Source organism: Gossypium arboreum, chromosome 11 (genome assembly GCF_025698485.1).
Source record: "Gossypium arboreum isolate Shixiya-1 chromosome 11, ASM2569848v2, whole genome shotgun sequence".
Lineage (NCBI taxonomy): Eukaryota > Viridiplantae > Streptophyta > Magnoliopsida > Malvales > Malvaceae > Gossypium > Gossypium arboreum.
Window position 1 is genome coordinate 18,388,394 of NC_069080.1, and position 72,089 is coordinate 18,460,482.

Here is a 72,089-nt window from a genome sequence, read left to right on the forward strand (position 1 = left end):
GTACTTATATGGTGAAAAAAATTACAAGATAATAGGGACTAAATTGAAAAATATACAAAAGTTTAAATGTGAAACAATTTAATATGTGAATAAGGAAATTATGGTAAAATTTTAGTGAATATATTACGAGATGATGAAATATGCATAAAGTATTGTAAAAGTGAAATTGTGGAAAAATATTAATTTTAATGATAATAAGGACTAAAGTGTTAAATTTGAGAAAATATGTGGATGAAATAATAGAAGTGAAATACATAGAAATTTGATATGTGGAATAATATATTGAGATAAATTATATGATTAAAATATAACAAGAAAGAAAATTGATTTAATATGATTAATAATATTGAACTTTTACGACAAAAGAGGGACTAAATTAAAAAATTATGAAAGTTTATAAGAAAATATTTTATAAGTGAAGAATGTAACATCCCAATGCTTTAACCTGATGATTAGGTCTGGTATGGGGGTGTTATAGTGAATAGAGTCTTATCAGTTTGGAAGATGTTATATGAAAAAATTTTAGTAAGACATTTTACGAGAATAAGGGGATGATTTTACGTTGGCTGAAAAACCTTTTACGTTGACCATCCTATTTTACATGAAATAAACATCGAAAAAGGTTGAAAATATTTATCGTAAAACCTTTTACCGGAACCTAAGACACGAGAGATCAATAAATATTGAGATTTAATATTATTTTTTATTTATAACAACATGGATGAATTAAGCTTACAATTTAAGAAAACGATCTATATCGTGATTGTGTATTTTGAAATATCATTGTGTTTGAGATGTTTTATATTTATATAAATTTTAATGTATATTCTATAGATTTTAATGCATTATTTTTTTTCCGTTAGGTTGGTACGTTGTAATTGTCATTTCAAGTTGTGGCGGTGGAGGAATTCATAGCGGAATTAATTTAGGCATTTGGCGAAAGAGTGTCTCCACCATGTAATTGTGGCAGCAGACTAACAGCAGGGGGGCTTCAAAAATCTACGCCATGTTTGTGTTGTAGGATGACACGAGGGATTGAGGACCAAAAAAACTAATGGGCATTAGGCTATACGGTTTACTCCCTCTTTTGCTTTGACTCTCTTACCCAACCCTAAACCCTATACCTTTCTATTCTGCTTCGTCTAAAAGAAATTTTGAACAATGCTTATGCAATTCCCTTACTCCTAAGTCGTAATATAAGTCATATGACAAGAAACTTAAATGTCAAAATCAAGGAACACCAAAATCCTGAATGTGAACGTTTAATCTTCTAAGCCAAATAGAGTGATTAATCATATGGAAAACATCATATCTCTTAGGCGTTGGGTTCACCACAAAATGCCTTTGAACTTGCTTCACTCTCCTTTGCATTCTCAGATATTGTCTCTGAGAAATGCCCATCAATATCTCTTTTATGTTGGGGATGTCCTTGACGGCAATCTGAACTGAGAAGGACTTCCAGTTTAGGACATCACTGAAAGGCGCCACATAGCCGTCTGAAATCAACACCGGAACACACTCTGCATAAATGGCCTCCACAATTCTCGGGCTCGCCACTTCGTATCCGCTAGGACATAGGCAAAACCTGCTGTTCTTCAGCTTCGACATGTACGAAACTCCCTTGGGAAGTTGGTCGTACACTTGGACGTCCGGGTCGTTTTTATCTTTCCACTCATTCAGGAGGAGGTACCGGATGTAGCCGTGGAGATGACCTGCGAAAAAGGCAAGAATGGACCGACGAGAGGGTGGAAGACCGCCGATATCCGCTTCACCCTTTAAGAGATTGTTTTCTGGAAATGAGGCATCTTTAGCTGGATTAAACCCTTCTGAAGTGTTTGCATTACATAAAACTCTAATGGACTTGTTGAACAAATGAGGCACATAGGAGGATGCAAGCGGCCCCTGCAAGTAAATTAATCAACCAATACGCCTAAATATGATGTCCAAGTTGCAAAAATATAATATTACTTACCCAATCATGGCAGGAGAGCATGAAATGGTCAGCACCAACGCTACGGTTCCAGTAAGGATATTTACCGGAAATGACATGGATGTAGTCGATGACAATCCGTCCGATAGCATCCGTTTTAAGGGATTCAGACTCGTAGAGATAACGAACCAGCATGGCAACACTGAATGGAAGGAAATAAACCAAAGCCTCATCAGGATCTTGAGTTGTATAAAGTTTTCCCTTTTCCACTTCATGAATGAACCTTCCTTCCGAAGAATATATGCTCTTACATGGACCATTATGGAACATTGGTGGCTCTCCTTCCTGGTACACATAAACCTTGAACAGCTTCTCCATTTCTAAGTAACTCCTAAATTATTTCGATTTCAACCAGAGCATTACTTCATTGTAATTTAGTCACAAAAAAAAAATTCAAAGAAAAATTGAATTTGTATACCTATGGAAAGCATTCGCATTTCTGTATATTGGTCCATGAGGAACATAATCCGGATCATGATGAATCGATGTCAAGTTCCGAACTCGAGCAGCCTCTTTAATGAAGGATCGAGCTCTTGCCATATATGCTTCGACCATCTTCAACTTGCTGCTTCGCTTTACAACTCTTGTCGTGGATGTAACATTGTCAATGTCTTTGTCAAGAAGTGCATCTGAAAAAGACATGTTGGGGTCAAGTTTATCGGTTTCAGCTTCCATGAAAGGAGAATCCGTGGAGGACCCATTGAAGATGGAAGAATACCAGTGGCCGCCATATCTCCATTTCCATGGCGAAGACAACGGAGAAAAAGTGGAAGGGTGAGGAACCAATGTAGAGACAAGAACTAAGAGCACGACCGACGGTATAACAAGGATTAAACTCAAATTCAATGAAGGAGACGACCAGAAAGATGAAGTATGTCTATGCTGAGCCTTGTCATTATGAGGACTTATCATCATAACTACAACAACATGCAGAATCTTGCAATAAAAACCCTTTGTTCTAAATTAGTACCAGAAACTGAAAACAAAGAAAATTAATGAACTTGGTGAAGTAGACTGGGGGATTTATTTCTTGATAGCAGGTTGTGCTTTGCTGCCAACGTTCATCGTTTCTATTAATAATGAGTTTCTTTGAGTCGACGCTTCCATTTTATTTTTCCAAGTTGGCCTCTATTTATTCCAATATCGGTCTCGTATACACATGTTCTTGCTTCCCCTTTTCATATAGAATTCATATATACACGTGTATGATTTATTTTAATCATTAAAATTTGAAGAAGAAAAAATATTAAAGGGAATGTGAAATTGATTTGATTTAATATCCATGTTTCTTGCACTAAAATTGTGGGTAATTATTGATGCATTTTAAGAAAATAACTCAAAAGGTTATAAACCTCGAAAAGATATTTTAATTCAAAAATACAAATGATATCTATATAGAAGTAGGATTATTCTTTTTATTTATAGTTATTTTTGGAAATGTCATTATAGCATGCATTTAATTCACAATATTTACAGGTACATCAAAAGAAAAATAAAAGTCGATAATGCCACTAAGATTGATTCAAATGTTATATTAAATATAGTTAAATCAATTTTAATCAATATATAGCAGATATTAAAATATTCCAAGTTGTAGGAAGGAAGATGATCCCAAGAGTGAAAGGGGAGCAACATTCAGTGAAATCAAAGCAGAAAAGGGGGAGCAACTAAGTCAGGGATAGCCTCTAGATCTGAGTTAGGGGGCCGTCGCCACTACGGACTTTGATTGGAACTTCGCACCATTTTACTCTTCTTAACAACTTCGATAGTTTTTAAAACATGGTTGCACATTCCAAATTATTTATTTAGCAACAAATAAAAACACACTTATCCTTTTCACTTCAATCTAAATAAGGGTTAAGTTTATATTTTATTTGGATAATTATAAATTTTAAAAGGGTTAAAATTTAATATACAATTTTATGATTTTTCAAAGAATTAAATTATAAAATTATTTCTTTAAAAATAATTATGAAGTTATCATTTTAAAGAAATCAAAATTTAATTTTAAATTTAAGTGGAAGCAAATGCAATCTTATTATTAGATTGATTTGAAACTTTTATAGGAGTAAAGAATTTTTTTTTTAAACAATATCTAAAACTATCCATACTCCTCTTCAATTCTTAAATAAGAAGATAGATATGCTTCAGTATATTTGAACTCATGTCTTCGCGGACTCAGCCGACTCATATTAGATAGACTTATCCTTTATAGTTTGAAGAAGAATAAAATAATACTTACGGTGGTGTATTTGATAAACTATTGAAAATGAAAACTTTTAACCTTTAATATTTTAAATGTGACTAATAATTATTTTAATTTTTTACTTAATATATTTTTAATAAAAATTTGTTGAATAAAATAAATAGGTTTAGGATTTTTTTACTATATAATTCTAGTGTTGTTTATCACTTAATGTAAATAAAAATAAAAAAATTATTTTTAAAAAGAATGAGATATCATATTTAACTTTTATCTAAAATTTATTTAAAATAATGTAAAATATTATTTAATAATATTAAAATTAAAAATTAATAATTTTAAAAAAATATTTATTTTATCAAACAATATAATTATATCTAATACTTATATTTACTAATTTTTAATATAAATTTAACTATTATAAAATTCAACAATAAAAATATTAAAAATGAAGGAGAAGAGGCTTTGAATGAAATTTGAGATACATGTTTAAGAAATGATAAGATTGAAATTGATAGAGATGTGATCTGGGAAAGATCTAGCGTTTCGTGATTTACATTTTCCAATAGACTTTTAATTTAAACTTTTATGGGTTTTTAATACTCCCTTACGGAAGGTATTTTTATTTCAAAAAGGAAGGTTTTTACACAAAAAGAAAATTGCATTTGAAAAATGTGTTTACTACTTTTCTTATTTCTTATTTCAAAATCGATTGAATTGGTCCTGATCACTATAAAAAAAAAAATTATTGATATTTATAAACGGCATTGATTTCATTAATTGATTGCCAGCTAGATGAGTACCGATAAAAAAATTTTGACAAGCTGACCACAGGTGTTAACAAAATATAATTTTTTTCCAACAAAAGTTTTCCCAACACTTCTAACCCATTATAGATAATATATTTTTAAGACATTTTAAAGTGCAGACAAAAATCATATTTATATTTAAATTCAAATTTAATATACATATTTATAGAATCCTTTTGAGGCATTTATAAGTGCCAACAAATGTGATTTTCACATTAGATTCAAATGTTAATTTATATATTTATTGAAAGAGCTAAAATGATATTTTGTTAATTCAAAATGATTATTAATTGCTTTAGCCAAAGATAGAAGGAAAACAAACACTAAAACTATAAAAAGTAGGATTAATGTACTATTTGTCTCCCAAAATTGTATTCAATTATCACTTTGGTACCTAAAGTTTCCAATCAATTATCAATTTGTCCCAACCATTAACGCTGATCTTCGCGTGCCACATTACCCTTTTCTTCAGCATTATTAATGCTCGGGGTAAATTGATAATGAGATGAAAAATTTAGGTACTAAACTACTATAAAAAATTTAGATACCAAAGTGATAATTAGGTACAATTTTGAAGAACAAATAGTATACTAACTCTAAAAATTAAGATGATATCTTAAATCATGAATCTTGTAATCCTAATATTTATAATGTAATGGAAGATCGCACACCATAGAATAAAACAATAGAACTAACACCGTTAAAACTAGAATTATAAGGGTTGTTGCAAAATATAAAGTTTGGGTTTTAAAATAATAGCACTTTGGTCTTCAGAGTTTAAAGAAAATAAGCCTACTTTCCAATACATGAAACATGAGATTGAAATTTTGAGAAAGAAATGACACCGATAGATAGTGGCTGGTGGCGACTACGACAACGACCATTGCTTGATTTTTGAAAACAAAAATGAATTTAATGATGAACATCATCTTTTCTTAAGAGAGAGGTACAGAATTTGAAAGAGATGATAAACTAAAGAGATAAATGTTGGTTCTTGGAGTTGATCTAATTGTTATTAGAAATTATGAGCTCATATTAGATATCTTTCATGTCTACAAATAGAAGATAAAACACAACTTGGTTGCTTTTTCTATTTTTGTTTTTGCCAAGATGTCAAAAAATTAAACTGTTTTTATTTTGTTGGCAGGTACTTGTAGAAGCAAGATGTTTGTTGTTTCCTAATGCAGAAACACTAAATTGTGTTAAACACTTACATTAAAATTTCAAGAAAGCTTCTTTCAAAACAAAGACTTTGAAATACTTGCTTTGGAAAGCTGCCAGAGCAAGCACTCCAAGGGATTTTGAAGATATAATGGTTGAATTGAAGAATACCAATCAAGATGCTTATAATTGGTTGAAGGGAAAGAACTCTGCTGACTAGTCAAGGTCCCCCTTCTCATTAAGGAGCAAGTCTGACATGCTGGTGAATAATCTTTGCGAATGTTTTAATAAGGTAAACCATATTTTTTTTCTATATGCAGTTTATTTTTTTATTTGTAAACTGTTTTATGATTTTGTAATTGATATTCCTTTCAGCTACTTACACAAGTTGATACTGAAAGTGTAACAATCTATTTTCAGTAAAATCGGAACAGTGATTTCGGGACCACAAATTCGAGTCAGAAAGAAAATTTACTTTAATATTATTGCATGGTTTGTATGATGATAGGAAAGATGTATAAAAATTTTGATAAGAAAATTTTATCGATTTTGTGTTTAATTATAGAAAGAACCAATTTGCATGAAATGCAAAAGTTGAGTTCTAGTAGCTATAGGTACTAAATAGTTATGGAATTCAAAACTTGAGGTCTTTATATAGTAATTAGACCATTAAGAGAAGTTAGTAGATATTTTTGATGATTCATCCATGGAAAATTAGAAAAAGAAAAGGACTACATTGGAAATTGAAATAAATAAAAGATGATAAATTAAATAAATGTTTAATATTATCATTTTATATCATCTTTCCCAATTAAAAGCCATGGAAACCCTAGTTTGAGAGCTTGAAGAAAGAGAAAATTTGTTTGGCCAAATTGGGTAAGTAATCATGTCCTGTTTTTAGTATTTTTTACATTTCCAAGATCGTAATAACTTAATCTATCTATTTTAGGGATCAATTTGTAAAGATATCAAAGTATTGAAATTTTTCCATGGATGAATATGCTGAAATTTTGAAATTTGTGGTAAAAAAAAAAGAAAGATTGTTGATAGATAAACAACCTTTGTAAAGGAAATTTTGATGAAATTGTGATTTAGGGAGTAAATTGTAAAGATGTAAAATTCATGGAATTTTTTTGATTTTTGTGAAATACATGGGTTGTAAATGTTATATGTACAAATTGATTAGGCTTGGAATAAGAATTAAATTGCATGAATTTCAATTTTCGAGCCTAGGGACGAAATTAGAATTAATAAAAAATATAGAGGCAAAATAGTACTTTTGCCTAATATGTGAATTAGGTTGATTTAAATGTGAAATATATTAAATTTATTATTAAATTTATTTATATAGATTCGAAAACCAAATACATAATTGGATCGAGGAAAATAAAAAGTATCAGATTAGTAGATTCTTATATACGAACAAGTATAGAGGTAAGTTCGTATAACTAAATTATGTACATTTATATGTTTGAAAATGTTGTAAATATGAATGTTGAATTGTATAATTGTTATGTTTATGAGATTAATCATAAATCTGATAATGCTCGATAAATATAAAATCCTGTTTGGATACATGAAATTCGATTGGATACTGGGCCCCTGTATTGGTTGTGGTCTTGCATATGTTGCAGACACACCATGGCCCGAAAGAGCATTTCGATATTAGCTCTCATGAGCTTCCTGTTTAATGGTTCTTGCAAGCTCCCCGTTATAGCTTTTCGGAGCTTCCCAATAGGCTGTGATAATACATGTGTTGTGGACACACCTTAGCTCCTATGAGCTTCCTGATTACAACTCTTCGTGAGCTTCCCGTTTATTGGCTTTTTGTGAGCTTCCTAATATGACTCGCTTGAACTTCTCGATATATGGCTATCTAGAGCTCCCTAATTAATGGCTCTTCGGAGCTACCTATTATAGGCTCGCACGAGCTTCCTAAATATTGCTCTTATGAGTTTCCTGTTTTAGCCCAAATGAGCTTTCCGTTTATGTGCTTTATGAGCATTCCTGGATATGAGTTGACGAATTTACTGTATTATACACCTTGAGTGTATTTCCCATGTATCTATCGAGTTTTCAAATGATTCAACGGGTAACGGCTTGGAAAGGGATAATATGAATTCAAAATGAATTACAATGAAATTTCTTGACATGGAAAAAAAATGATACGTATATTTCCTTGGAAACTTGAAATGACAAATACATGTATACGGAAATGGGACATTGATGATGTAACACTCCTTACCCGAGACTGTTTCCAGAATCGAGCACGAGGCATTACTAAACTTATTCTATCCCTTAAATAGGTTTAAATTGTTTATTTAAGCATTTTGAATGTGCTGCCATTCTGCGTCGTGAGTCGCCTAAAATTCATATCTTGAGTTCAAACTCGAAATTAAGATCCGTAAATTTTTCCTGAAACTAGACTCATATATCTATCTACTAATTTTTTCATAGATTTTGACTTGGCCAATTAGTACAGTTTATTAGTTAAAGTTTCCCCTGTTTCAAAACTCGACTGCACTAACCTCTTGTTACTACGAACCATGTTTCTTCCTGTACAAAATTCATATCACTAAGCCGTTTGTTTCTCTTAAAACTAGACTCAACAAGTATTATAACCATATAAATTATACCTTCTAATTAGTTTTGTACAATTTATGGTGAATTTCCAAATTTGAAATAGGGGTTCCAGAAATTGCTCTGACCCTATTTCATTAAAACTCAGATATATCATGAAATATAATACCTTTACCTATTTTTCTTATTCCATAAGAAAATATACATAATAAGCTTTAATTTCATATATTATTCATCTTCAAACTATGTTTATACAATTTTAGTGATTTTTCAAAGTTACGTCATTGCTGTTACTTGAATCTGTTTTTAGGTTACTTTCACATTTTCATAATTTTCATGTGATAATCACCATTCAATCATACATATTAATAAACATGCATATCATCGGCCATTTTATTAGCTAATCACTAGCAAGTATTTACACATCATTCATTGTTCATATTATACCAAAAGTGGCTAAGTTTCTATACATGCCATACACAAAACAAAACGTCTAATTATACCGAGTTATTTCTTTGATAGTGTGATCGGCCTCCGACGTTTCCTTCGATCCCCGAGTGGCTAGATAAGTACTATAAGAAGAAGAAAATAAAGAGATTAAGCACTAGGCTTAGTAAGCTTACAAGCAAATAAATCACAACATTCAACATAATGGATAATTATGCATAATATCATCTAACATCATAAATTTCTTTACTTCTCAATTTCTATCTTCTTCTTTATTCCCTTACCTTCTTTCTTACCGACCTTTCCTTTTCATAAGTATAATCTACTTTTCCTTTGCTGTTAATTCACTGTAATTTAACTCGTATCCTGACCCGTTGAACCACTCGGAATACTAAGGATACTAGGGTCGTTCTGTCTATCAATATCTCGCCAATGCCATGTCTTTGACATGGACTTACATGAATTATTCCTGCTCCAATGCCATATATAATATGGACTTACATGGCTCAATCCTGTCTCCAAAGCCATATTTCTAATATGGACTTACATGGTTCATTTCGTTCGTCTGTCAACCCTAATATCCTAACATTCCTAGGGTTCAACCGGCTTTCTAACACTTTTCCTCTGTCACTTCACCTTAAATTCGACTTTAAATATTTTCATAACATAAATATATAAATGCTGGAAATTGAAAATAATAATGTAAAATAAAAGAATATTACATTTATTTATGTAAACTTACCTCGATACAAAATGTGACTAAACTTTACAATTTAGTCCTTTACTTTTTCTTTTCCCGATCTACTCTCAATTTCGCTCTTCTTGATCTATAATAGAAAATTTAGCTTATTTAATATCAACATTTATCAAAACAACCCTTTACTCAAACTTTGGAAAAATTACATTTTGCCCTAAACTTTCACATATTTGCACTTTTGCCCCAAGGCTCGTAAATTAAACTTCATCCTATTTTCTTATGTTTTATGACATGCTGATCATTTTTCCTTCTATGGCAACATCAAATTCACACACTAACATGTACTTATGACTATTAGGTATTTTACCGATTAAGCCTTTTACTGCTTTTCACTTAAAACCAAGTAGCACAAGTTGTCTAACATAATTTAAAACCTCATATTCCATCATAAAACATCAAAATACACAAATTTCACCTATGGGTATTTTTCCAAATTTGATTCCTAACTTAAATTATTGCTAGCATAAGCTTTATCGAGCTAGGGACTTCAAAACGTAAAGATCATTAAAAGCGGGCTTGGAATCACTTACTATGAAGCTTGAAAGTTGAAGAAACCCCAGCTATGGAGAGAGGTAAGGTTCTGCTGGTAACTTGAAGAAGATGATACAATTTTATCATCTTTTTACCTTTTATTAATGTTAATAACCAAATGACCAAAATGCCCTCCTTACTAAACTTTCAAAAATTCCTTCCATGTCCTAATTTTGTCCATGAACTTAAAATTGGTCAAATTACCATTTAAGATCTCCTAATTAATATTCCAAAATAATTTCATACTAAAAACTTCTAGAATGCAAGTTTTGCAAATTATTCGATTTAGTCCCTAACCTCAATTTAAGCACTTTATGCATAGAATTTTATCACGAAATTTTCACAAAATCATGTAATCATACCATGAACCTCAAAATAATAATAAATTTTTTTTTTACCCTGAATTTGTGGTTTCGCAACCACTGTTCCGTTTAGGCCCTATTTCGGAATGTTACAGATGAGCTCATCCATATTTCTTGATACTTATGTGAACTGCTTAACTAACAAGCTTGATGAGATTTTATGTGTGACTAGGTTATTGATTTCATTGGTTTGGATGTACTATGAATGTTTGTTTTAAATGAAAATAATTGGTAAGTAATTTCCTGTTATACGAACTTACTAAGCATTTGAAATGCTTACTCGATTTTTTTCTCTGTTTTATAGTGCTCGGAAGCCCGTAAAAGTTGGAATCTATCGGAGCATCATCACACTATCCTTCAGCTCGTTTTGGAATAAATAGCAAACTTATTTTGGTATAATGGCATGTATAGGCTAACTTGGCCAATGTTGGCATGTAAATGGTTGCTTGTAATCTAGCCGGTATGGCTAGTGAAGGTATGTTTAGTGAATATATATATGAGATTATAATATGGTTAATATATGTATGCTTGGTATGGTTAGATTGAATTGTAGTAAACATATTTGTCTTATAAAAGAAAAGTTTGAATACATGTGATGATATATCATATATAATGTTAATGTTGACTTGGTTTTAATGTCTTGAATTGATTGTTATATGTATGCAAGTATTGATGTAGGTTGAAGACAAATTGGGTGAGAAAAGTGGCATTGAAAATGACCCATTTTCATCCACACGGGTAGACACACGGGCGTATGTCTCAACCGTGTATGACATACGGCCATGCGCACAGGCGTGTGGTTTGGCCATGGGTCCCTTGCATCTTTAAAATTGAGAAACAAAATGCTTTGAATTAATCACATAAGCAAAGACACGGGCGTGTGTCTCAGCCGTGTGTGACACACAACCTAGCACACGGGCATGTGTCTTGGCCGTGTGAATCCTACACTTAATTTTTTAAAATTAAATTGTCCACACGGCTTGGTACATGAGCGCGTGGCTGGTCGTGTGACCTAAGCCAGAGGGTTACACGGGTATGAACACGGGCTGGTACACGACCGTGTGCCTTACATCAAATACCCACATGGCTTAGGACACGGGCATATCATTTGGCCATGTGAGCCACACGGCCTACCCACACGGGTGTGTGACCCCTGTATTTAAAAAAAAAATTGAAATTTTACGAAAAAATCTCTGTGTTTCTGATATAGTCACGGTTTGTTTTTAATGCATAAATTGAGCATCGAGGGTCCATTTAAGGGATGATATGATTGAAATATGATTGGTTTCATATATGAATAATAAATGACATGAATTAATATTATTTGATTTGTAAACTCCAATTATGCTCTGTAACCCTATTTCGATGACAGATATGGGTTAGGGGTGTTACAGAAAGTAAGAGGGAAGCCCATTATGACAATGATGGAAACAATTAGGACCAAAATTATGCTGTTGATGGCCAAAAAGAAAGAATAAGCTAGAAATTTTAAAGGAAACTTGTGTCCAAAGATCAAGAAAAAGCTAGCTGCTAATATCAAATATTCAATAAGGTAAATAAATTTGTTTTCAAATATTATTTCTCCATGTATGCCTTTATTCTGCCAATATTCATAAAAAGTTGAATTGTCTCTGTCCCTACTCCTTATATGTTAAATTGTTTTTAGTTGTTTCCCATTACATGTTGTCGGGGAGAGATATCAAGTTGAATGAGGTCTAGGCAGCCAGCATGTGGTGGACCTAGTTGAACATTCTTGCAAGAAATGGGAGATCATTGGCATCCTTTGCAATCATGCAGTAACTGTCATCCATTTAAAAGATGAGAACCCTGAAACTTATGTAGATAACTGCTACATTAAGAAAACTCAGCTTGCCATCTACTCCAACTTCATCAGGCCAATAAGGGTTCTAAGCAATAGGAGCTTTTGCCGGACATGCTGCCAATATTGCCTCATCCAATAAGAAGGCCACCTGGAAGACCTACTAAGATCAGAATAAAAGAAATTGATTAACCATAAATAACAACAAAGTTGACCAAAAATAGGGGTACAAATGAAATGCAGTAAATGCAAGAAATTGGCCACAATAAGAGGAGTTGCAGAGTGAAAGTTGGCCAAAACCCTCCAGTAAGTCATTTGCCTTGAACACTTAGCTTCATTACTTTACTTTGCGTATGAAAAGTGTTTGATGGATGACTTGACTTGTTCATGTAGGTCATAAGACACACAGTTGGTGTTCATAACCAACATATGCTACAAACTCATCAAACTGCTGCTCAAACTCACTAAGAAGCTGCCCTAAGAGAAAAACTTTCATTTAAGAGGAAATCAACTAGATAATCAACCACTGTTAGATGGATGCCTTCTACTCAAGAGTCATCTGTCTCAGACCCATTGATGACACCTTACGGATCAAGCTTTACCCAATATCACTGAACCAAACTGACAAGATGTAAGTTTATTTTGTTAATTGTTTTGAGCTTATTGTGTAAATTGCCTATTATTGCTATTGATTTGTAAACTTAGGCAGATAGCTACATTTTTTTTTTGTAAATTTCCTTACAATTCAACTGAGTTCAATTGTACCGAATTGTAGGCAAATTTGAAATAGCTTGGCCTTTTAAGCATATGTAGTTACAAGTTATATAGGATTATCTTGTTTTTGTAAATAGTTTAGCCTTAATTAATGAATGAATTATAATATTTTGCAATGTTTTATGCTTTTGTTTCATGTGTACAAAATATCTTTGTTGTTTGTAATTCATTCCATAAATTAAACTTTCCAACCTCCATTACATAAACTAAATTACAGATAATAATGCATTTAACTCACACTCTAAACCTATTTTTACATTTAACACTACCTCCACCAATGTCCCTCCAACCATTGATCTAGAAAAAACCATAAACTAGTTTTTCATTTCAACAACTATAACAAAATTACAAATAACAACACCATTAACCATATTTTTCTCTCCCTCTTTCTTGTATCTTCCATTGTCCTAACTTTTCGAAACACGCAATAACATAATTCTTGAATGAGTCTTAATGGTGGATCAAACCAGGCAAAAAAAACAACATGCATTTTGAAACCCACTCCCATACTTCTTGCACCAAAAAAACCTCCTACCTGGATTGTCATTAGACCAAAAAGTCTTTAAATTGGCTAGGTTTCCACAATAGCATACTATAATCATAATGGCTATGTTCATTTCTTCTTCTTCTTCTTCTTTAGGCTAGGATTCTTCTATTTAGCTAATAATCCTTATAAATTGATAAAAGGATTTGATATGGACATCTGATCATGGCCAACGTGGCACTTTAATAGGCCACATCAGCTGTCTGTTACGTTTGTAACAAAAAATAGACTTAAACGATTAATTTGTCACTTTTCGTAAACATTAGTAATTAATTTATCACTTTTAAAAATTTATTAACTGAAATATTATTTTAATGAAAATTTTATAACCGCTGATATATTTTTCCTTATTTTTACCAAAGTAATTTTTAACATTTAAGCCTACTTTTTAGTATTGCTTTATTTTATTTTTTATCTTAATGTTTTAGAACTTAAAAAGTAATGTACGAATGCTTCAAAAAAGAATAAAAAAAAATTATGTACGAAAAATAAAGAATGAGCTGCCTGCAAAATGCAAATTCAAAAGTCCCATTTCCAACGCGACATTTCCCGCACAAAGCCACTGAAACACCAGAAAACCAAAATGCACTTCAATTTCTGAACCCTAATTCCCAATCTCCCATCTCGCTTCTTAGCAAGAATGGCCTCCAAATTCCCCGACGAACCACCATGCGATACGCAGGGAACGGACGAAGGAAGCATCGCGTTCAGGAAGAAGCGGTCGCGGCGCGTTAGCTTCGCCGACCGAGAGATCACCTCAATCCACATCTTCAAGCGCGATGATGACTACGAGACCCCGCCAGACTCTACTCCGAAGCAGGCCTCTGAACCGGAAAAGGAAGTAACGGATCTCTTTAGGGATTTGGTGGATAGTGAAGACTCCACCAGTGGTGGCGACGACGAGGATGACAACGACGACGTTATGAGTGCTAGGAAGTCGTTCTTGAGGCCGATAGACACGCCATCTCCTGGTGGAAGTAGCACAGTTGGATCTGCTACCTCCAATGATGGTCAGTTTGGGCTGCATTGTTAATTTTTGTAAGCATTTTTTAGTTTAACAAAATTTAGAGTTTTCAGGAATGGTATGGAAAGCAAAATGCATAAATTGTGACTTCGATATTAAATCACATGGTTTTATGTCTTTAGTAGGTAGAAGTTAATAGTTTTTGGTGAATAGTGAAATGCTCCATTTTGCTTTTAGATGCAAAAATTATGTTTGAAGATGAGTTATGTTTTAATGTTTTGTCCATCTTTTATTAGATATGAATTGTGAATTTTCTTTTTAGCAATTTCTATGAATTTCGTTGGTGCTTATGCTGTTTGCCTAAGTGAAGGAGCAAAAAGTGTGTTTCAGTACAAAAGCAAAGAAATATTTTGAAAGATTATGAGAAAATATGCAATTGCTTTAGATGAAAAAGTACTGGATTTTACTTCTATATGGACAAATTATGTTATACTCGGTGTTACATTTTCAATTATTTCCTCATTTTAAATAAATTGTGCTGCTGCTTTTTACTTCTTTCATTTACTTTGTATCAATTACCCAAAAAAGCAAAAACAAGCAAGTAGCAAAAGCATCATAAAATGGAGCCTAATTAATATTTTATTACTGAAAATTCTTTATGTTCTATTTATAAGAAAAATCCAATGATTTAAGCTAATAATTAGAATGGTTAATGGTGGCAATTTCCATGGTTTGCAGAAGATAATTTTTTTGGACCCGTGTCTGCAAACTTTATTCGACCTGGAAGGTTATCTGATTCTGCAGCTTCAGATGATAACCATGATATCACAATGGATTCGACAGCATTTTCGATGCATTTTCGCAGCATTGCACGATCAGAATCAGGAGATTTCAATACTTCAACGGGAGTTCCTCTTCCATCTGAAGAAAAGACTCCTTTCCAAGCTAGAACATCTTCTGATCTGGAGAGTTTTATGGTGTTAACAAAAGTGGGGAAACTAAAGTCTCCATTGGCTGTACCTATTAATAGAGATTCCAATGACATGAGTCTTGTTGGAGAAAGCATGCATCGGTATGATTATGGGAGGCTCTCTCCTGCATTAGAAGCACTCTTGGCTGAAGGCAGTGAATTTAATGCCATCTCTGCTTCTGATTCTGCTAGGCCAAAATTATTAACAAGTGCTGTATCTCATGGTAATGGTAATGACTGCATGGAACCCTTGCATTTTGGGGATTCAGAGCTCTGCACCCGTAATAATAATGATATTTCGGGTAACGGCACTTCTATTGCTCATAACTCACTGGTTGAGGCAACGAGTGATACAACAACCACTCTTGCAGCTAAAATTTTGCGTGACTGCTCGTCGAACTCAAAGGATAGTCCAGTTGCTGATGATTTTGTTGATCATCAAACTCCTAAGCAGCTGAACAAAGTGCGTTATTCTATCAACTTGGTGCTACCTAGATTGCTGTTATCTGTGTTTTGGTAATTTGTTCTTAATAATTTAATTTGATAATATCCGGGAACAAAGTATGTTCTCCTATCAATCTAATGGTACTTCGGATTGTTTTCTCAGGATTTTGGTTGTTTTATTTTTAATATTAAATTTGATAATTTCAGTAAGTAGATTAATATGGGTTGTTGTAGCACCATGGGATTCTAGCAGTTCTCATTTATACTGTTCTTCTTTTGGATCCTAACATCTGCAGAGTTGTCATTTTCTTTTTCTTGAAATCTGGGATGTGGTTCTGTTCTTTTTAGAAATCCATGTTTCATCATGATGACATGTCATAGATGCAACTATATTGCACTTGTCAACTCAAGAAGAGTTACTATTCTAGTTTTCACCGAGACAATTTCATATTTTTCCTCTGTAGATGCCTGCATGTGGAGATGGTTAATGACATTTATATACTTAATTGCAGTTTAGTAATTATCTCCATTTTCTTCAGGAGGAACTAAGGCATGGATTTGCTCTAATTTTAGTTGTTTCAATTTCAGGGAGACAATGAGAATTCTGAAGTTCAGTCTGTAACACGTGTGTTAAATTTGGAGTCCATTGCTATCACTAATGGTACTCCAGTGAACCAGAGCAGTGAAGCTTTTCAGTTAGAGGTGGTCAGACATTTTGAAAATGGAAATCAGCTGCCAACTATTGATAGGCTGAAAGAAAATTTTCCTCAGCTGCATGGATCTCCATTAGCGGGGTCCATACATTCATTATCTGCTAAAAGACAACAAATTCTTCTGGATACTACTAATTCACCCAGACGTATGCTATTTGTTACTCCTTCACCAAAGCAATCAGGTTCTGTTTTGAGCAAGGGAAGTATAAATGAAGGTGGGACTGTGGCTTCCATTCTGAAAAGTAATTCTGAGTTAAAAATTCCAGAGCCTTCTTCCTGTACTTCTGCTTTCAGTGATGGAGGTCCAAAGTCAAAACTTGGATTATCAGATTCACTTTCTTCTAGAGCTTTGTCATTCAACACAATCATGGAGGAAATGAATGAGGATTTTCAGTGCCAACAGGAAAATGCCTTCACTAATAATAGAGAGGAGAAGTTGTCTGGTGTTGGTCTGAAGCAGGGGGAGAAAGATTGCAGTGGTCTTGGAACTCCAAAAAACATTAGTAGTTTGAGCCAAGATGGAGAGACCACAGGACTTGCAAAAGATGAATATAATGACAAATCTACTGAAATAATGGCCAAAATTACTTCACCTTCTAAGTTCACTCAGTCAGGAAAGAAAGCGACGAATCATTCGTTGACACCAGTAGATTCCGCAGATGCTGCGCTAGTAGCTTCCACTTTTAATTCCTCGCCAAAGGATATTGCACGTGAAATCAGCAAAGATAAGAGAGATACTGATACACTTTATAAGCTTGTTTCTCCTCTAGTGAATAGGTTAACTGAGAAGTTGTCATCACCAACGGGGCATAAAGATAGTCTGTTTGGCAGTTTAAAGCTTCACAATGAGGATAATATTGCCATTATTTCTAGACAAGAGTGCAACTCGGTAGAAACCGTTCCTAGCAGTAACAATTTAACTGCAAAAGCTGAAAACAGAACACCACCAAGTGCACCGCTTGTTGACTGTTTAATAAACACTTCTGCAGTAAAAGTGGTGGATGAAAGAGAAAGTAATGGATTTGATTTGCAGAATACTTTCTCAACCTCAATGAACTTCCCTGAGGGGCCTATCAGGAAGTTGCAGTCAGGAGGCCCAGGGAAAAATGCCCAGACTGCAGTTGAAAGAACCCAGTCCAGTGAACACTTTGTTGAGGAACAGATGAAAGCTTCTGTTTATGCTTCCCCAGATGCACATGCAAGGAAAAATGAGAGGTCACCTCAAAAGGTTTATATCTTTTTCTATATCTTCTCTTGGTGTCTGTCAGAACTGCAATCAGATCTTTCTCTTCTTTCTTTTTTTTTTTTTTTTTGTCAATACTGGCCCTTAATTGATACTATGGCTGACATTTAACCTCTGGTGCAATGATTGCTCAGAGTCCCTTTAGAAAGAAGCAAACTCGGAGTCCCACTTCAAAAGATCCAAGCCTAAGCCCCTGCAAGAAAGAAATGCATAATGCATTACATGGTGACAATATGCAACTCTCTGTTGCAAAAGATGTGGTATCTCTTAACTGCAGTCCAAATGTACACAGGATTGATGACTGTCTTCGAAGATCTAATCCAAGTCCTGTCCAAGACATCCAGAACATTTCAAAAAGAAAAAGGACTAGTGAAGAAGTAGCTTGTGTAGATGTGCAACATTCAGATAATAATATCCAAATGCAGCATGGTCTGAAATTTTGTAAAGTTGGAGAGAAAAATATGGACCACACATCAGAATATTCTTATGGAAGTAACATAGAAAATGAAAGGATTGAAGGTGTCAAGATATTGATGAATCAGGCTGATGTATGTGTTGCAGTTCTAGGTTTGCTGATATAATAGCAACATTTTCTTTTTACCCTTCCTTTTGAATTTGACATATAGAGCTTGTATTGCAGATTTCTCTCAAACTATCAGCAGATACAAATCAGCTACTGTCTCCATGTTTCGATAAACTAAATATAAAAATGGTACGTATCCTGCTTTTCTAAATTTACTGCATCCATTTAAACAGTTTTCTAAATGGGTTATAGATTTTGATGACATCTTTCATAACCTAAATTCCCATGTAAAAGTTTCCTCTTCTCTATGCATACATGCATGGCCTCAGTAACCTGAATGTGCAGATAAACATGTTGGAAGATAAATTGCTTCATCAGCAGAAGGTTAATATATTAGAGTTGCTTTGTTCTGAAATCCAATCCCAGCTTTGCTCAGTAAGTAAAATTGGAAACTTAGTTTTTGCAGGGATACTCATTGCTTCCTCTTACTCTAACCAAATTACACTATCATATTGCTGATACCACTCTTTTTTGTTGCCATCAGCAGGCATACAATGAATCCTGCAATATTCTACATAAAAGGTTGTTCCCCTCTGTGATTTTTATCACGGGCATATCACAAATGTCGCTAATATTGGTTTCTGGAATTGGTTTAGCATTACAAGTGGTAAAGTTGCTGAAATGATGGCCTTGCAGGGTAGCTGAAACAAGACAATTGCTCTATAGAATAGTATATGGAAAGGCTAAAATGCAGTTGATGCATGTTAAGCGTGAAAGAATGCTGGTATTTGCTTTCCTTTCTGTTTGTTTTTTCTTCATTTATCTTAAATGCCTACTCTCTATTACTTGATATATTTCTCATTTCAGAAACAGGTAGAGTTACTAAGAACCGGAGTTCAGGAGTCTCAAATGTTGAAGTTAAATTGTGCCAAACATCATTCTGTTTCTGCTGAAAAGGACACTAAACTTGGCGATAATTCATGTTCAGTTACATTCCTGGACAACCTTGAGGTACCCTCATCAGTTTTAAGATATGGATCTATTTGTTATGCCCTTTGCTGCTATAAAGGCTTCTGCTGGCCTTCATCTGCTTTATTTTACTATGTGTTTTCATCCTTTTTAAATCAAATCCATACGGGATTGGATTTGTATGGCACTCAGTTTTCATTTTAAAATTGTATTTTGATTTCTTTCAAAGACATTTGAGAGGATAAGAATTTGCTTAAATTAGAGTTATTATCTTGGAAGATTTTGGCTTTACATTTTCTTAAAAGTTCTATGACTTAGGATTATGATATCTATGTTTTTCTTATGATTAATTCTGTATGCCTTAAATTTGAGTAACAATATTTGCACGCTAAGCGTGTATATACATGTCATGTAATTTTTCCAAAAAAATAAAAGAATATTTTTATGTTTTAAGGGCATTGGTTTTCTATATTGTAAAATACCACTAACATTTAGCTTGAAGCATACCTAAGGGAATATGTGAAGAACTCTTAAATCTGTTGCACTGAATGCTTCTATTTGCATTCTATGAACTATACCAAAATCAGCATTCTCAGTTATTATGATTCATGCTCTCTCTTAAAATGCTGTCTTTTACAGTTGAACAACACAGTGCCTCTTATATTGGTTTAAAAGATGTGGGTGGTGGATATTTGGTTAGCTTTGTGGATTCTATGTTAAGTTTCTTTGTCTCATGACAGGGAGCCGGTGGTAAAGTTATCACGATGAAGCGTGAAGTTGAAGCTCTGGAAAAGAAAATAAAAAATTTAACCAAGTCTTTTCACATTTACTGCAAGATAAAAGGAGAACAGAGTTCTTCTGGCACTATTGAATTGGTCAACGATCATCTAAAGAAGAGAACTTGTTGCAGATTTATACGCCAGGATATTCAAGTATGTTGAGCTCTTGCTGTTTTTCTCCTTAAGTCACGGAAATTAATTTATATGACAAGAGGCATGACTTCTTGTTATTTCTTCAGTTGTGGGAGGTTGGTGATTTGCAGAACAGGAATGGCCATCACAATATTGTTCTCAACTACCATGGGTTTATCAGTCAGAGGTTTTTGTTATTGTATTTTTCTCTTTCAAAGACTAATATGTCAGAAATGTTTCACGTTTATTCTTACATTGTACTGATTTGCAGTCTCACGTTAAATACTGGTCGAGGTTCAAGCATTTTTGTTGCAAACAAATTGAATGATATGAACATCAGTAAGGTAACAAAGTCAACCATGTAAATGAAGCCATTTCCCCCCCGTTTCATTTCTCATACTTATCTTTATTTGTTAATTAGAACTTCCCAAACATGGATGCTTGCTTTGCGTTTTGTTTTGTCTTTAACCATGAACCAACAAAGAAGTATGTTGGCCCCAAAAGTTTGGCACAGGAAACACAAGTAAGTACTTTTGTCTCATAATTTCACCTGTACCTTGCTTTTCTCTTCTGCAATAAAACAACTTATTTCAGTTTAACTTCTATCAGAAAAGTACACCTTGCTTATGTTTTGATTCGTGGTTGTACTAGAATGAAGATAATAGTACATATTTTTGGGTTTCAAGCAAGTAACTGTAATTTCTTGCAGTTATCTTTTCTGACTTTGCTTGTTGAACTTGAGATTTTCCTGGTGCACTTTGTTATCTCAGAAATTTCAGTGTTTCAGGATAAAGACAATGTTTGAAACTGTTTTTATTTTATTTGTTCTGATTATGCAGAGAACCTGTTCACTTTTAAGAAATTTGCTTGATGTGGTTGAGGAAGTACAGATAGCACAATTAGAGATTAGAAATATGACACTAAATAGCTTTAATTCTCCATCAGGTACTTTCTTTCCATCATTATGTTATTTGTAACAACATGGTTTAAATCCTTAAGTCAATGGCTTCGGAGAATTTAAAATTTTAGCGTTTTCTTTTTATTATTTTTATATTCTGGGTGGGCATTAGGTTGCTAAGGTTTGAATCAAGCCTCTTGCAATTAGGCGAGGTGGTTGTTGGCTATTTGGTTCTTTTCGTCTTGAAACCATAGTTTAGATGGATGACTAGATCACTTTTCTTGTTAAATATACTGCCTTTTAAGCCTGTGCATGTTCTGTCCTGCCTTGAAACTGTCTTATTTACTTCTTTTTTTTTTTGTTTTAATTTTTATTGAGTGGAAAATAATTATTAATTTTAGGCTCCTTAATGTGGATTGGGGAAGAAAACAGTAGCAGTTAAAAAGAATTAGGGCTGAACAAATGAATAGGAAAGAAGATGGAACTTTAGAAACCTTAGGGTTATAGAAACCCTCTAGGTTTCTTAATGAAATTGAAAGAAATAATAATAAAAGTCTGCTGCTGTAAATTCTGTTACAGAATATACATAAGAGATTTACTTGGAAACAAAGTTTCTACTCTTCCTTGCAAATAAAGTTTAATTAATAATCCTATACTTAACTCCCAAGTAATTATAATTCTAGCTGTCAAAAAAAGATATCTAATCCTTTAAATAAAATAAACTGAAATAATAAAATTTATTTATTTTTAATTTGAAGCTCCTGCGTCATTCCTAGATGTTTCTTTTACTAGTGGTAGGATGGAATAACAGTCATGAAACAAATAGTGGTCAGGTTTCTTCTTCAGTGAGTTGGACACACTCAAGGTTGAGTCTCTTGTGCAATTACCATCCAAAGTTTTAATGCTTCTATCTCATCCAATTACTTCAATTTTGTAGTAGTGTTGTATTAGGGCTTGAGCATAGCCATACATGGCTTGGCAAAGTAAAATCTCTGCTGAGTGAACTACTTTTGCACTTATATCTGTTGAAATTTAGCTTGAAACTTGATAGCACCTCTATGCTTTGCAGCTAAGCAGCTGGATTTGCAGTTTGCTTTCATTGATTTTGACAGTGGTGTAAAGGTGACAATGACTCTTGACATGACTTGTTTGAACTGGTAAAGTCTTTCATAAATTGTTTGTTAAATTTTCAATGATAAGCATTTTGCAAGGCTGATAATTTATCTTATTTCTGAATTGCCCGGTTTGGATGTATGATCATTTCATGTGGTTGAGAAATTTATGCTCTATTGAGAATGGATTAATTTGTAACCGGTAATGTCTGATGCATTATCTTATATCTGAATTTCCTGGTTTGGATGATGACTCTTGATAGCATGTGTTTGAACTGGTAAAGTCTTGCATAAACTGTCCTTTAAACCTTTTTATTGATAAGCATTTTGCAAGTCTGATTCTTTGTCTTATATCTGAATTACATGGTTTGGATGTAAGATCTTTTCATGTAGTTGAGAAATTTATGCCGTAATGAGAATGGATTAATTTGTAACTATTGTATAATTTGTATCCAGAGCTTTGATCTTCGATAGTTGCAAATAGTTTGTAATTGCTTTGTTCATTATGTTGATTTTATACTAATTTCTATGGATTGGTTTGGTTCCATAATTAATGTAGACTTCAAATTAATGTCTTTTCATTTTCCAAAAAAACTTCTAGTTCAAAAAGTCGGATAATTTTATTGTACGAGTTCAGTTTTTTTTAACTTTGGATTGACTGTTTACTGTATATTGAATGTTATATTATTGGTCTTGCTATGGAAGTGTCATCAATATTGAGCTCTTTTAGGTCATCAAATTTTCCAGTTCTGGAACAGATTGTATTATAAGTGACAGATAATGATTCTTTACATGTTCAACAGATGCTGTAATTGTCTAAATATACAAATATTGGTTTTGTGCACATATGATGATTGCTTATTGTTGTATCTTATTTCATCTTTGTAAAATATTATATTATGCATCAACAAGAATCAAGGCAGATATGTTTTGTTATAATTTGTCAGCTAATTATACTTTCTTTTTTCTTGGTTTCTTACAGTGGAGTTTATCCTTCAGATATCCTACCTTATCAGTTACAGACTTCTGCCACTGGGACCGAAAATCTAGCACTCTCAGCTGAAATTAAAGCAGCAGTTGGGAACCTTAGATCTGGATATTCGAGGATTATAAGGATCTGTAGGTGTGTTTCCCAGGTGATTCAATCTTCAGGCAGGTGATGAGGGTTTCTAGCATCTTAAAGAAGACAGGAGGGACATCAACAATTTCTTGGAGTCCTTTCAATATTTGCTTGTGTGAAGCATGAAGTTTCTCTGTAAATTGTATTCTGCATGTTACAACTTGCCCTGACATCCTTAGTAAGTCATGATTACATTTCTTTCTCAAATTTGTGGAACAATTTTTTGTGGTTGTGTAAATCTTTGTCCTGGGGCACCTTAAAGTAGCCTGTTTACCTGGACCCGATGAGTTTGAAGTAAAATGAACTCTTTTAGCAGGCTAATCTCTTTTATCTTTTTCCCTATTTTTTCTCTTTGTTTTTTGTTCATTCCAAGTAGTAGTATTAATGATTTGAGGACTGACAAAGTACAGATATCCAAGACCTAATCCTAGTGAAGGAATCAACTTGTTAACATTCGAGAAATAAATCATGATGTTCAATCCCGGCATTGTGGACCGAAGTGCGGCATTTTGTATAGTTTGGACAGTGTATTTTCACACTAGAAATAAGAGCCCTGCCCTGCTAACGAGGTTAGCTCATCTTTCCTTTGAAAAAGAAAAGTCCCCTGAGAATTAAATTTTAGTTGTTGAAGTGTGTACATCATTGTTGTTTGAAATCGTAAATACTAGGACCACCTGATTTATAATGTCGTGCTGTTTTGGACCACTTAAGCCATTGTAGGATGTTGAATGTGTTTTTTCAGAGATCGAAAATGTCTGAAATTGTAAATTTAGCTTCGGATGTACGTTCAATTGTATAGTGTATGCAGATTTATCCTGCAGTTATAGGTGTATATTTTTCTAATTGCCGCGTGTAGGGGTTACATTGATTTAGCAGTCCAGGTTTCTAGGTTCTAAATTTTGATAAATGGGAATCTGTATTTGAACACAGATTTTTTCTTTCAAAAATAAAAAAGGGAGAAAGAAAATCTATCCAAAAAAATGGATTTTTCTGACGTGTCTTAGGTTTGATGAGGAGGATAAGCTGTTTCTTTCACACACTTATTTTCGGGAATCAAACTTCACTTTATGCTGAAACATCATATTTACAAATCCCATATTTTTGTAATCCATTTTTTGTAATTCTCCTTTGGCATAATCTCTCGCTCTTTATTTTATTTTATATTTTCATATTGGAATCTCGAAAAAAGTACATTGGGATTTACTGGAGCAGAGAGTACTTGGTGAGTTGGTTGGTGCTATTAAACATATATAGGGGCTTTATCCCTTAAGGAATAAGGTTATATTTAATCTTTGAATTTGATAAATTTTTCTGATTTTATCTTTAGTTTTTTTTTTGCTATACATTAGTCTTAGAATTGGATATATTTTTTAATTTGATATTTGAATTTAGATTTTGTTAGGTTACATAACATGACATAGAATTTGTGTGATATCATCATTTGATTTTAAAAAAAATATATATATATATATATATATATTTTAAGGTATTTTTAAAATTTTAAAAATTTTAATTCTTGATTGATAAGGTGGTATAATCTTATATTATATGATCAAATTTTAACATAATTTAAATTTAAAATAATTTTTTAAAAATATTAGATTTTAAAATTAAATTGAAAAAGGTTATCAAATTTCAGGACAAGATGTCTTATCTCTATGCCAAAAGTCGGTTCCATTCAGATTCTTGTTAACTAGCTTGAATCAAAAGCAGACCCTGGGGGGGATAACTTCAGATTCTTCAGGGAAAGGGAAAGAAAAGAAAGGGTTTTATTTTCAGGTTGGGTAGGTGAGAAACCTCTTCTGAGGTGCAGGTGGCTGTTCAGTCAACATTTCCCTATTTACTGATGAAAAATTGGACAGTAATTGTTGGGGGAATATGGAAAAATTTAGGAAGGGTGGGACATGTCGAATTTTGTAGGTATAACATTAGAATATTATATTATATTAATAAAATCATTAATCATTGAAAGGGAAGGGCAGTTTGGGTATTTGGGTTTTTATAAAAAATGGAAAAAGAAAAAGTGAAGCACTTTTTGTGGGGTTAAATCTAACCTGTCTTTTCTGTGTGCATCAACTTGCTCATTACTGAATTACAGACAAATGCCTTATCTGAATAAATAGTTAACTATTTGTGCTGCCCTGATCTTTTTTAATTTTTTTATTTGTATAAATATATAAAGACAATATAATAAATGATTAAACATGCATATTTTGATTTATCTATTTTTATAATGTTGCATTATTATGTTTATTATAATTTATTTACATTTCCTTTTTATTACAATTAAAATTGCATCTGTTCTCCACTCCGTTAAATCTTTTTCCAAACAAATTTCTCTACACTCATTCCCCCTTTCTTTTGCCACTTGTTTCTCTGCCCCCAAAATCACATTGATGCCATGGCTTAAAAATTTTGACTTGCTTTGCCCTAACTAAATATTCCTTTTTTATTTTTCAATTTTACATTTTAAGTAAATATTCAATTGTATATCAAATTTCTCAAAATAATACTATATCTTTTATTTAAAAAACTTAACCTATGTACTTTTCACAACTGAACTAATGTATTTTTTCTTTTACAAATTAAGGGAAGGAGAATTGCATTAATTGAGTTCGAATTAAGCTTTAATTACTGCTTTTTGTACTTTGATGTTATATATATATATATATATATATATATATATATATATATATGTGTGTTTTTGAATGAATATATTTATTATATTATATAATAAGTTATGCAGTTTCAGATATTGATAAATTTTTTAATTAATTGCCAGTGAAAGAAATAAAAGAGTATAGAAGTGTTAATGATAAGTTGGAATAAGATTTTGATTTTAATATCTTATTATTTTCTTGTCTAGGTTTAGATTGTTTTGGTAAAGTTCACTTTTTATTTAAAATAATATTTAAATTAATTATATTATTAAATATATTTATAATTAAAATGAATAAGAACATTTTAGAAAATGGCAAGAACATAAAGCAGCATAGAAAGAGAAACTAGGAATGAAGGTGACACTATTATTAAAGGTAAAAATAAACAGTGTACTATTATTATAATTATTGCTTTGGCTTCACTTGTTGAGTTGTTGACTAATTGGATTAAGCAATAAATTGGCTAATCCACAAGTAGAAAAGGACATTTGTAGAAAGCAAATAAAGGGGGTGGGGTGTCTTTTCCATTGGTCAAAAATATTTGAGTGTGGTTGTTAAGGTTTTCTTAAAGAAAATTACAAACACCATTCCATACCTTAAAGTTCCTCCTTTTTAGGTTAGAGGCCGCCAAGTGCACCCCCAAAAGCCAAAACTAATTTAAAATATCGCACACGTGGAAGATCCAATTCCATCTTACTTTAACTTTATTTCCTATTTAGATCTAAATTTTATTTCTTATGCCATCCGATGTCGTGGTTTAATTTTACAATTAATAATTTAAAAGTTAAAATTTGGATTATTATATTAAATTATGTAAAATATGTAATAATTTGAGAAACAAAGATTAATAACATACGCCCGATGTAAATAAGATTTATATAAAACAAAACATTAACGTGTAAAATTTTATTTGTGTTTATAATACTTCTCATACACATAAAAATAATGTGAACACAATTTTTTTATGAAATAAAATCCTATGAAAAATTATGTAAATATGAGATAAAATTGAGGCCCAACATTAAACTAAAATTATTCCTCTTATTTGTACCATCGTGACAAACTTTCTAAAATGTCACAATATGAAATATATCATTGCCAAGACATGCATATACCAAGTTCTGCATAAGATGAATTTTAACATTATAAACATTGCATATAAATTTGTATTACATAACATAAGAGATATGAACACGAAGAAAAACATGAAAATCAGTAAAAAATAACATAATATCATTGAAAAATAACATAAAATCACATTAAAATTTATATAAAATAAATTATTAGCATAGAAGTTTATATAAATTTAAATATATGAAAAATAATAAAACATTAAATTAATATTATGATAATTTATTTTTAATAGAAATACGATGAATACTTATTTAGTTTTGAAAATAGTATGGATGGTTTTGAAAATATATGTGCCTTATCTAGTTATCAAATCAAAGGTTAAAATTTATATTAATGTTACGTTTGGCAGGAGTTTTTTTTTAATGTTTTAACATATGTTAGCAGTAAATTAATTTTAATTGAGAATTTTAGCTATTCATATGATTTGTTTTTGAAAAACAGAAGGAATTGCTTTTATTTACTTTGAAGATCTCTTTATTTTTTATAAAATTTTGTACTCAATTTTTAATATATTTTATATTTAATTATCATATATATGTATTAAATAAAAGTTTTATATTACTACACATATAAATGTATAATTTAATTTTAGAATAATGAGGTGATTTTTGTGTTGAGTTAGAAAGAAATGATGATGAATGAAGATTGGAACACGAAGAAGAAAATGTGATGAAAAATATGTTATTATCAAATAATAGAATAGTGAGGCGACTACTTACAATGGGATTGTCTCTACAACTAACAAACAAATGGCTTTTGATGTATAAAATTACATTAATTGTGACATGATTTGTGCTTTTCAAATGTTAGCTGATTGAGTTAAAGTGAGATTTTGACACTTTCATGCCTGTAATTAATTTACTTAGAAATGAATCAAAATTTGTGTTGTTTGTATGTGGAAACATTTATTTAAATTAATAAAAAATTAAACACATGTCTAAACAATAAACCTACTTCATTCACGACAAAAAAATTTAACAATATCCGATCACTATTTCTAAATTCTTATTACAAAATTGTTTGTTATAATTAATAATAATTAAGTACTAAATATAAATATATTATTTTGAAATTTTAATTTTATTAATATGATATTTTAAATGTTTTTGGATACAAATGAAATATAATCATTTTATTATAAAAATATATATATATAGATAAAAGAGTTGTAGTAAAATAAGCATAAGAAGAAATGGAGATGGAAGTTGATGATAGGAGGGACCAAGAAAGGGGGCCTAACTTTTTCTTTCACGATTGAAAAGGATGGGGTCCCACTTTTTGCTTTATTTCCCCATTTTGCCTTTTTATTTATATTTTTCTAATATTTAATTTTCTCTCTCTTTGCACTTTTAGCTTAGTCATCATCTTTTTTTTCCATATACACCCACCAATTTCTATCTCCTACCTCCATAAACCCAAAACAGAGGAATAAATAATTAAATAAAACAGGGCAAAAACCTGAAAATAGAGCTCAAAACAGGGGAAAAATACAGAGCAAAAGCAGCAAAAAAACAGAGAGAAATTCTGGAAGGCTCCTTGCTTTGGGGTTTCTCGTTGTAATTTCCTTTTTATATATAAATATATAAAATTCCTATTTCGATATTAGAGCTAGTAACCGATCTTGTCATCTTTTTTTTTTCCCCTCAAGGTAAATTTCTTATTTCTCTTAAGATTAAAGCTTTTAATTTGATTTTCATTTCTGGGTCTTTCTCTTTTCCTTCACTTCATTTTGATTTCATTTACGGTTTTAGATTCACTTTTTTTTTTTATTTGTTAGTACATATTGGTTTATTGGTTTGTTGATTGATCTCCTTTATTTTTTTTTTTTGCTTAATTTGTTTGTTTGTTTGTGTGGTTTTTGCTTTGATTATGGAGTTCAGTCTTTAGATTGAAGTTCTAATTCTTTAATTTTACATGTTCTGGAATGGAATTAGTCTTGCTTGTAGTGCTTTTCATGGGAAGCTTACTCCCCTGCCTTTTTCCTTTTTATTAAAATTAAAAAATAGTTTCACTTTTTTTTTTTTTTTACTTGTTTTATTTTGACTGTTTGAGTCGTCATGGATGACTAAAATTTAATGAGGAATTTTCTCTCTTCTACTCAATTCTGTTTTGAGTGTGTCTATGTGTATTTCGCTTTTGCTTATTCTCTTATTGTATAATTTATTGTTTTCTGTTTGTTTCTAGATGCTTAGAACTGTTAACTTTTTGGCTGTCATTATAGAGAAAATTAGCGACTTTTAGCGACTTTTACTCTTAAACAGTGCTGATCATGTGAACTCTTGGATGATTAAAGTGACTTCTAGAATTTGAACCCTTCGCTATATCACTATTGTGTGATCAAATTTTAAGTAATTAAGCTACCCCATATAGTCAGTAGATGTTGATTGAGCTTGCTTTTACATCAAACATGAACTGAAATCTCTTCTAACAACAATCTTTTACTCTTCTCTATATGACAGCTATTGAAGGGAACGAAGAAATAGCAGAGTCCGGGATCATCTGAGAAGCTACTTGCCCCACTTGATGTATAGTTTGCTTAGAATCCTGTAAATTTTGGAGAAAAGCTCTAGTGTTTGGTTAGGACTAGTGTGATTGGAAAGATGGGTTACATTTGTGATTTCTGTGGTGATCAACCTTCGCTGGTATATTGCCGGTCTGATGCTGCTTGTTTATGTTTGTCATGCGATCGAAATGTCCATTCTGCTAATGCTCTGTCAAAACGCCATTCGAGAACATTGTTATGTGAAAGATGCAATTCACAGCCTGCTTTTGTTAGATGTGCTGAAGAAAAGGTTTCCCTCTGTCAAAACTGTGATTGGATGGGTCATGATGCCTCTACCTCGAATTCAACACATAAGAGGCAAACAATTAATAGTTATTCCGGTTGCCCATCATCTGGGGAACTTTCTTCCATATGGTCATTTTTTTCACAACCAGATTCTGCAGGCGAATCTGCTTGTGAGCAGGAATTAGGTTTGATGAGCATCTCTGAGAACATAGAGAATACTTCCTGGGACCCTACAGTAAACACCATTAGCCACAACATTGCTGTTGTTGTTGAGGTTAATGATGACTGCAATGTGGATAAGGGAAGTGGCTGGACCAGAACTTCGATTCCTGAACACAGACCTGCACCACAACTTCTGGATCAGGCAGCCGGATCAACATATACATCACTGCCCAAGGTAAATGATGAATTCTGAATATTTGTCTTTGACAAACTTAGATGCACTATCCTTGAGGTACTTTCAGGCCCTTGATATCTGAGTCTCTTGGGGCAATATTAAAGAACTATGATAAGCTTTTCAAGAACGGGTCTAAATTTGCAAATGCATTCTGCAGTCCGTGCTTAGTGCTGAAAGCATATTTACAGCGAGTATTCTGTTATAGCTACTCCTTCTGACCAGCAAACTAGCTTAAGTGAAAACTTCTTGTTCCAATTAGTTTCTTCTGTGGAAGAACTGTATGCCAATTTCAATTCCTTCCTTTTATTGATTTCATTTTATGATGGAAATTGAAGGTCCATCCAGTTGAACTTGATTGAGTTTTCATTTAAATGTAAAAGATGTTGATCTTTCAGTAGACCTACAGTATAACTTGAACTTTTATTCAGTTTTTTTTTTTTTTTTCTTGGCCCAGAAGCAACTCAAGTTTTACTGTAATATTACAGATGACTATTCAGAAGGCCTTCACAGTGGAATTACTATATCACTAACCTGGTCCTCAGTTATATTTGTGATCTTATGCCTTTTCTTCCATGGGTTCATAATTGGAATCTAGATCTCTCTGATTTCACCCATATGAATTTCTTTCTGCTTCTAGTCTAATGCCATCATCTACATTGTTGAAGTATTACATTTATTTTAATTGAGAGGGAAAAGGACAGTGTGAAAGTGATGTACACAAGAAACAGGGAAAGTTGGTTGATGTTTTTGTTGGAAGTCATCAAAATTTTGTTCTGATCATAAGAAGATTGATTATTTGTAATTTTGTAGAATTTTAGTATCAGATGGTTCAAGTTCATTTTTGACATAGTAGAGATAATATATTCCCTTTTGGGAATCTTTGCTAATTTTGTACTTAATTTGCAGTTTTGTCCTCAAACAAAGTATCCTGGACTTTCTGAGGATGATCTGTACGATGACTTCAACATAGATGAAGTTGATTTGAACCTTGAAAACTATGAAGAACTCTTTGGGGTAACTCTCAATCATTCGGAAGAACTTTTAGAGAACGGTGGAATTGATAGCTTATTTGGGACAAAAGACATGTCTGCTGCTGATTCCACCTGTCAGGGTGCAGTGGCTGCTGAGGTTATCTCAATTTCTTTTGTTCTTGCTTTGTGGTGAATTTTTTAGATGTTATGAATTTTTTTTCATGGTGTTCTTGATTAGAACTTGTGATACATATTGCATATTTGAGCTATTTTCTTTTCTTAATGTGTAAAATGGAAGCATTCCTTGTCAGATTAAAATAGAGAAAAAAATTGACGATCATGAGAAGCTTTAATTTGGTGAACAGACTGTTAGTTTAGTTGTAGTTATAGTACATCCTACACAATTTCTACTAGATTTTCCATTCTGTTCCTCGAAGGAAATTATTCATTTTGGTGGGGGGATCAATAGCATCAATAACCTTAATTTCCAGACATGAGTAATGTATCCAAATGAAGTTTATTGTCCTTCCATTTGCTGTGTTTTCATTTTGAATAATGATGAAATTTCAGTAGTATCTGGAGAAAAACAATCTTGATTCTCAGACATAACCAATATAAAAAAGGAAGTTTATTTCTCCTTCCAGTTTCAGGAAAATGCTCCTCTTTTGACAGTGTCGATTATATAGCGCATTATTGGTGCTGAGATTGAGGATTCCTCAAGCTTGCAAGTACTTGATCTTTCAGTGCCTTCTTGATTATTATTAGATCGGCTTTCTTGTAAAATATGTATGTTTTAATAATCTGCTTATGAACATTGTCACTTCAATCTGCTTGGATATTACATGTTTGTTTCATCTTCGTTAGGGAGTCATATTGTACAAAATCATTCATGGTGCACTAAGAATTTCAAGTTGTACTTGGAAAATGTTCTTACAATATTCTTGTCCAGGGCTCATCCATTGGACTGGTCAATGCAATCCAGCCAGCATGCAGCAATGCGGCATCAGCTGATTCTGTGATGAGCAATAAAACGGATTCAATTCTGTATTTTACGACAAAGCATGCACATTCAAGCCTCTCGTTTTCTGGCCTTACTGGAGAGAGTAGCGCTGGTGATTATCAAGATTGTGGGGCTTCATCAATGCTCCTCATGGGAGAGCCTCCCTGGTGTCCTCCATGTACTGAGAGCTCGATCCCATCAGCAACTCGAAGTGATGCTGTCATGCGTTACAAGGAAAAGAAGAAGACACGGAAGTAAGTATACGCTGTTAACCCATATAAAGTGTACATATTTTCTAGTTATATTTAGATATAATTATTAGGTTGTTGCATTTGTTGTTTTAGTGCTTCTTGCATTAAAAATTTCTGGATTTTGAGATGTTCTTCCTTTCAATTCCTCTCCTGCGTCTGAATTTTTAGTTCTATGGATTGATGTACCACATGGGTTACTAAGTATACTATCATGGCTTGAGTTCATGTTCTCTCTTGCACTTCCTAGTTTTTTCTTCTTATGGACTTTCTCTATTGGCCTTTAAGTTTCAGTTTAGGCATGCAGCAATGGATTCACGTCTCCAAATAAAATATATCAAACCTGTAACGTTTTAACATTTGTATTTTTTCTTGTATCTGAGTATCATCATCTATAAGTTGTGTGTTTTCGTTGCTATTCTTGTCATTGAAGGAGCTTGTTTGATTGCGGTGCCCGCTAGCAAGGAAAGGTGGGTTGGCTACATCCATGTATATTTATCTCTGGGAAATGAGATATATATTCTCTTTACTGTCAGTCTCAACATTTTATTTTACCGCTAGTCTTTGATTATAAAAAAACCATTCCACATGTTGGAGGAATTTTATATGTTTATTAGTTTCATCCTTGTGGCATATGATAGGTTTGAAAAGCGAGTGAGATATGCCTCGCGCAAAGCAAGGGCTGATGTGAGAAAGCGAGTGAAGGGACGCTTTGTCAAAGCTGGTGATGCCTATGATTATGATCCGTTGAATCAAAGCAGAAGCTGCTGAGAGTACAAATTTTTTTAACCATGCTTACAAAAAGGAAAGAAACACATGAATGTTAGTTTGAAAGAATTTATTATTCTTTGCCTAATAATGGAGAAATTGATGCTTGTACTTTTTTCTTTCCTGAACTAGTTATATGACAGGGTATATGTATATATGGTTGTATCTCAGGGCCCCAGGTTTTATCAGGTGATGTTGGATACAGAACTGCCTTGAATAAATTCCCGAGGCCCGGTAATGGAAAGATTCTTGTATCAGGACATCATTCGCCGAGATCTGCCTTTGCCACCACCCAAGCCACTGCTTTCAACCTCATCAGTTCTTCAACCCATCCGTATTCATTCTCGGTGTTAGCGCTTCTATAAAAGCTGCTGCTGTCACCGCCACCACTGCGCCTTGGAATGTCTCAGTTATAGGCAAGAAAGCATGCAGCTGTAGTTTTGCGCCTTTTTTTTTCCTTCACTTCTGATGGACATGTATGTATAGCATAGGTATTCTATTTCTAAGTTCAGTCTAGTATTTTAATTGTTTGCCAAAAGTAAATAATTGTGCCCGCTGGGTCAGACAAGGGATATACACTTGTAGTTCTCTTTTATGGTTGGATTTGTACAGCACTGGATTTGATCACTTTGCACTTTGGATGGACATTGTGTGTAAACTTTTATACAAAAAAAAGAAAAAAGAAAAAAGAAAAAAAGAAAACATTTTCTACTCTTTTTTGTATCTACCCCCTTCACCATGAAACAAAGGCAATGCTTCTGAGAATCTGGTGTATCATACAATGCCAAGCAATAGAGCCTTAGGAATAATGGCGAATAACACTTTTATCCCTGTTGATGTATTGTAAGAGACATATTACCCACAGGAATGATTATTATAAGAGGGCATGGACATAACATCGATATGTATAAAAATTTCGTTAATTATTTTCAACAACTAAAACAAAATACATATTGGAAATCTGGTTTGATTACAGTAACTACCAGGATGAACACATCATCATCAGCTATAAAAGAACCAATAAATCCATAGGCTCACTATGCTCCAATATCTTCCTTTCATGCATCAACAATGGAGCAATGAACGATCAGAGTGCAAATTAAGGCAGTATGGAGAACAATCATTCCTCTTGGTTTAATTCATTTATAAATAATAAATAGACCACCACACAAAATTGGGAAGAAGTAAAGAAAAAGGGAAAAAAAATTCAGGTTCAGCTGTTATACTATGGCCTGCAAGAACACTACTACTTAATCTCAAGCTCAAAGGACATCAATCATCATCTGAACCACTATCTACAGACATCCTTCCAACATCATCAACTATTGCCGAGTCCTGTAAACAATTGGCAGAAAAAAACTTGTTACCTAAAATGAAGACGTAAACCCATGCAGTCACTTCCTGCACTCAAAATTCACGAGTAAATCAAATGATGGTGTCTACTAGAGAAAGAGAGGGACATGACTTGTGTAACAATCAAAAGAATTAGCATTCTTACCGCCATTTTATCCCAGTCCTTCAACTTAGGATTTGTTAGCATGTAATTATCACGCAATGGGGCCCAAGCAGGTCCTTCATCATTCAAAGAATCAGAAGATGTATTACCCTGCATGTCATAAAGCTGCGTAAGCAATTACAGAAAAGTTTCTACAGAATCCAAATAACAAATAAAGAGGCAATTAATGTGACGTTCCCAGCAAATTATGAGCCTAATTAGATAATTCTTTTGTAGCTTAACATTGACAAGATGATACACATATATGCTAAAGTTTCGTAGATAGACCACAAAAACATCCAAAAGTACTAAGGAAAAAAGGATATCAGGAGAGATATAGCACAAATGCAAGGAATTTGTAAAATACTTAAGAAAATAACCAACCTTACTAGAATAATCGCGTGCTGGCAATGATGTCTTGCCTAGCTCTGAAAAGAAGGCTTCTTTCCTTCGCTTCCTTATCACTAGCAGGAAGCATGAACCACAAAGTCAGAAAACTGGAACTTTAAAAGTAACACACTTTTAAGGGTTATCCAGGGGCAAGCAAAGTTTTCCATAATCTTTTAAAAGTAGCATACGTTAAGTACCATGAAAATTGACATCCGCGCATAAAGAACCTAAATACTACTCAGCTCTAAATCTAGGGTATCAAGGCATAAATATTTTATGAAATCCATTTAATTTTTTCATTTGTACACCATGATAGAACTTAAAACAGCAAACATAGTTTCTATAAGCACCAATAACTAAGAACCATTCCGTTAGATTTAGAACTAGCTGCAGATACAGGAGAAAGATGAAGTTTATTTCAATAAATAAGAACCATTTCAAATCTAAGCTTTTGAAAGAATAAAGTCTCTACCATCTGATCAGATAAAAGTGACAACAGTTTGTATGTATATGCATATAATATATATATAAAAGGCTCACTGTTCAAGGTGAGAACCACTGAGTGACAAATGTATGAGAAGACTGCCTGGTGATAAATCGATAATAGTATATCATGTCTTTTCTCACTGATCTAGCCATAAAGATGTTAGACATAACTTGAAAGAAATTAAGCAAGAAGCCAAGAACAAGCATTCCAAGTTATTTAAATGCCAAATGCCCATAAGAAGGCCTAATATACAGAACAAGATTTACATGGCAGCCGGGTATTGCACATTTCCCATAATTTAAAAAATTTGCTTTTAGATGTTCAATATAAAATTATAGTTGTAGTGATATAAATATACCTTTTGCATCTTTAGACCTCGAAGGGTCCAATCCTTTCTGAGCCTTTTGTGCTTTATTCACCTACATGATATATGAAACAACAAAAGATTACGCAGAGACTGGATAGTAATAACTATCAATCAGACTAAAAGACAAAATAAGATACTTCAACAAAGAAATTTTAGCTTCCATAAAACAACTTACAGCATTGAATAACTTCACCACTGAAATTTCCAGCAACACATAAAAAAACATAATTAGTATGAGAAGAAATAAGCAATGAACTAAGTTATATGTATAACATTAGAAGAAAATATGGTCTAAAAATACAATACCTCCTTTTGTAGCAATACCGATTAGAAACTTTTCCTGTGAATCCAAGTAATTTGCAGGCTTCACATGCCCTTTCTCTGCATCCTGTAACATTAAAATCACATAGCCTAAAAAAAAGCATAACGCAAGCTGTCATTGTAAAATATTTAGCAAATTCCAAGGCAAATACCAAATGTTTTTCTTTCTTAGCTTCTCCTTTGACTTTCCTTTCAGCTTCTTCTTCAGTTAACTTCTTTGCAACAAGTTGCTTATCCCTGATAATACAGGACCCTGTAACAATTTTTAAAAAGAATTATTGGGGAAAAAAAAAACAAAATATTCTATCTGAAATGAAAAAGACCCAAGTTCAGAAAGTAGCATTACCAATGAATCATCAGCCACATTCCTCTTTATAATGTTCTTAAATGCCAACCTGAATGCTCTGACACCTTCCGTAAACCTCATAATCCCAGGTTGAATTTCACCTCCTCCTTGTTCTTCTCCTTCTGAATCATCACTTCCTTCAAAAGAAAGATCTCCGCCGCGCCCTCTCGGGGTATCATGAGAAACTGCCTCCTCCACTGTGTCTTCCTTTTCCTCCTCCTCCTCGTCATCAGAATTGTAGTCACGGGCACGTTTCTCAAACAGATATCTCATTTTTTTACTTTAAACTTTTTTCCTTTACCCTCCAACATCTTGAGCTTCTTATTTTTGGCTTTGTTACCTTTCTTTTTACCCAGATTTCTTTTCCTTTTTCCGGCTGTAAAACTGCCTTCCTCCATTGTCATTATCAGCTTCTTTCTTTCTTTGAACAGAAAAAAAAAAACAAGGATGACAAGAAAGAGAAGATTACAAAAACCCTTTTTAAACCCTAATTATACCGAGAAAACTCAGAAGCAGAACAGTCTTTTATTTTCTAAATGAATTTTCCTTCTCGCTTTATTATTACCATTATTATATTTTATTCAAAATAAATAAATTAATTTTTATATATTAAATTAAAGAATAAATTAATTTTATAAAAAATTATAATTTTTGGTTGTTTGAATTAGTCTTTTAAGAAAAATAAAATCCATATATTTTACTATTTATTGAAAAAATTACTCATGTTGTTTTTGTCAAAATTTTATTCATTTTACTTGAATTAATCTTTTCGTATCAACTTGAAATATATATATGATACATTAAATGTTACTGATTACTCCAACAATCATATTAGCACTTAACAATAAAAATATATAAAAATTTTAATAACAATCACTAATTTATTTTTGATCTAATATATAATAAGTAATTTACTTTTTTAATAAAAAGAAAAAATGCAATTCTTTTACCCTTAAATGCCAAAAACTTTTAAGTTCTTTGTTTCGGCCCTTTTATTTTATTTGCGCTCTACATTTCTTTTTCGCTTTTCATGGAATTATATTTTTTGTAGGCAAAATTAAGCATATATGTTAATTTTAAAAAATATTTAGGATATTAAGTTTTTTTTTTTCCTTAATTTAAGAGCATGGATCGATTTTGAGAGAGATGGCAATTTCTACAAGAAACTTTCTGGGGGGACATGGTAAGGAGAGAGGGTGAAACTTATATTTTCCTAAAAAGAATATAAGAAAATGGGTGGATTTTGATGTCTTTCAAGGCAAATAAAGAGAATTTATATTTTTCCATTGATTATTTCAAGATTCTGTGGTATAACTTATTCCCTTCTTTGAATTCTCTTATAAGTTTTATCTACATTTTCCTTCCCCCTTTAAAACCCACCTCTTCAAATTTATCTCCATTGCTTAAGAACTTTTTGGTTTTCAGATTTTATTCCCATTTCTCATATGGGGTTTCCCTCATTTTCTTCCATTTCTCTTTATTTTTTTTATTTATTTCTTTTGGTGTTGAATTCCAGTTGATTTAGGAAGAAAAAAAAAATCAGAACTTTCCTATATGGGTATCCCTCATTTGCTTAGGAAATAAAGTCCCAGTTGGGTTCTGCAGCTTTAGAATGTTTCTCATCAAGTTAGTTTGCCATTTTTTTGCTCATAAAAAATACAAAAATCTAATCTTTTTGCAAAATTTCAAATTCTTTTTCAAAGCTATGCATAAGCTTGGGTTCTATAAATCAAAAGAAGTAGCGATAACATGGAAGATCATGGGCATCGCCATAATAGTTCTGTTCTTAGTGGTGATAACATAAAAGGATGAAAGGATTGGAAGAAGAAGAGTTGAGGAAGATGACACAAGAGTTGTGCTTGTAAAGGTTGACTTGAAAATTTATAATATTAGGCTCCATTTGTTTGTCAGGAAAATGTTTTTCGAAAAATAATTTATTTTTCTGATATTTAGATGAATCTACGTGTAAAATATTTTCTGTTGTTTGATAGATTTCTTGAAAATATTTTTCAAAAAAGCTGTTTTTACATATACCAATAAATTTATATGCCATATACATAAGTAGTCCGGATTACATGTGTTGGTTTTTTTAGCAGAAAACTAAAGGAGAAAAAGAAAAACGAGTGCAGAATAGTTTGAACAAGAAGAAAATTGAATTTGATCTCCAAAAATCAGATCTTTTTCATTGACTTAGAAGCATTTATGTTACAATGAAATATGGTAGTTACCTAATGTATAACTACTCTCACTAATACATGACAAAAAGCTTAGCTAGAATTACACACAAAATGTAGCTGACATACCAGCTATAACATCAAACATAAATTAACAACTACTCCTACTAACTTTAAGTATAAATTACAAAGGAACTAAATCAAGTTACAAATGAACAAAATAAACAAAATGCTTCGCTTCTCGGTTCAACTTGGATCTTTGGTCTCAGTATCTTTGGTTTGTCTTTGGTTCCTGTTGCATTACAGGCCAAAGTTCAACAACGTCTTGTACCTTGCTTACTAACAAAGTAGTGCATATTCCTTTTAGTGCATTAAGGGGAATTATGATTATGATATGTTGACATCAGAAGAACCTATATATTCTTAAAAAGTAAAGATATGAAAAAGCATAGTGTTGAAATGACTATTCAATGACATTGAAAATAATATCTAGGTGTCTAAAATTCAAATTTAAGGGCATAAGCAAAGCAAATAACAAAGACAATGTCACCACAAAAACTGTAAACTAAATGAAATATCGTAAAGGCTGATCCAGAGATAAAAAATAAAATCTTTATTTGAAGTTCAAGGTCTTTGAAATGAACATACCCAAGCAAGCAACAAGGTATCTTCTAAAGCAATACATTGTAAATGATTCATAGCAATCACGTAGAATCGAACAATCAACACTAATTGATGGATGCACCAATGATACAAATTGTTAAAATATTTAATGTTTATAAGCAATAAGATAATCAACACAAAATATATACCGTACCTTGAGGTCTCGATGGTAAACACCCTTGCTATGGCAGTAATCCACAGCATTGATATGCTGTTGAAAATACTTTCTAGCTTCATCTTCCTTCAACCTCCCTTTGCTTGCTTGGCAGAGGAAGATAACAAGTCAATAAAAACCAAATTAATATATAGGAATAAAATGTTGATACACAACTGAGATTTGATTCCTGAAGCACTTTTACATTCCAAGAGTAAACACAAATTTCTTACAATTTGGTCAAAAAGTTCACCACCAGTCACAAGTTCTAGAACAATGTATATTTTTGTCTTGCTAGCCATCACTTGTACCAAGAATATTGCTAGAAGTTACCAAGAAATATAGCCTTACCATACTTAAAATATTTTTTAAAAGCCAAGTGGAGTCTTATTTTGACAAAATGCAAGTCAAATTTGAAAGAGAGCAAACGAGAAACAAGGAAAAAATACATGGAGATCAATAAAGTAACTAAACTAGTAAAACTTCGTGCCAAACCTCATACAAGCGGATGACATTTGGGTGTATGATGAGTTTCATTGTTGAAATTTATCATTTAATCTGCAAATGGAAAGAGAAAAGAAAAATGTAGCATGCATAAGGTAAAACATAAATAAGATTCATAAGGTAAAAAAAATCCATCGCTTAATACTATTTTGAAGAATAGTTTTTTTTCTTTTTGGGTAAAACATTAAGCAACCAAATGAGAGACATTCAAATAAGTTAATCTTAATTCAGAATTAAGTCAAGCTCACAAATAAAACATGTATAATTGCCACCAAACTGGAGGACATGTTATCCGGACTCCTCATTTTTCCTAAAATAAAGTATACCACATATGTGCTCAACAAATATTCAAAAATGAGTATGGCGGATTGATCCTCCACTTAAATAAAGGAACTTAGAAAATGTTTAGCAAACCCATGTCAGACTCATACCCATATCTAAAACTCACCACAGAGTTGAGTAACATAGCATTGAGGGGAATAGAACCTGATAAAGAAAAGAAGAAAAGAAATAAACTAAATTATCTTGTATTGACTAAGTTGAATTATACCTTTGAGTTATACCTTCTTTTGCAAGCTAATTTGTATTCCGCAAAAACTCTAGGAAACATGCATTAGAGTCATTTCTCCACCTATCAACACTTTCTCTATTGACTCAAGTAGCTTTATATTACTAGCATATTGATTTTTGTTCTTTTTTTTTTATCAAATCAAGTCAAAAGGGAAGATCTTTGGATTTAAGTTTGAAATGAAATGATAAGCAGAAACAAATTGCCCACACCAACCCAAGAAACGATCAAATTTATGGCAAGATGGATCAAACATCGAAATATAGAATAAAACCAAAACAAAATATGGTATAAGGAACAATCTTAAACGAAATTAACTTACAAAATTCCTAGTACACAAGTCAGACAACAAAGGAGGTTCCGCATTTCGGAATAAGATCCCTTTAACATCAATGTTTCCAGAAACACAAAATAAATATAAACTAAAAAATAAAAATGCTAGAAATCAAAGAACGATCATCGTCTTAAGCCAAGACCTAGCGGACCCAGCGAAGAATTCATGGTAGATTTGCCTGAGAAAGAGAGGAAACGAAACATAATATGCTGAGAAGAGAAGATATGCGACGGACTTGTACCTGGAAGAGAATATGAAGAACGGAAGAAGGAAAAGGAATGAAGAACGGAAGAAGAAGAAAAAGCCTTACCTGGATGACGGAGGAATCAAAAAAGGTCATTGACCAAACTTTCTCATCGTCGTTCTTCAAAATCGCGCAGCTCTTGAGGAATTTAGGGCAAGGGGTAAGGTATCTGGCAATGGCACTGATTTGCAACCCAATGGGAAGGGGAAGAGGAAGGGGAAATGGGAGAAGAATGCGTAAATGTCTTACCGAATTTAAAAGGGTAAGACATTTTCCCCAAATTGCAGGTCATTTTTGGAAAATATTTTCCAAATATAAAATGTTTTCAAGCTTCCAAACATCGTAAAATCAGGAAAATATTTTCCGAAAAATCAAATCCTTGCAAACAAACGCACCTTTAGTTGGAAATTTATAAATAATTTTATTATTCACAAAAAATTCATATGGTACATCAGTTAACAATTTCAATTACAGTGTGCAAAGTGTGGGAACTTTATTTTTCAGGCGTTTAAAATGAAAATTTTTAAAAGTTGGATGACTATTTATATTGTAATCTGTTTAAGTCAGCCTAGACATTAGACCCAAATTCGGAAGATAACATTAGTCGTTAGACCCAAATTCGGAAGATTACATTAGTCACCAAAATGACTCAATAAGCTATCGAAGTTTTGAAAACAATCATTTTAAAAACATTTGTTAGTTTTGGAAGAGAACTTGGTTAATTACCAGTTTATTTACTACCCATGATTCTTCATTATAATTTAACAGCGGAAAAGTGATAGTAGTTGTGTTTTTAATAAAAAAGTGAAGTTCATGCATAATTAATTAATGTTCATAATTCAAAGTTCGAAATTCATATTAAATGCCATGCATGCTAAAAGAAAACAAAACTTAAAAGTCTTATGCCACAATTCAAAATAAAATGATACAATCTCTGAATAATTAAGATATAATAATAAATCTAAAATATATAATCAACTAAAACTAAACTGAGACGAGACCCTCTGAGTGTCATGTCCGCATCCTAACCTGGTGGGTTATCTGTAGAGATGTAAATAAAAAGGGAGTGAGCTATGAAGCTCAGTTACGGAGTTACAGACCCAAATTACTGAGTGCTACAACAAATATTGGAATATTCACACACAAATTATAATATTGAATTCAATTATCATCAAATTAATCCAAATTCATACATAATAGAAGTTATTAGTAAATGAGAGACTAAATCGGACATTTAAACATAATTTAATAGATTCGAGTATGATTAAGGACCAATCTAAATTTTTTTAAAACTTTGGAACTATAACACCCCTAACCCGTATCTGTCGTCGGAACAGGGTTACAGAGCATTATCGAAATTTACAGATCAAATAAACAGATAAATCATATCATATAGCATTTATATCAGAAACCAATCAAAATCAATCATATTGTCCTTTATGTGAGTCCTCCAGGCCCAAAACATATATTAGAAACAAGTTAGGACCAAACTGGATACTCAGAATTTTTTTTAGAAAACATAAAAACTTTTCTTAGGTGTAGGGGACACACGCCCGTGTGGTTCACACGGTCAAGAGACACGCTTGTGTCTCAGGTCGTCTGGGTAATCGAATTAGGGTCACACTACCGTGTCCCAGTCCGTGTCTAAACTTGGGAGCTTTCTGACTTGGGTCATATGGCAAGCCACATGCTCATGTGCTAGGCCGTGTGAGCATACTAATTTGCATAAATAAGGTGCAGGGGTCACACGGCCAAGCCACACACCTTTGTGTCAGGTTGTGTGAATAATTTGAGCATTCTGTTTTGCAATTTAAAAGATGTAGGGGACACACAGCCAACGCCTGTGTACTAGGACATGTGATCATTTTTGAGTATATTGACATGTACAAATTTTTAAATATAGAGGACACACGACAGTGTTACTAGGTCATGTGTCACACATGGCTGAGACACACGTCTGTGTGGACAAATAGACTACTTTTCTAGCCATATTTCTCAGCCAATTTGTCTTCCACCTACATTAACACTTTAACACTTCAACAATCCACAACAAAGCATTCAAATCAAGCCAAACCAAGTCATATACATGACATATCATCATATATAACCAAGTATGTAACACCCCAAACCTGGCCCAAACGTTATGGCCGAATCTGGCAATGTCACATGAGAGTGTTTTTGGAAAACCGTTTTGATACAAAAAAAATCTGTTAACTTAGGTCGAGAAAAACGTGAAATAATCATACTGTTTGAATACATGTCTTTGTCGCGGAAGCTTTTGAAACCAATATATATATTTAAAACCAATTTTTATTTACGAAACCTCTTAGTTTATTTTAGGAAAACCATATTTTAGTGTTGCAGATAATGTTCCAAATCACAGTTCAAAAACCCAAATTAAAACCAAGAGTCCAAGTCCCTAATTACATCAAAACTCCCAAAAATACTGAGTAAAGCAAAAGTATTAAGTTCATAAACCAAAATGCATGTGGTCGTGGTCATCGTCGAGTCCTCTGCTGCACCGATCCGCCTACTGCTGGGGGTTATCTGAACAGATAAAATAGAAGGGCTGAGTTTTTGCAAACTCAGTGTGTACATCCCCATAGCTCAGCATGCATACAGACAGATCACAGAATACAATCATAATTCGGGCCAAAGCCCTTAACAGATGCGGTATGGGCCTGGGCTCACTCAGAACAAAATCAGATATATCATGCATACAGATCAGAATAACAGAAATGTAACGACCCAAATTTTACCGTTACCGAAAAAGTGTATTTTCGAGTCTCTGTTTCTGAAAAATGGATTCGTAAAGTAAAATGAGTAGTTAATTAGAGTTTAATTAAATGAATTATATAATAAAGATACTTTATGTAAAAAAAATCTTAGATTTTCTTCACGATAAACCGCCTCAATTTATACTTTTTGTATAATTGCCCTTTTAGTCCTTTTTGTTTTCTTTTAATCTATAATTCAACTTTCACACTTTATTCAATTTAGTCCTTTTACTTAATTACTCTTAATTAAATTAAATTCATTTAATTAAACTCTAATTAACTACTCATTTTACTTTACGAATCCATTTTTCAGAAATGGAGACCCGAAAATACACTTTTTCGGTAACGGTAAAATTCGGGTCGTTACAAGAAACATGCCCACCAACCCTGCACACCAGTTTTGTCTAACCCAACACACCATGTGGGGATAGAATTGACCTACCTATCCCTACACACCCAATATGGGGATAAAATCGACCCATCCAACCATACACACCATAAAGTACCGTAATGCGGCACATGTCATAACTATGCAGCTTAGCTGCCAGATAATAGGCTCAAGAAGCCTTTTAGATACTTCATTCACTTCATCAAACCCACCCCAATGCAATCTATCATACAATATGGCATGCTATAACGCGGGTTAATAGTCATACATTTATATTCAGAATAGAACAGATAAACATGCTAAGTATAACACGCTAGTGTATATATCACATAATCGATCACAATAATATGGGTCTAAGATATCCTTACCGACCCTATGACAGGTCACACTTGACTTGGCCGACCCATGCAACCTTACAGTACATTTCAAAAAAATAGGCTCACATGCCCATGTGGCCTGCCCGTGTAGGCCCACACACCCGTGTGGCCCACACGACCTGACCCAAAATTTCACACGTCTGTGTGGCCCACACGACCTATTTGGCAGCGCTTGTGTCTCTCATACGGCCTCATCAGCCATCACACGGTTGTGTCCGTCGCGCCCGTGTCACCCGCGTACGGCCTGGTTCATCGATCAGACGCCTATGTCTTGCCACACAGCCTACTACATGGGCGACCATATGCCCGTGTGGCGTTGATAGAGAGCTTTTTAGCTTTTGTTGAATCCTGTTTTCTGTGAAATTGGAGTACACACCTGGATCATTTTTGGTGTCGAAACACTTCTGAGCACTCAAGAACCTTTAACGAACAACGGTGATTCTCAGGCTCTTAACTCTTTTAAGAACGATAATCAGTCCCAAATGCCAAAGAACTGCAGTAGCACTATAGAACGGATTGAGTAAGAGATAGAAATGAGGGTTTGGAAAATAGATTTTGTCAAAAGAGAAAAGGGAGATTCAACTCAAAAATTCAGCAGAGAAAGATAGAGAGAACGTTAGAATTTTTTCTGAAAAATAGCGAAAGGTTTTTTTTTCTAAAAAGAGTGTAACCAGATATTATCCCCCATTGATTTCCTCCCACTAACTCCACAACCAACTCAACCACTATAGTCTTTGAGTTCAACTCAATCACTCACGTGGCACCAAGCAAAAATATAACGCCCATGAATCGACTCGAACTCCAAACCTCCCTTATTCCAACACTCCTTTTTAACCACTAGGCCAGCAGGTTGATTCTGTCATAAACTTAACAACAATTAAGCATAAGCCTATTGAACCAGATTAAGGCTTTATTCAGAAAAATATCAAAATTTACCTAATGCAAGGCTTGAACTTGAGACCTCTCACATACACCCAGAACATTTAACCACTGAAGCAGATACAGAGTTATGTGTCATATACTAACAGTATCAGAAATATAAATTTTGGGGCGTTACATCTCTACCCTCTAAAAGAAAATTTCGTCATCGAATTTTACCTGATCAGAATAGGTGAGGATACTGCTGACACATTGAATCCTCCGGCTCCCAACTAGCCTCCTCAAAACTATGATTCCACCATAGCACCTTCTCTAAAAGGATAGATTTCCTACGCAGAACCTTAACGTCGTGATCTAGGATCTGAACCGGCTCCTCCTTGAATGTTGATCTGGTCTAACCTTTATCTCCTCCACAGGCACAATGTATGTGGGATCAAGGCAATAGTGTCTTAACATCTAGACGTGGAACACATTATGTATACGATCAAACTCCGAAGGTAACTCTAACTGATATGCGACTGGCCGTACTCGCTTTAGAATCCGGTACAACCTAATAAATCGAGGGCTCAGCTTGCCTTTGCGACCGAACCTCAAAACTTTCTTCCAATGCGAGACCTTAAGGAAAACCATGTCCTCTACAAAATACTCGATGTCCTTCATCTTCAAATCTGCATAGGACTTATGTATGTTAGAAGCCGCTTTCAGTCAATCTCGAATCAAGCAAACTTTATCCTCAGTCTCAGATACCAATTCCGGACCTAGAACATGTCTCTCACCCAACTCAGTCCAGCATAAGGGAGTGCAACACTTACGACCATACAGTGCCTCATAAGATGCCATCTGTATACTAGACTGATAGCTATTGTTGTAAGTGAACTTTGCTAGAGGAAAGTACTCCTCCCAATTACCTCAGAAGTCAATCACACAACTCCTCAACATATCATCCAGTATCTGAATCACCCTCTCTGAATGACCATCTGTTTGAGGATGGAAAGCAGTACTGAAGTCTAACCTTGATCCTAGAGCCTCATGAAGCTTCTGCCAGAACCGAGACATAAATTGAAGATCCCTATCAGTGATGATCGAGACAGGTACCCCATGCAACCTCACTATCTCAGAAATGTAAAGTTTGGCCAACTTCTGTAGGGAGAAGTCTGTCCTAACAGGAATGAAATGTGTAGTCTTGGTTAATCGATCCATGATAACCCAAACAGAATCTTTCTTAGTAGATGTTAGAGGCAACCCACTAACGAAGTCCATCGTTACTAGCTCTCTTTTCCATATTGGTATCTTAATCGGTTACAGCAAACCCGAAGGTAACTGATGCTCAGCCTTGACCTGTTGACAAGTTAAACAGCGAGCAACAAAGTCGATAATCTTGCGTTTTAACTTGGCCACCAGTACAACTCTCAGAAATCTCGGTACATTTTGTTCCCACTAGGATGCATAGCATAAGGGCTACTATGCGCCTCCTTCAGAATCGACTGTCGCAAGTCACCATCATTCAGTACACAGATCTGTCCCAGGAAACACAAGACCCCATCATCATTAATCCCAAAATTCGTAGTAACCCCACTCCATCTGACGGAACCTCAACTCAAGAAACTTATCTCCCTCTGTTTAGCCATGATCTACTCCATCCATGTCGGCCTTACTTGCAGCTCAGCCAATAGACCCCTATCGTCGAAAAGGCTGAGTTGAGCGAACATCTCTCTTAATTCGGTCATAGCTCTATTACTTAACGCATCGGCCACCACATTGGCCTTACTAGGATGATACTCAATACTGCTATCATAATCCTTAAGCAGTTCAACCCATCGATGCTGCCTAAGGTTTAACTCCTTCTAAGTGAGGAGATATTTGAGGCTCTTGTAATCAGTGTAGATGGTATACTTCTCACTGTACAGATAGTGCTTTCAGATCTTAAGAGCAAATACCACTGCTGCCAATTCCAGATAATGTGTCAGATAATTTGTCTCGTGAGTCTTGAGCTAACGAGATGCATAAGCAACAACTTTACCGTCTTGCATCAGGATACAACCCAAACCCACATGCGACGTATCACTGTAAACCACGAAGTCCTTACTGGGTTCAGGCTAAATCAGAACAGGTGCTTGAGTTAACACGGTCTTGAGCTTCTCAAAGCTCTCCTGCTGTGTACCGGTCCATACAAAAGAAACTCCCTTTCACAGTAACTTAGTCATCGGAGCAGCAATCAAAGAGAACCCTTATACGAAACGTCGATAATATCCTATCAGCCCTAGAAAGTTGTGGATTTCAGACACACTCTTCGGCTTTTTTCAATCCAACACAGCTTCAATCTTACGAGGATCCACTCAAATCCCCTCCGTAGAAACTACAAATCCTAGAAATGTCACTTCCCGAAGCCAAAACTCTCACTTGCTGAACTTCGCGTACAACTATTTCTCACGAAGAATCTGCAGAACCACTCTTAGATGCTCAATGTGCTGATCCTCTGTCTGAGAATACACCAAGATTTCATCGATGAATACCACCACGAACTGATATAAGTAGGGCTGAAATACACAGTTCATCAAGTCCATGAATGCGCGGTGCATTAGTCAACTCAAAGGGCATAACTAGGAACTCATAGTGTCTATAACGACTGAATCTGAGCCTTAAGTTCAGTTAGCTCTTTCGATGCCATTCGATAAGAGGCGATAGACACTGGAGTTATACCTAGAATTAACTCGATACCAAATTCTACCTCTAGACTCGGAGGCAATCCCGGTAGTTCCTTTGGAAAAACATCTGAAAAGTTCCTTACAGTTCGGATATCCTTAACCGAAGAGTCCACAGAATTAGCAATACTGACCTAAGCCAAGAATGCCTCACACCCCTTCCTTACTAACTTCTCTGCCCTCAATACAGATATCACATTAGTCAGACAATCTCGTCGTTCCCCAATCACGACTACCTTAATATCCTCCTCGGTCCTCAGAATAACCCTTTTCGTAGCACAGTCCAAACTCACTCGATGTTTAACCAGCCAGTTCATGCCCAAAATCAAAACAAACTCTCCAAATGGAAGCTCCATCAAATCAACCAGAAATACAGTCCCTTGGACCTCTAACGGAACATCTCTAAATAGTTTACTAACTCCAATAGACTGCCCCAATGGACTCATTACTATTATCACACTAGAAGTGCTCTCAAACAGTAAACCCAAGGTCTCAGACACTATACTAGCTACGTAAGGGTGTGTAGAGCCTATGTCTTTTAATGAAAAGTAAGGTATATTAAAAATTAAAAAGTACTCGAGATGACATCTGGAGCATCTCGATTCTCACGGCGACGTGCAGCATAAACCAGTGTAGGCTGCCTCGTCTCAGTTGGTCCAGTACCTCTGCTTGGTGTTCTCTGTCCTTGGCCCATGCATTACCACCCTGAGCCTAACCACGACCCCTAGGTGGCTGCTGAATTACCCTCAGTGGCTGTGCAATCTCATTAACTGAAGCTTGCATCTGATTAATCCTCAATGGACAGTCCTTAATATGGTACTCAGTAGACCCATACTTCAAACACGCTCTAGTAGCCCTCCAACACTCGCCTGGATGGCGTCTATTACAGTGCTGACAGATCGTCACTCTAGAAGGTTCAATAGTAGGCCCAACTCTCAAGGGGCCATTAGTCCTGGCCTTTTTCCTAGGCCTTATCCCAGAATTTGAAGGCTCTACATCCCTTTTAGCCATCCCTCTGTTTTGGTTTTGACGCTTAGTGCGCTTCACTTCCTCGCTGATCTTCATCTTTTCAATCAGTGCAAAGAAATTCCGCTCCCTTTGGGGAGCTATCAGAACTCGCAAACTATCTCAGAGACCATCCTCAAACTGTACATAGCACTCATACTCGGTCGCCACCATGCCCCTCACATAACGGCTCAGTCTTAGGAACTTGGCCTCATACTCGGCCACTGAACGATCACCTTGAGTAAGATTAAGGAACTCCCGCCTCCTAGCATCGATATAACTGGCCTTTACATATTTATTTTGGAAAGTCGTCTTAAACAGGTCCCATGTCAACCGGTTGAGCTAAGTGCCCTCCTAACTGTCAACCACCATTGATACGCTTCATCGTGAAGCAGTAAAACAACCCCCTTGAGCTTCTGCTCAGCAGAAAAATCCAAATCATCCATAATGTGCTCCGTGACCTCCATCCAATACTCTGCCACATTATGAGCAACTCAGCGATGCCCCTAAATACCTCAGCCCTATTGGACCGGAGTCATTTCGTAACCGACCTGCGGCCCCCAAAACCAGTGTTAGGTCTAGTGACCCTCTCTAAATTCTGTAGCATGGCTTGAGACAGTGCGTCGTCCCCAGCCGTGCTATTGAATGACCCAGACCCAATCTCTATTGCAGGTGATACCGGCGTCTCACTGGTATCTAGATTCAAAATCGTATCATAAGCTAAGGACTCAGCTTGAGCCCTTCTACGGCCTCTACCTCGGCCTATAGTACCACGTCCATGAGTACCACGTGAGCTCATTGTAATTTCAAATTAATCTGTGTTAAAATTTTATGCAAATTAGTTTACAGTTTCGATATTTGTTGACAAATATTTTATGCAGTAAAGTTATCAGAGTATTCAGAGTCTATTATTGCAAGTCGTAGTTTACTACAATTTTCAATTTACACTACTTAGAGTGTTTCGATAGAGTCTACAACCCACTGTAATTTCATAACATACATCAGTATTTTCAAACAAATCCAAACAGTATATTTTACGCATGCTTTCAGACAACAAAGTTTCAGAAACTTACAGGATAGATGTCGGAGACTCGGTGTACCACGATTTATCAAAATTATTTCAGATTGTTTTGCAAGTCATTTCTTAAAACCAAATTTAAAACCCCATCCATAGCCAGGTTTTATAACCTGGCTCTGATATCACTAAATGTAACACCCCAAACTCGGAATAAACATTATGGCCGAATCTAGCAATGTCACATAAAAGTATTTTTGGGAAACCATTTTGATACAAAAAAAATCTGTTAACTTAGGTCGAGAAAAACGTGAAATAATCGAACTGTTTGAATGCATGTCCTTATCGCAGAAGCTTTCGAAACCAATATATATATTTAAAACCCGTTTTTATTAATAAAACCTCTTAGTTTATTTTAAGAAAACCATATTTTAGCGTTGTAGATTATGTTCCAAATCACAGTTCAAAAACCCAAATTAAAACCAAGAGTCCAAGTCCCTAATTACATCAAAACTCCCAAAAATATTGAGTAAAGAAAAAACATTAAGTTCATAAACCAAAATGTATGTGGCCGTGGTCACCATTGAGTCCTTCGCTACACCGATCTGCCTACTGCTGGGGATTACCTGAACAAATAAAACAGAAGGGGTGAGTTTTCACAAACTCAGTGTGTACATTCCTACAGCTCAACATGCATACAAACAAATCACAGAATACAGTCACAATTCGGGCCTGAGCCCTTAACAGATGCGGTGTAGGCCTTGGCCCACTCAGAACAGAATCAAATATATCATGCATATAGATCAGAATAACAGAAACATGGCCACTAAACTTGTACACCAACTTCGTCCAACCCAACACACCATATGGGGATAAAATCGACCCACCTATCCCTACACACCAAATATAGGGATAAAATCGACCCATTCAACCCTACATACCATATAAGTATCGTAATGCGGCACATGTCATAATTATGCAGCTTAGCTGCTAGATAATAGGCTCAAGAAGCCTTTCAGATACTTCTTTCACTTCATCAAACCCACTCCAATGCAATGAATTATACAATATGGCATGCTATAATACGGGTTAACAGTCATACATTTATATTCAGAACAAAACAGATAAACGTGCTAAGTATAACACGCTAGTGCATACATCACATAATCAGATCACAATAATATGGGTCTAAGATATCCTTACCGACCCTATGACGGGTCATAGTCGACCTGGGCAACCCGTGCAACCTTACAGTACATTTCAGAAAAATGGGCTTACACGCCCATGTGGCTTGAACGTGTGAGCCCACACGCCTGTGTGGCAAGCACTGCCCAAATTGGCCCTGGCCGTTTGGATCACACGACCTAGCCCAAAATTTCATACACTCGTGTGGTTCACACGTGTGAGCCCACACGACCCATTTGGCAGCATTCGTGTCTCGCACGCGGCCTTGTCATCCATCATACTGTAGTTTTCATTGCACCAGTGTCATGCGCACACTACCTGGTTCGTCGATCACACGCTCGTGTACTGCCACACGGCCTACCACACGGGCGACCACACGCCCGTGTGGCATCGACAGAGAGCTTTTTGACTTTTGCCGAATCTCATTTTTTATGTAATCCGAGTACACACCTGGATTGTTTTCAATGTCGAAACACTTCTGAGCACTCAGAACCTTCAACAAACAATAGTGATTCCCAGGCTCTTAACTCTTTTAAGAATGATAATTAGTCCCGAACCCCGAAGAACTGCAGTAGCACTACAGAACGGATTGAGTAAGAGACAGAAATGAGGTCTTAGAAAACAAATTTTGTCAAAAGAGAAAAGGGAGATTCAACTCAAAAATTCGACAGAGAAAAATAGAAAGAACGTCAAAATTTTTCCTGAAAAATAGGGAAAGGTTTTCTTTTTCCAAAAAGAGTGGAACCAGATATTATTCCCCCTTGATTTCCTCCCACTAACTCCACAACCAACTCAACCACTACAGTCTTTGAGCTCAACTCAAACACTCACGTGACGCCAAGTAAAAATATAACGCCCATGAATTGACTCGAACTCCAGACCTCCCTTATTCCAACACTCCTCTTTAACCACTAGGCCAACAGGCCGATTCTGTCATAAACTTAACAACAATTAAACATAAGCCTATTGAACCAAATTAAGGCTTTATTCAGAAAAATATCAAAATTTTCCAAATGCATGGCTTGAACTTGGGACATCCCACACACACCCAGAACACTTAACCACTGAAGCAAATACAGAGCTATGTGTCATATACTAACAGAATCAGAAATATAAATTTTGGGTGTTACAACTCTACCCCTTTAAAAGAAAATTTCATCATCAAAATTTACCTGATCAGAATAGCTGAGGATACTGCTGACGCATTAAATCCTCTGGCTCCGAAGTGGCCATCTTAGAGCTATGATTCCACTATAGCACCTTCACTGAAGGGATAGATTTCCTACGCATAACCTTAACGTCGCGATCTAGGATCTGAACCGGCTCCTCCTCGAATGTTAGATTTGGTCTAACCTCAATCTCCTCCACAGGCACAATGTGTGTAGAATCAGAACGATAGATAGTGTGATGTGGCTCCGACCAGCTTCCAACCTTAATGAGCTTCCGAGTTACTATAAAACAAGATAAATAAAATAAAGCAAGCATTTAGTGCTTAGTAAGTTCGTATAACATTAAAAAATTAGCTTACCATTTATTAACATTTAAGGTAAGTATACAAGTAATATCCAAATTAACTTGGCCAAAAGCCTAAACACATATCATCATCATGTTAGCCATGTAAACACATATAATAACTCATAAACATAGTTGAACATAGTCACCAAGCAAGTTCCATACATGTATCATCCATGTCATATTTCAACATATCATGTAATATTATTTCCATGTAATTTCATGTATACACTGATAACAATTTGTATCAGATTCACATTTTCTTACAATAGAACATTACCCGTTGAACCATTTAAATATCGTTGGATACACGGGTAGTATGCACGAAGTACACAAATCTGTAATCCATCAATTTATATACAGGTATGCCCATGCGAGCATGTAATCGGGAATCTCTTTTGAGCCATATGACGAGAAGCTTATGTGAGCTATGTAACAGGAAGCTCATGCGAGCCAATATCAGGAAGCTCATGTGAGCCAATATCGGGAAACTCGTGAAAGACATATATCAAGAAGCTCGAGAGAGTCAAATGTTGGGACGCTCATAAGATCTGTGGTGTGTCCGCAACATATGTAGGAACACAACCAATCCGGGAACCCTTAATGACAATGTCATTTGTATCCATCAAATTTCTTAGGTTCAAACGGGACTTGATACTTGTCAGATATTTTCGGATATGTAATCAATGCTTATACATAGAAATTATACATGTCACAAACATAAAATTCAATTTAAACATATAACCATACAATTTAGTTACACAAACTTACCTCGACAATGTTCGTGAATACAAAGGCTACTAATCCGATACTTTTTCTTTTTCTCGATCCAATTCCATACTAGGTCTATCCGAATCTAATTAAGCAAAATAAGCTTGCTTGAACTCAATATCCATAGCTAGGGTTTTCATATTTTATTTTAGGAAAGATGATGAAAATGATGATATTTTTATTATTTAATTCATTTATCATCTTTTATTTTATTTTCTTTCCAATTTAACCCTTTTCTTTATTAGATTTTCCAATGATGAATAATCATTATTATCTACTAACTCCTTTAAATGGTCTATTTTCCATATAAGGACCTCTAATTTTGAATTCCATGGTTATTTGGTACCTTTAGCTACTAGAATTCAACTTTTGTATTTTATGCAATTTGGTCCTTTTCATCAAATTAAACATGTAATCGGTAAAATTTTCTTAACAAAATTTTCATACGATATTCCTATCATATTGTAGACCATGAAATAATATTAAAATAAAATTTCTTCCAGCCTCAAATTTGTGGTCTCGAAACCACTGTTCTGATTTCACTGAAAATGAACTATTACAGGAACTAAGTATTGATACCAAAGTAACAAATACTGATACTTTTATGATAGGTATCAATATTATTATTGGTATCGATATGGTTTTTCCATTCTATCATTTTCAAAACACTATTCATTTGGTCAAGTATCGATACCTTTGATCAATACCTTTGTCCCTAGCATCAATACTTTTACCTAGATGGCTAAAATAATAAGTTTTATGTAGCAATCATGCTCACACTACAGGAAAATAGACTTTTAGCGGCGCTTTTTTTAGCCTTTAGCGGCGCTTTTAGGCGCCACTAAAACTTTTAGCGGTGCTTTCTAAAACGCCGCAAAAAACGCTGCTATATGGAACGCCACAAAAATTTGTGGCGTTTATTGAAAAAAAACGCCACTAAAAGTCAAGGCTTTTAGCGGCGTTTGTGGGAAAAGCGCCGCTAAGGTCAAGGCTTTTAGCGGCGTTTGTGGGAAAAGCACCGCTAAAGGTCAAGGCTTTTAACGGCGTTTGTGGGAAAAGCGTCGCTAAAGGTCAAAGCTTTTAGCGGCGTTTGTGGGTAAAGCACCGCTAAACGTCAAGGCTTTTAGCGGCGCTTTTTTACAAACGCCGCTAAATTTAGCAGATTGTAGTATTTTTTCACCAATATCCAAACCCTTCCCGCATTAAAATCCAACCAAATACAACAAATATATTATAAAATGCACCAAAAACAACAAATTTAACATAAAATACAACCAAAATATTAATTCTAAATGATACTTCAAATTTAACTAAAGATATATGATATAATTAATAATAAAGTATAATTTAAAATATTTTTACAATAATGTTAAACGTGACAAAACTTTAAAACATTCTTACAATAAGAAAACTAATGTCTAAGGCAGTGGCTTTTGCGATTGTTGAAACATATGCATCATCTCTCAAGTCAGAGTGGAGGTCATCGTACTTTTTGCTCTATTCTCGCTACCATCGCCGTGCCTCTGCCTCTCTCACCGCAGCCATTGCCTCCTCTCTCTGCTGCCTCTGCTCTAAGTTGTTCTTGGAGTTCTTCATATTTTCGTTGAACCTCGGCAATTTGCTCAACCGTGTTCGCTTGCATCCGAGCTATCTGGTCTCTTAACCTCGAACTTCACTTGAGCTTGACTTAGGAAGGCATGTATTCTTGGAGCTGGATCCAAAATATTGGCCTGGGTAACACGGATCCTTGAAATCGAACCCGACCATACCTTTCAGACCCAAAACTTCGTGATAATTACATTATCAATGTTCTCAAGATTAATGAACTATCACTCGAAGCAATCGCTTCATATTCCGCCTTCTTCTCCTTTAGTTTCTCCTAAAAATTAATTAAAGAGTTAGAAACGAAATATATAATAAAAAGAAATGCAACATAACTTAACATTTTTAAAACTACTAATGATGAATTGAATTAAACAATTATAATTAAATATTATAAATATTTAGAATAAATCAAATATTATTAAGTGAATATACCATAATTTCTCCACTTGGATGTCATAGGAGATCCATCTTTCTTCCTATCGTAATCTCAAAAAGTCAAGGCGTCCAACTTTTGTCCGGATTTGACTTCCTACAATATAGTAGTAAGAATATTATTTAATAATAGAAAGTTATTAATATCTGAAAGAATTAATAAATTCATAATACCTTGGCCTCAGCTTCTGAAGCAAAACTTTCGACCTGCTGGTAAGCGTGAATTTTTGTTTTTGCACTGCGCTTGTTCCAACTCGCTCACGGTCCTACATAATAAAATTATTATTACGTATATAGTAAACACTATATATAAGAGTTTGGAAATACGCAATACCTCTCCTTTCTTTGAATTCCAAAATCTAACCGCATCTTCTCATTGATACCTCAAAGATTCTGGCGGAACATTTCTCGATTTTTCCTCGAGGCTTATGTCTTTCTTAAAATATTGTTTCTTTAAAGTGCTTTTATTGTCTCTCCATCTTTTACCTAATGCCTTCTTGATATAATCATCGGAGACTTCTAAAGCAAATCTCTCCTAAAAAACATAAGTTTAGAATGTAAATATAAATGAAACTTAAACCAAAGTATTATAAATTGCATTCACATTTTGTTACCTTAATATTAGCGAGCTCGGTTTTTGTTGCTATCGGGCATGTGATGCCATGATTCGTAGTTGATGGGCAACATATTTGCATTTCGTGCTAAAATACCCAAATAGCTCGCTAAAAGTCGAGCTTCAGATCCAACAGTGACCATGAGTATTTCTACTTACTTTAACACGCTCGACAGGATCTAAGTCGTATAAATCTCTAAGTAGCGTACGTCCTCGAACTCTGTTCGTCCCACCACTTTCAGCTGAAAAATGATATACTATTATTATAGTAAAATTGACAAATAATTCAATAATAAAAGTCAACACATGTAAAATGAACATAATATTACTTTGAAATTCTTCAGGCTCATTAAGTGTCTCCGGCACATTCGAAGATCCAACAACTGTCTGCTGTTCACTATTTCTTTCTTCCGAATTTGGAGTATTCTGGACAATACTTAAATCTCGTACTCTTCTTCTACGCATTTTTCCCGCAATACACATAAAATAATTAAAGTTTTAGTAACAAATTACAACAATAGTAGTACATATAAAATAGTTAAATTATATAACATGACAAAGATTAAAATTATAATATTACATATAATTAAAAATTGTAAAATCTTACTACATCATTATTCAGTAAATATCTTCATCCACATCATGTCGAACCCATTGATGTTGTGTATTAGTACTAGGATATTTTCTTCTAAGTTTTGTTCGGAAAAGGTAATGTTTACGATCTTTCGACGATGTCATCTCTACTTCCATTACCCATGTCAAACAAGTCTCTAGGGGTGTTCAGAGTATAACATACCAACCCTCATCAGTTGGATCTTTCGAATAAAAACTTGTTTCACTTGAGAGGAAAATACATATGGCTCGTCCATCAATTGTTGTCCAAATGTGAATCAAGCGAGAGAAATTCACCATTGTAAAACCAAATTGATCTTTTTAATTCCTCGGCAAGTATTAACATCGCCCAATCACACCGAAATAAGATAACTTTCCATCCGCCATAGTAATCCAACTCAATAATGTCGGTAAGAAGTCCGTAATACTCCACATTACCCTCAACCGGATTACTATCCCTAGCACTAGCATAACTTGTAATTGAAGAATTAACAACAACTCCACAATTTTGAGTTCTCCTCATTCTCTCGCGATACTTTGTATGAAATCAGATCCATTGATGAGGAAGGCACTATATCTTTTATTACTCTGTTGGGACCTTGGGAAAGCCATTTAACCGTCATTGACGTCCTTTCCACTCCAAACCTATTGAATCGAAAGTAAATTAAATAATTAAAATGTATTATGTAAAAACATTCTTATTTGATTAACTAAATTTCGCGATTATATGTAACTTATTAACTTTAGTTACATACCGTTTGACTTAACCATTCATGAAAAGATTCGTGAATAACTTATTAATCTCTCGATGTTGTAATCTTGAGGCGTGCGAGATCTCAAAATTTGTTTGTACTCACTATATTAAAAACAAGTTTAATTGGTTAGAAGATAAACAAATCAAAGCAGCGAATATGTAAGACAATTTTATAACTTACTTAAGAGCGGTTCAATTGAATCGTGGTTAAAAAGTACATATCGATGTGCTGTATCCACGATAAATCATCTAATTCTACAATTTCAACTTTGCCGATTGGTTCTCCATAACTTTGAAATAAATAAGTTTCGCCAAGTCATTATCATTGAGCCCAAAGATTTCTACTTGGTCTATTCAATCGTGTTTCAAACATCTTCTAAATATCTAGAACGAAGGTCATGCACTCTTACGCCAAGTAGCCTTCAAAGAATTGATCCTTCGGATAACGCTTATTGTGACAATATGACTTCAATTTGTTTAGGAACCTAAGCACGATATACAATATTTATCAAAAGTCAGAACTAAATGTATAGAGGTGAATGAATGAATACTTGAGAAATAAATTAGCACCTTTCTATAGGATACATTCATCGATAAAAACGGTCCACCAAGGATTGCTTCGTGAGGAGATGGATTACCAATTGCACCATAATAGTGAAGAAGAAAGGTGGAAAGATCTTCTAAATTGCATAAAGTCAAAGCCGCCGATCCTGTACTTTCTCAAGTTCTTCGACATTCAAAACTTTGCCACAGATAGCTTTCATTATATTGGATAGTTCAATTATACAGGACGTTACATTTTTTGACATACAGCACCATAAAGCAATTGGGAGTAAATCTTGCATCAAGATGTGGTAATCATGTGATTTTAATGAATATAATCTTCTATCTTTGAAACTCACACATCGAGATATATTTGACGATACGCATCCGGGACCTTTATATCCTTCAACACCATGCGAAAACTTCTCTCTTTCTTTGACATTGAAAAATAGAAGGCGGCAACCGATATTTCCCATTCGGAAGTACTTGAGGATGAAGATCACGCCGGATTCTCATGTCAACTAAATCAAGTCGGCTCTGAAGATTGTCTTTTGATTTTCCATCGACATTTAAAATTGTCCCAATTATGTTCTCGCAGACATTCTTCTCAATATGCATGACATCAAGATTGTGGCATAAAATGTTGTGCTCCTAATAAGGCAACTCAAAAAAAATACTCCTTTTCTTCCACAACTCCGCCTCATTAGGATCATCCTCTTCGTCAGATTCATCATTAGATTCATCCCTCAATCTTCTCCTTGTTTGCGTGATAGGTGGTTGATTCATCTTCCCGTAACTAAAGTTGATATCTTTTAACATAAACAAGATTTCAGATCCAACGGTCTGCTCAGGAGCTCCTCTGTACTCTTCAGTACCGTCAAATAGAGTCCTCTGAAATCTAAATTTATGATTTTCATCTAACCACCGACGATGGCCCATGTAAGAGAACTTCTTCTCATTTTACAACCACTTCGAACAAGTTTATGCGACTAACAACAAGGACAGCATAACGTCCTTTAATACTCCAACCCGATAAATTAGCATAAGCCGGAAATCATTAATTGTCCACAATAAAGCTGCACGTAAATTAAAGTTCTCCTTTCTCAATACATCATATGTCTCAACACCGACCATAATTGTTTTAACTCTTCAATAAGTGGCTGCAAATAGATGTCAATATCATTTCCGGACCTTTCTCTCGTGGATAATCATTGATAAAATAAATGAAGATTGCTTCATGCAAATCCATGGAGGCAAATTGTAAGGAACAAGCACTACAGGCCAAGTACTGTACAAAGTACTCATGATTTTAAATGGATTAAAGCCATCAGCTACTAGCCCAAGCCTCACATTCCGAGGATCGCTTGCAAAGCTTGGAAATTTACTGTCAAATGATTTCCAAGCTAAAGAATCCGCAGGATGTCTTAATAATCCATCATCGGTCCGTTGATCATTATGCCACGTCATAGATTCTATTGTCTTTGAGGACATAAAAAGCCTTTGAAGTCTTGGTATCGGGGAAAATATCGCAAGACCTTGGTGGCTTCTTTCTTAAGCGTGCCCCACCTTCATCCGTATTCACATATTCTCGTATTACTATTCATCCAACGAGACTTACCATAAACATGACAAGATTGTTGGTTTTTTGATCACCCCAATTACAACATGCGATCATTTGGGCAACTATGAATTTTATTGTACCCAAGGCCCAAATCTTTTATTAGTCTCTTCATGTCTTGACAAGACTGGGAATTTTGCAAGCGGAAACATCTCTCTTAGAAACTCTAACAGACATTGTAAAAGAGTTTCGGTCCACCCTCCCAAACATTTTAAATGAAATAGACGAATGCGAAGGACAATTTCGAATATTTTGATCCCTCGTAAAGTTCTTCATTCATTTCATTAAGTAAATTGTAGAACTTAGCCGCTTCTTCATTTGGCTCCTCATTAGGTGCACTTGTTCCCGTTTCGCCAAAAACATTTCCACCAATATTACAATCCTCAGATATAATAAAGTCAGGTGGAAACGATTGCTCACCATGACTACGCATATTAAATGCATCCTGCAACATATCTTCCATGTCATCTTGTCTAACATACTGATGGTAATCAGTATCAAGATAAGTCGGATTAATTGTTGAAGAAGTTCCACTAGATGTACACTCTCCATGGAAAATCCATTTTTTATACCCCCGAATAAAGCCATCAACAATTAGATGTTCGTAGACAACTTTACGAAAATGCCAGTAGATGTTGCCACACTTCTTACACGGGCAAAGAATCATATTCTCTTGGCTTGCATTTTGAAATGCAAAATTTAGAAAAGTTTGTACTCCATTTTGATAGGCATTGCTTACCCTTGACAATTTCATCCAACTCCTATCCATTTTGTAGTTCTTGAAATCTAAAGTTGACAACATATTACAGTTGACTTAAATGTTCTCAATTGATTTAAATCATATCATTATACTAAATATCAAGTCTCTAATGGGTATAAACTAATTTAGGCAAGTTGCGGATTTTCGACTATAGATTTATGTATTATGTAAGTTAAGTAAATTTAAGTAAACTAGTTATGTATGATATGATATATATTTAAGTATTATGTAAGTTATGTAATTTATGATATGATATATATTTATGTAAATTATATATTTATCTAAGTTATATAAGTTATGTAAGTTATGTAAATTATGATATAAAATATATTTAAGTGTTATGTAAGTTATGTAAGTTATATATTTATCTAAGTTATATAAGTTATATAAGTTATGTATGTTATATAAGTTATGTAAGTTATATATGTTATATAAGTTATGTAAATTATGATATCAAATATATTTATGTATTATGTAAGTTTTTATTTCACGATGTGGAAAATCACATGGATAATACATATCAAATATCAAGTATCTACAGGTAAGTAAGCGGGATTAAATAATATTTAATTAAATAATATTTATAAAATTATTTTAATTAAATAATATACATGTCGTTCGCTTTTATTTGACAAATCACATGTGCAGTTAAAATAGTCCACACTTAATTTAATTTATGTTTTACAAGTCATCTTTTCTTAAGTACATATTAAAGCTTTGTGTGGACATCCGTATTTAGCTTAAAAGCTATGATTTAGTTTGAATAAAAGTTTAACTTAAATGGTAAAACAGAGCGATAATATTTGTAATAAAACGGAGAATAATATTTGTGATAAAGCAGACGAGAATATTTCAATAATAATTTAAATTTAAGTTAAAAACTATATAAAATATTTTATTAAATATTTGTATATTAGATGAGACATATTAAATTGAAACATTTGAATTTTTAAGATTCATCATACGTGGCGTTGTTACACCTAGGGAGGATCCATTATATCTTGCATTTCGATATAAGGCAACCCGTCAAAGTTTCAAACCTATATACTTTGAATCTTTAAAATATTTAAAATAAGGTTGGAGAGAAGGTCACTATTGTTGTAATTTTGATAAAAAGTAGTTATAACTTTTAAAGAAATTTAAAAATATTAAATATTAAAATAAAACATTATTAATATAAAAAATAGTAAATTGAATATAATAATATCAAAAAAGAATCGTAGTTTAATTTTTATAAGTAAATTGGAAATAAATTAAGGTTATATAAATATTCAATAGTAAATGAGCTCGATAGAACAGTTTTCAAGTCTTTTGAATTTTTAAGATTCATCATACGTGGCGTTGTTACACCTAGGAGGATCCATTATATCTTGCACTCGATATAAGGCAACCCGTCAAGTTTCAAACCTATATACTTTGAATCTTTAAAATATTTAAAATAAGGTTGAGAGAAGGTCACTATTGTTGTAATTTTGATAAAAAGTAGTTATAACTTTTAAAGAAATTTAAAAATATTAAATATTAAAATAAAACATTATTAATATAAAAAATAGTAATTTGAATATAATAATATCAAAAAGAATCGTAGCTTAATTTTTATAAGTAAATTGGAAATAAATTAAGGTTATATAAATATTCAATAGTAAATGAGCTCGATAGAACTTTTTCAAGTCTTTTGAATTTTTAAGATTCATCATACGTGGCGTTGTTACACTTAGGAGGATCCATTATATCTTGCACTCGATATAAGGCAACCCGTCAGTTTCCAACCTATATACTTTGAATCTTTAAAATATTTAAAATAAGGTTGGAGAGAAAGTCACTATTGTTGTAATTTTAATGGACAAGCAAGCTACACGGTAATAAAATTAATTCATACCTATTCATACTTAAGTTGAATCAAATAATAATTAAGTTGAACCAAATATTTAAAATTAATTTGGAAACAAAATAGTTCTACTCCAAACAGAACTAGCAATTAAATCTTTACAAAATCGCAACCCCAAAATATTAATTTTTCCAAAATCATCATGATAAAACTATTATTGATTAGAATTTTGAAATAAAGCCTACCTTAATAAAACGTACTGGTCTACTCCACTCTCACCAAAGAAAGAGGTGGAGTCAAAAAGTAATATTTGTTAAGTAATTTAAAGTGAAAATGCATAGAAATAAGGAAAAATTTTAGCAACGAAACTTATGCGTACCTAGAACAAATGCCAATGGTCGTGGTGTATTTAGTTGCACCAAATATTAATTCAGTGCTCGATAGTACCTAGAACAGATGTAAGATTATAAGAGTAGCACCAAATATATTTCAGGTTTAAGCAAATATAGAAACTTTACCTATATCGGTTTTAAGCGCCCACTTGTACCAGGATCAAAGACACCGCCAATGAAGCTATACACCTTAGCAAAATATGGCAAAGCGCACGATAAACACATAAGTTGGATAGAAACATGAAAAGCAGACCAAAAGAACATCTAAAAACAAAAATGGAATCACCATTAGTATGTAAACATGAAAATGCACGACTTTAAACAAACCAACTTTGCATGTGCGAATCATACTCCACAAAACTCATAAACATTAACTTCTCCTAACCGAATACCAACTTTATGTTTACAGAGGCCTTGATCAAAACTAACATAAGCTGTTGATTTATAACTTATCTAATAAGAATCACAGAATATGCGAGAAAGTACCGAGCATTTAATTTCAAGAGAACCATGTATTGAAGGAAAAGAGCCGAAAATGATCAATGTATGCAAAACACGGTCTATATTTCAAAAGCTGGAGTAAATCTTTCATCTAGTACCAAATACATACATATATAGAGACACAAACACACAGGCATACATCTTCCATTACCTAAATCATTTCTTGCAAATAAAAGATAAGTACCTAGAACAGATGTAAGATTATAAGAGTAGCACCAAATATATTTCAGTTTAAGCAAATATAGAAACTTTACCTATATCAGTTTTGCAAGTGCCCACTTGTACTAGGATCAAAGACACTGCCAATGAAGCTATACACCTTAGCAAAATATGGCAAAACTGCACAGTAAACACAGAAGTTGGATAGAAACATGAAAACAGACCAAAAGAACATCTAATAAACAAAAATGGAATCACCATTAGTATGTAAACATGAAAATGCACAACTTTAAACAAACCAACTTTGCATGTGCAGAATCATACTCCACAAAACTCATAAACTTTATGTATTTATTTATCTATCATCAACCAAATATAACATCTCATCACTGCCATTTCCGAAACTAATGAATAAACAAATTACAGTCAAAATGTAATTCAATAATAAACCATACCCAAAACACATCCAACAACCATACTTAATTCACTTGAGACAGAAAAATAACAACCACAAATGCATATCATACCAATTAACAATCTTACCAAGATGAGCTAATTATAAACCATACTTATCATTACTTCATACCAAATCATATATCTAAGTAAAATGATTTTTTTCAAAATCATCATGATGAAACTATTCTTTATGCGAATTTTGAACTAAAACGTACCTTAATAATTTCAACAAGCTGGTCTACTTCACTCTCACCAGGAAACAGAGGCTGGAGTCAGAAAAAATAGTATTTGTTAAGTAATTTAAAGGAAAAATGCATAGAAATAAGTTAAGTAATTAAGCAACGAAACAAGTACCTAGAACAGATGTCAATGGCTGTGGTGTATTTATTTGCAACAACTATTAATTTAGGTGCTGGACAGTACCTAGAACAGATGTAAGAAAAAAACAAAAATTGCTTTATGTATTCGGATATTTTCATAAGTTCTAAGAATTAAAGGCTCAAAAAGAATCCATAGATTCACAATAATATAGCTAAACATCATGTACCGGACAACCTGAATGATGATGAAAGATGAAGCATATGGTGAGTTCCTAAACTTATTGATGCCCACTTGGAGTATCATTAGCTTATTGATTTTTTAAGAAGATTTCTAGAAGATCTTGTGTTTTGAAGTAGTAAAACCACAAAGTGCAATGATGACTAGAAACGAGCATAAATAGTAAGGATGGCATAATAACCAAGAACAGAAACAACATACCTGCATATAAATGCTAACAAACGGTTCAAACTTTCTAGTAATATAAATGTAGAAAAGCACACAGCAATGCTGAATAGACAATTAAGAAGCTATGCTATTTAGACTCAAGTGTAACTATCATATGCATACTATATTAGTTTATTTGAGGTCCATTTTATGACGATTTTTATGGACAATAGGCAGTATTATTTTACCATTGCTGTGATTTCTCTCACCAATACATTAATAGTATTACTTGGAATCTTCAGTTTAAGAGCCGAAGTCTTATCAGCTAATCTCGGTTTAATCCTACTATTACTATGAATCATGTTATGATCAGCTCCTAGAAGCTACCAATATAGTACACGGTTAAACTTTTAGAGTCGATGGACTTCTGTCCAATTTGGAAACAGCTTATGATGTGGGATTGACTTCAACTGCTATGCTCAATTGTTTCTTAGAAAGATGGCATGCCTTTTAATTGAAATAATGTTGTTTGTGACAGGTAGTTAACCGGTATATTGATGAAGGTGTTGCATAGCTTGTACCGGAGTTCTATTCATTGATGAGGTCTTGTTCTTTTCTTTAGTTGATTTGTTTTAGCATACGATATATGTCCTTTAGATGCATGGATGCAATGTATGTTTCTATGCGAATAAGCATGCAAACAAATGTATATCTAAGATACTTCTTAGGTCTTGACACATGCACATGCTCAAAGCATTTTACACATCATGCATGTTTATGTTCTCTAAATCATGGTTAGCAGTGCATATCTTTGGACATGGAGTGCTTTTCATACTTGAATCGTGCTTTAGAGAGCTCACTATCTCCAATAGTAATTTTCGCTACAAATAGAGGCATTTGTAATGTAAGGTAAGTGAAATCGATTTTGTCGAATTTTTGAAATATCGTGACTTTTAGAGGGCTAGCTTAGTTTTACATGTTGACTTTCCGGGCATGCGATGCAATTTGAGAATCTGAATATATTAGACCTCTTTTGCAAGATGAATTGTAATTATTTTTGTTTTGGGCTGAGTTATATTTTCTATCATCATAAAACAAGAACTCAATTCAAGTAAAACTAATGTTCCTACTATATTAGTTTATTAGTATAAAATTTTGGGTAAAACAAATAATTCATAAAATTCACAAACTTGAAATTTATGTATTTAGAATTATGTATTTATATAAACACACAAAAATTCATATAAGTTCAATCACGAAGACGACATCTAAACCTGACTAAGTTATAGAACACACACACGGATAAATATATATATATATAACTCCTATTAAGCTTTCCAAGAACAAGATTCAAATTTCCAAATTCCAGTTTTCCAGCAGGAGCTATTAAAAGAAAATAAACTTGAATGAACTTAGATTATAACATAGCAAATAACGAAAATAACCAGTCAAATTGAAATCTGAAGCAGAAAAGAAATATGCTTTTCCGTTGAACCCAAAAATTATCGATGAGATGAGCAGAGAAGAACTTACAGGTGTAAACGAAAATGGCAAAAGGGATAGTTAGAAACCTTGAAATCAGATTTGAGCATTTCAGTGTTTGGTGTATGATAGTGATATCCCCATAAAACCAAATGAGAGAACCCCATCCATTCACAGTCGTCCGCTGAGAAGAACATTGCACGGCATATTAATTGAAGGTTTCAGCAAAATCAATTAAGTAAATCGAAATAAGATAAAAAAAACTTTTAACCACTGGGTACTTAGTAATGCAGACATATATAGCTGGGAAATGATTTAAGGCTTCCGTTTTCTATCAATCACAAGAGCTTGAATGTATGGAAGATTAAATTACTTCATAATTTACTAGTGAATAGATATAAAAAGAAAGGGACAAAGCAAAGACAATAAGCTAAAGGAGGCAAATTACATGGAGCAAGGCTTTGCCAATGGAAAATAAACCTATTGAAAGGAATAACATATTGTTAAATTGGTTCAAGAATCAAGTAAGCGAACCTAACGCAATCCGTTTAATTCAATCTTTTACTCTTTGCTCTTTTATTTATTTAATTTTTCTTTTCAAAATTTCTTATTAAAGACTAGTCTCGTTTTGCTTGCATGATTAAGTTAAACAACAGTAGATGCCTAGATGACACTATACATGGACCAAAACATTTTCCTTTCTTCGATTCAATACATGCCTTTGCAAGATAAACAGTATGTAATTAAAAAGCCTTCAATATCACATATTTGTAGAGCATTTATCCTCCAGCTTTGACATTATCAAGATCGGTTTAGGTGCATACAATAAAACATTGATACGCCCAATTACTTATCATTAAACCATTCAAATAACACATGCATAGTAACTCTTATCTTTATTTGCAGGTAATCACAAATGTAAAAAAAAAAAAAGTCATCTTAAACTTTGGGAAGCTTGAGAATTGTTGATTGCATGCAACTCTTTACCTTGATACAATCCAACTGATGTTTTAGGATATACAAGAAATAATAAAGACTTGGACACAGTTTGAAGTTGTAGTGTGATAAGCTTGAAAAATATTAACGCAAGAAACAATTCATAAAACAGACGGATGCATGTACTTCATAAAACATTTCAAACCTTGAAATGGCTCAAATCATTAATCGTTGAACTATTTTCTTACCTTGAACTGTTTTCTTCAACCCCGAAGCAAACTTCTGAAACCTTTCCTTTCTTAATCCAATTTTCTATAGATGGAAAATCAATGGCCAGTGGGAAGGGTGGATTTTAGGGATTTCAAACTGGGGAAGAATGGGCTATTTTCGGATGTCGAATTGGGGAAAAAATGTGATGATTCTTTAGGGATTTGGGAGTAAGGCAGAGAGGGGAGGGGAAATGAACTGGGGAGACTTAGACAAAATTTCTAAGTGTTATCGTCTGTAAAAATGAAGACAACAAAAACGACGATGTTTTGACAAACTTAATTTAACATTTGCGGCGTTTTTGCAATAGCGCCGCTAAAAGGGTAAGCTATTGCGGCGTTTCAAATAAACGCCACTAATAAACTAACAAAACGACGACACTTTGATCTGAACAAAATAATATTAGTGGCGTTTATACACTAGCGCCGCTAAATCCAAACCTATTGCGGCGCTTCACAAAAAACGCCACTAATAAATCCTACAAAACGGCGTCGATGATGCTCTTTTGCGGCGTTTTTCAATAAGCGCCACTAATTCTATATTTTTTAGTGGCATTTTTGTAAAAACGCCGCTAATGCCTCTGCACACAAATCATAAAACGACTTCGTTTTGCCTGATTTGAAATTTTTTTGCGACGTTTTTTACAAAAACGCCACTAATGCATTTAAATTTTAATAGTTTAATTATTTCTTAAATTCCTTTTAAACTAATTTTGTTTACTTTCAAACAATATATCTAATTTGAAAAAAATTAAATTATATTGAATAATTATTATTTAAATATTTAATATTTAAATTTTAGGTAAATAATTTCTAATAATTATTTAAAACATGAAATGAATTCAAATAAAATATATATATATATATATATATTAGTATAATACTAAATCCATGCGTAATTATCTGGGAATATAAACATATACATCGTAAATACATGTATAAACATGAGATCAAGTATTTAATTAAACCACACTACGAGCACTCCAAAACCTAGATTCAACCAGAACATCATTTAATCAATTAACCCTTAAACCCTAACACTAACCCTTATAACCTTAAACATTAAGACCCTAAACCCTAAATTAATACTTTAAAACAGTACCAAACCCCAAACAACAAACTAATTTAAAACACTATACCCCAAATCCAAGATAACAAACCCGGCCCATATCATTAACTTAATATATATACTATACCATTGAACCGGCCTAAACCATAAACTTAATATATATATATTAATTCTACCATTGAACCCTAAACCATAGGCTTTAAACCTTAAATCCTAAACCCTAAATCTAAAAATAAATTTAATCAATATTAAGTACTTCTTCCACAATTTATTATAAACATAAGCTTTTACATTAATATCTATATATATACACATCAACATGATCCATATGATTTTTTGTGAGGGGGTTTAGGGTTTTGGAGTTTATAGATTAGTGTTTATGTTTTATGATTTAAAATTTAGGGTTTAGGGTTTAATGTTTAAGATTTAAGGGTTTCTGAAAGCCATAAACGTCGATTTTAACGACTTGGTAACTTAAATAAAAATTTGTAAATAGTTTAGTTATCAATTTGTAACTTTTCATAATTAAGTAACAAAATGAAACTTTCTCATAGCTAAGTGATGAATAGTGTAGTTCCCATTTTTTTATAAAGTTAGCTTTAAATACAAAAATAATTAAATTAAATTCAAAATAAAATAAGAAAATAATATGAAAATTAAATCAGATCAAATCAAAACGAGTGTCGGTTACCCTACTAAAAAATGCCTGCTAAACTTTTTGCGGCGTTTGGACCAAAAACGCCGCTATTAATCAGTTTTTAGTGGCGTTTTGGATAAAAACGCCACAATTGATCAGTTTTTTGTGGCGTTTGGGACAAAAACGCTGCAATTTAGTGGCATTTGAGATTAAAACGCCGCTATTGATTAGCTTTTAGTGGCGTTTTTGGCAAAAACGCCGCTATAGTTTAGCTTTTAGTGGCGTTTCGGACAAACGCCTCTAATGTATATTATTTACGGCATTTTTTGTTAAAACGCCACTAAAAGCGCCGCTAAAAGTCTATTTTCCTGTAGTGTCAAAACTATAACCCAAATTCAAGGATGCTTATAAGCATATCATGAGCCCTATAAATAACCAATTTCAACATGCTAAATACCATATTCAGTCATTTTCAAACCACAATTCAACCACTTCAAAGTTAGCATTCAACTTAACACCTATGTTACATGCATTTCATACCAAACTTTATATGCACCTAAAGTACCCTTCATCTCTCAATCAACTTAACCATTATGCATCATTATTCACTATGTTAAACTTATCAAACAATAGCTCAATCATTCTCATTCAAACATAGTCATTCACATCAATGCTAAATACATATCATATGTGTCGAAACCATTTTTTTGAAAAACGGGGTCGACTTTGGTTTTGAAAATAAAAAATAAAAAATAGGAGTAGCCACCAATCCTTTTTATGAGGTGTGATTGGATCACCTCGTGATCGTTTTAATAAAATGTTTGATTTACTAGAACAACGTTTTTGGTCTACGAAATTTGAAAAACGAGCTCGGGAGTCGGTCACGTACGAGGAAGGGTTAGCACCCTCGTAACGCCCAAAATTGGTACCTAATTGATTAATTAATGTCTTAATGTCAAAAATTGAAAACTCGAGAAGAAATTAAAATACGATCCCTCTTTATTAATGTTATTTAAAAAATGCTTGAATAAATCGAGACGCATGTTAAGGACCCTTTCATCTCAAGGTAATAAAATGTCACATCCAGTAAGTTAGGACACAACATCTCGATCCCTTGAGAATAAGCTTGCCTTTTATTTTTTAAACTCATGTATTTTAATTTAAAAAGGATATTCGGTTATTTAGGTTAAACAAGAAAAATCGAAACCCAGTACGTTAGGGCACAATTTCTCGAATTTCTAAATACAGAATATTGCCTTTATTTAAAAAACTTTTTTATGCGTCGGGTAAAATTAATGAAATATTAAAAATGATATACAATATGCGATAAAATGTTATAATAACAATGATGTAATTATAAAGATGAATACAATATTAGTGGACTAGTCTCGATGAATAAGTAAAGTAATAAAAGAAATGCATGATATAAAAACAAGCAATCATAGCATATGAATGTTTAAAATGCATGGAATAACAAATGAACAAGTAAGTAAAATAGATATATATATATATATATATATATTGTCAAGTTTAGATTTTTAATGTAAAAATAATAATAATAAAATGTGTGAGTAAAGGGATAAATAAATAGAAACAATAAATAAATATTAAGAAAAATAATTAAGGAGTATAAAAATAATATATAAAATTTAAAAGATAATATATACAATAGTTTAAAATAAATAATATATGAAAAGAAAATTTAAATAAATAATATATAAAATGGTTCGAATAAACAATATATATAAATTTTAACATAAATAAGATATAAAAGCAGTTTGAAATAAATAGTTTATAAAGCAATTTAAAGTAAATAATATATAAAATAATTTAAAATAATAATACAAAACAAATTAAAATAAATAATATGATAAAAAATTTAAAATAAATACTATATAAAAAATTAAAATAAATAATAATAAAACTGTTCAAAATAAATAATATGAAAGATTTATAATGAATAAAATAAGTAAGTTTAAAATAAATAACATATGAAAGATTTAAAATAACAAAATAAACAAGTTTAATATAAATAATAAGTGAGAGATTTAAAATAAATAAAATAAATAAGTTTAATATAAACAATATCTGTAAAAAAATTAAAAGATATAAATAAATAAATAATTTGCAAAAAAATGGTTGAAATCAAACGAATTAGGGATTAAATCATAATAAAAATGAAATTAAAAGGTAAAAACTATAACAAAATAATTAAATGAGGATTAAAATCAAAAGGCGCGCAAAGGCCGAGGA

The 72,089-nt window shown here is 33.4% G+C and overlaps 3 protein-coding genes, 1 long non-coding RNA gene and 1 pseudogene across 6 annotated transcripts; 2 read left to right on the forward strand and 3 right to left on the reverse strand.

The window, feature by feature from the left end:
* Positions 1-941: 941 nt before the first annotated feature.
* On the reverse strand, positions 942-3,085 carry LOC108472646 (probable glycosyltransferase At3g07620). Its single transcript, XM_017774195.2, has 3 exons — positions 2,409-3,085; positions 1,973-2,321; positions 942-1,902 (listed from the first exon to the last, which is right to left on the reverse strand). The coding sequence occupies exons 1-3, from the start codon at positions 2,903-2,905 to the stop codon at positions 1,231-1,233; spliced, it is 1,518 nt and encodes a 505-aa protein (XP_017629684.1). The 5' UTR covers positions 2,906-3,085; the 3' UTR covers positions 942-1,230.
* An 11,332-nt stretch (positions 3,086-14,417) lies between these two features.
* LOC108474074 (uncharacterized) lies at positions 14,418-24,165 on the forward strand. Its single transcript, XM_017775968.2, has 16 exons — positions 14,418-14,987; positions 15,680-16,374; positions 16,944-18,296; positions 18,446-18,859; positions 18,952-19,023; positions 19,180-19,269; positions 19,382-19,416; positions 19,531-19,618; positions 19,702-19,845; positions 20,544-20,735; positions 20,822-20,901; positions 20,986-21,058; positions 21,136-21,237; positions 21,554-21,659; positions 22,682-22,769; positions 23,707-24,165. The coding sequence occupies exons 1-16, from the start codon at positions 14,618-14,620 to the stop codon at positions 23,882-23,884; spliced, it is 4,080 nt and encodes a 1,359-aa protein (XP_017631457.1). The 5' UTR covers positions 14,418-14,617; the 3' UTR covers positions 23,885-24,165.
* Positions 24,166-28,822: 4,657 nt separating this feature from the next.
* On the forward strand, positions 28,823-34,890 carry LOC108474050 (zinc finger protein CONSTANS-LIKE 9-like). Of its 2 annotated transcripts, XM_053021884.1 has the most exons (6): positions 28,823-29,286; positions 30,098-30,823; positions 31,730-31,951; positions 32,744-33,048; positions 33,684-33,864; positions 33,982-34,890. In XM_053021884.1, exons 2-5 carry the CDS (start codon positions 30,239-30,241, stop codon positions 33,811-33,813), a joined length of 1,242 nt encoding a protein of 413 aa, XP_052877844.1. In that variant the 5' UTR covers positions 28,823-29,286; positions 30,098-30,238; the 3' UTR covers positions 33,814-33,864; positions 33,982-34,890. The 2 variants fall into 2 exon arrangements, with proteins under 2 accessions (XP_052877844.1, XP_052877845.1); XM_053021885.1 differs by lacking the exon at positions 28,823-29,286 and having other exon boundaries at positions 29,742-30,823.
* Positions 34,715-37,788, reverse strand: LOC108474051 (uncharacterized; annotated as a pseudogene). Its single transcript, XR_008274499.1, has 8 exons — positions 37,217-37,788; positions 37,023-37,123; positions 36,856-36,937; positions 36,725-36,744; positions 36,541-36,601; positions 35,690-35,769; positions 35,309-35,416; positions 34,715-35,145 (listed from the first exon to the last, which is right to left on the reverse strand). The product of XR_008274499.1 is annotated as an uncharacterized LOC108474051 (transcript).
* Positions 37,789-64,431: 26,643 nt separating this feature from the next.
* On the reverse strand, positions 64,432-65,170 carry LOC128284141 (uncharacterized). Its single transcript, XR_008274469.1, has 3 exons — positions 65,096-65,170; positions 64,957-65,007; positions 64,432-64,445 (listed from the first exon to the last, which is right to left on the reverse strand). It is a non-coding gene; the product is annotated as an uncharacterized LOC128284141 (long non-coding RNA).
* Positions 65,171-72,089: the final 6,919 nt, after the last annotated feature.

Excerpts from the sequence above, each read along its gene's own strand:
- LOC108474074 (XM_017775968.2), top strand. The coding sequence starts at position 14,618 with ATGGCCTCCAAATTCCCCGACGAACCACCATGCGATACGCAGGGAACG. Across the intron at positions 19,270-19,381 it reads TCCAATCCCAGCTTTGCTCA|GCATACAATGAATCCTGCAA; the intron begins GTAAGTAAAATT and ends TGCCATCAGCAG. Across the intron at positions 22,770-23,706 it reads GACATGACTTGTTTGAACTG|TGGAGTTTATCCTTCAGATA; the intron begins GTAAAGTCTTTC and ends GGTTTCTTACAG.
- LOC108472646 (XM_017774195.2), bottom strand. The coding sequence starts at position 2,905 with ATGATGATAAGTCCTCATAATGACAAGGCTCAGCATAGACATACTTCA. Across the intron at positions 2,322-2,408 it reads AATGCGAATGCTTTCCATAG|GAGTTACTTAGAAATGGAGA; the intron begins GTATACAAATTC and ends GAAATAATTTAG. Across the intron at positions 1,903-1,972 it reads TGCTCTCCTGCCATGATTGG|GGGCCGCTTGCATCCTCCTA; the intron begins GTAAGTAATATT and ends ATTTACTTGCAG.
- LOC108474050 (XM_053021884.1), top strand. The coding sequence starts at position 30,239 with ATGGGTTACATTTGTGATTTCTGTGGTGATCAACCTTCGCTGGTATAT. Across the intron at positions 30,824-31,729 it reads CATATACATCACTGCCCAAG|TTTTGTCCTCAAACAAAGTA; the intron begins GTAAATGATGAA and ends CTTAATTTGCAG. Across the intron at positions 31,952-32,743 it reads AGGGTGCAGTGGCTGCTGAG|GGCTCATCCATTGGACTGGT; the intron begins GTTATCTCAATT and ends ATTCTTGTCCAG.